Raw genomic sequence first — 72,089 nt, forward strand, 5'->3', positions numbered from 1 at the left:
CCAACAGTTTGACTTGACTCTACTTCGATCCACCCGGTAATTCTTCATTTTTTTAATTATTAATTTCGTAAGTTTACGAGATGGTTATTTACAATAATATGTTTTTATACATGTTTGCCAATTTCAACTTCTAATTTGTTGGGCTATTGTGATACCATGTTGTGTTTTTTTTTTAAAAAATTTTTAGATTTTTTAAATTAATAGTTAACTAAAAAATATTCAAGATATTATTCTAATATTAAACTAATATTAATAGTTTGTTAAATTTATTTATAATTCTCTTTCCAACTAAATCATACTTTAATCATTCCCTTAATCCAAATATAAGATCTTAAATCACTAATATTTTAAATGGGTATTTTTAAATTTTTTATTCTTGATCACTTTTTCAAAAATATTTATATGTATAAAACATAAATATAATTAGTTAAAATTTAATAATTCCTATCGGATTTCAGTCAAGCATAGGCCGGCAGTGTGACAGCTGAAAGGACTGCTGGACCCCAAAGTCGGGGCTCCGTTTCATTCCAAATTCCCGCGAAACGATTTTTTTCCATATAAGATCAGCGAGAAAATCGGGAAAGATGGCTCTCGTTGATAATCAAAGGTCATCACCTTCCGTAGAAAAGACCGCACAATGACTCAATGTCTTCGGGTTTCGGAGTCAAGTTCTCAAGAGGCTTGGAAATTGAAGGTGAGACTGAGAGAGACGAGAGACATCTGAAAATTCTTACTTCGCTGTCGTTCTTGCTGCAACTGTTTACTGTATCATGATTCCTTTGTGTTTCTTCCAGCAGCTTGTTTTGTTCATCGTTGGTTGAATCTATTTCTCTTTGAAGGGCAAAGGAAGAAGATAGAAGTGTTACTGGGAACTACGATTGTACGTTTGGATTTGTGTTCTTGATCAACCGAGAGTATTTCATGCAAGCTGATTTAATATTTGGAGTGGTCGGAGGAGGGATAATTTAGCTTGATAGGGCTTTTGACGTCTCAGGAAGTAATCCTAATGTAAAGAAGGAATGAAAGTGAGATTAGAATCGTTGAACTAGCTAGCTTGTATAATTACAGCCAGGGGCCAAACTTTGTTCATCTTTTTTTAATTAATGTGGAGATCTCGAATAATCATGCAAAGTTAAGGTCTGGTGGCTTGAAAATGAGACCTATTCTGAAGACGGGGAGATGTTTTCTGCAACAGTTGATAGGATATTGAATTTTTTAGAAATTTGTAGACATTAGACGCTTTTATTACTTCTGAAACTCCTTTGTAGTTATGGTGTTGCCCCCTGCTTAATGGTTTTGGGGATGCTTATGGATTTCTTTTGGTAGATGGGGACCGTGGAATTTTCTCTGCGGGCTTTAGCATTAGATGATAATCCTTATGGAGAAGACCTGCTCCCCCTTTTATTGGGTTTTTAGAACAGCAATTTGGAGAGCAGCATTCTGGTTTACACTGGATTGGGATTCAGGGGATTAAAAGTTTCTCACGGTTCTTTGTCATCTCAGTTGTGATGAGAATGGGGGAAAGTGCGGCATTCCACTCTGTTTCTAATGCAGTTCAAGCTCTAGGGCGGGGTTTCGATGTGAATTTCGACACGAGGTTACTCTATTGTAAAGGGATAACTGGTTCGAGACTTGTTGAGATAGATGACGGACATACAAGGGATTTGTTTGTTAGTGAAGGTCTAGTTGTACCGCATGTTTCAAGAGAAGTTAAGTGTAACATTGAGAATACTCGGAGGGAGAGCACTGGAGTTTGCAGTTTCTATGAGGTATTTTGAGTTTCATTTTTATTTAACTTATTGCTGTGTGAAACATAATGAAATTTATCCATCTTCCTATTTATTATTATGTTTTCTTTTGTATTTCCTTTTTATTAGTTTCTTATTTTGTTTGCATGTTTCCTATGTATCTCTAGATTGTCATATCATTTCACTATGATTTAATCATGTAAATGTTTTGACCTTAAACAATTCATCAAATAAATGAAAATGAAAATGAAAATTTGTTTTTGACAATATAAGAAGTTAAAAGGACTAGGGCCAGAATGTTAAAAAACATAAATTATCTGTTCACAGATGAATCAAACATAGTGCTTTTGGAGTATTGTTGAACTTTAACTTTGATCTAAATTCGATGTTTACCAGTTTTAATCAACAGCTTTTAGTCATCGCCATAGGTGGAAGATCTGGGAACCCTGTAGGTCTGAGCAAATTTTGGTTTGGTGTTAATTCGTTTGTTTCAAATCGTATCTACCGTTGGTATCTTAAGATGATGTATATGGGATTGTTCCTTCTAATATAAGAAGACATATTTGCTCAGAATTCAGCTAAACTATTTTTAACATAAACCCTGAGGCTCCATCTTTTGCAAGGAATCAGCTAAAATATTTACTGATTTGAAAACAAGATGCCAAAAAACAGAAATACAATGAATGATATCAATAATTCGATTAAGAATGCAAAAATCAAGGTGATGTTTTTTTATGTAGTTAAAACTTCTCACCAAGAATCAAATGAGTGAAAAAAGGGAGATAAAACTAGAAGAACTTCATAACAATTAACATGTTGGTTGCTTCTTGGTTTTTTAGATTTAACTTTTTCATAAAATATGAGTGTTTAAAAACTAATCCTCTTTTTGAACGGCCAAAACTTATGTTCTTCTCGTTTGTCAAAAAAATAAATAAAAAAAAAGAACTTATGTTCTTCTTGCTTGTCAAAAAAAATAAATGAAAAAAAAAAACTTTTGTTCTTTTTTGGGGTCCTTTGAAACTTGAAGCTCTTTTGATAAATGTGAAATGATATGTAAAAGGGTATTTTGGTCTTTTACATCGATCAACCTCTAAAGAAGGAAAATGTTCTCCTTCATTTAGTAGTTATTTGGTTCAATTTTCAGTATTTATGCATTAAATTTGAAAGTTGTAGAGAGTTTAGTGTAGGAAGGGTATATTTGTTATTATACTTTCGTATTTCACTTAAGTGCTATTTAGGAGAGTTGGAGGTCGATTTCGGACCTCCAACTAGTACTGCTGCTCTGCTGCACTTTTCCTCTCTCTTGTGACTTTTTCTCTCTTCATTATCTCTCTATCTCCTCTTATCTCTCTTCTACGTGGTATCAGAGTAATTAGGTCTTGCTGCTGAGAAATTTTCACCATTCCCCTTCTTCTACCTCGAGATTTCTAAAGTAAGGAACTTTTTCAATTTTCTCTGTTGATTGGAGCTAAAGGTTAGATTTTTATTGTACCTACTATTCTATAACCTTAGGGTTGTACTGATAGTATTGTTGATGATATTGTGCTGTCTGAGAGTGATGTAAAAGAGGATTTAAGAAGTAAAAGAATATCACACTTTCTAACAAAGGACTTGGGAGCAACTTGTTGATTTCTAGGGCCTTCTCAGATAGTTAAAAATGGTCTAAAGAGAAAGAGAAAGGAGAGGAAAGAGAAGAGAAGAGAAGAGAAGAGGGGAGAACTCTAACTCGTGGGATAGAGAAGAAAGGAACTCGTGAGAGAGTAAGAGAGAGAGAAAGGAGAGGGCTTGATCTTGATGTTCTAACCCATGCCCATGAGCCTCTATTTATAGTTTTGGGAATGAGTTTACAATGTCTATAATGCCCTTAGGGCTATATCATCCACTAAACAAGATTCTTTTATGCTGGCCGAAATGTGTTTCTTAATCAGGAAGGAGATAAAAAATCAAATCAAATCATCCACTAAATCAAATCAAGGAAGATATTTCATTAAATCAGCCACTTTCCAAAAATTAATTAAGGAAACTTTTCCTTTATGATATGGTGCCACTTCATCAAAAAATATTTCAATCTTTTCTTGCCTTAATTTTTTAGGCAAGGATACCAAATCAAATTCTTTGTAATCTTTTAAGATACCAACAAAATCTCACAAAATTCGTGGCTGGAAAAAAAAAAGGTTCATAATTCAGAATAGGAACACTTTTTCTCTTTGACAAATAAATCAAGGAAATTTTCTGAAAACAAATGATCTTCTAAAGATTCTTTCCAGATATTGTTAGTTAACAACAAAAACTTTCCAAGGGTAGATCATGAGATGCTTTCTTGATATTGTTGATCAATAACAACAACTAAAAAAGTGAAGAAAAAAATTCGACTTAAATTCGGATGCAATAGGATACCAGCATGACCTTTGATTCTTGCAATGCAAAATATCCTTAAATATGGATTAGATTGACATGAATTTTTTTTCTTTATGAAACTACACTTAAATACCTTTCATACAAGTGCAACTTCTCTTTATAAAATATACTTCTTTTGAGATAAATAATCTGATAGATTTTGAACTCCATAATCTATGAGAACTGAGTACTCTTTCTTCTTTGGCTAGCATGACTCTTCTGAGATCGATATCTCCATATAAAAAACTCGGATTGAGAATTGGTTGAATTGGTAAGAAAATAGACTTACAAATCTTTCTTTTGATATATAATTCTCCATATAAAGTCTCGTTCTTGATGGCATAAAATGACTCGAAAGTTGAAGTTTTTTGGTGCTGCACGAAACTTTTCTGTTGCTTGATCTTTGCTGCTTCAAATGTCGATTTCTCTTTCGAGAAAAATCTGATTTGAACGATTCTTTTTGAGTTTGAAACTAGACTCAAATATATTTCCAACGGTATATAATTTTCTATATGATACGTACGGTAGAAGAGTTAAAAATCCAATGAGAAACATGAATTGGGAAAGAAGACTAAAGGAAAAATGAGACACTTGTTTTTTTTTTTTTCTTCTTCTTCTTCTTCTTCCTCCTCTTCTTCTCCATCCTCTTCTCCTTTTCCATCTTAGATCTTTCCCCATTCTAATACCATGTTGAAAGTTAGGATTCCATGATGTATAATCACAGTAGAAGAAGATTAAGGGGTGAGAAGAAGAAGAAGAGTTGTGTAGAGAAGGTTTTAGGAGGAGAAGAGGAAGAGTGACGAATTTGGAAAAAAAAGGAGGAAGTACCAATATTACAATTATACCATTTACCCTAGTAAGAGTGAAGAAGAGACGAAAAACATAAACTAATTACATCAATGACAATCTAATTACATCATATCTTCTAACACTAACATTATCTTTTTGTGCTAGCAAATGTCTTTTCTTAGGGTATTCTTGAACACAGAAAGGTTACAAATGATTTTGTCCCTCTACTAGGAAAACATTTGTGTCTGCTAATATTACATTTTCTGAGGATACTCCCTTCTTTGTGTCAACTCCTTCATATGTTACACTGTCTCCCTCTCCAGCTATTGGATCAGTTATTCCTCTCCCAATTGATGATTGCTTTGGACTTTCACCGAGTTCCACTGTTGAGAAGCCATTGCAGGTGTATCAGTGTCGACATGCGCCCTCTTCTTAGCTTACAACCTTCTCTCTTATGCCGGGCTATGACCCTACTTGTTTAAGGATCTTGAGGTAAGTGGCTTAAATCTTCCTATTGCACTTCGGAAGGGTGTAAATAAAAAAAGGTTCTCATTATCTATTGTCTCATTTTGTTTACATTAGTTCCTTGTTCGAAAAATACAAAAAGTCTGCATTGTCTCTCTTTGCTTGCATTGTTCCTTCTTCCATACAGGATGGTCTCTCTTCTCCCCAGTGGAAGCAAGCCATGAATGTTGAAATGGAAGATCTGTTAAATAGAGGAAAGTGACAATTATATTATTTACCTTTGGGCTGCAGTTGTAGGTCGGTGTATATAGTGAAGTATAAGACAAATGGATCCATTGAAATATTTAAAGCTCGATTGTTAGCTAAATGGTACACACAAACCTAAGGAGTTGATGTCTTTGAGACTTTCCCTAGTTGCCCGATTACCATCTGTCTGTATTTTGGTGTCCATTTTAGTGAATCAAGGATGGTCGTTATGTCAATTGGATATAAAGAATGTTTTCTTATATGGCAATCTAGAAGAAGAAGTTTATATGGAGCAACCTTCGGGTTATGTTGCTTAGGGAGAGATGCATAAAGTATGTAGACTCAAGAAAGCTATTTATAGCTTAAAACAGGGTCCAATGGCTTGGTTTGACAAATTCAGCCAAGCGATGATGTCTATGGGATTCTCTAGAAGCCATTGTGACCACTTGTTGTTTGTATTGATGTGGTCATCTAGGGGTTGTAGTTTTGCTGGTGTATGTAGATGACATTATATTGTTTGGTAGTGATATTGCTGGCATTAAAGAAGTTGAGTCCTATTTAGCAATACATTTCCAGACTAAAGATTTGGGGTTATTGAAATAATTTCTGGGGCAAGAAGGAAAGACTTGTGTTGACATAGTAGAAATATGTAGTAGATATGTTACAAGAATATGGACTTTGAAGGGCTAGACCCTTTAATACCCTAATGGAAGTTGGTTATAATCTCCATTGTGATCAATGTATAATTGCATGATAAGACAATGTATCAGAGATTAGTTGGTAAACTCATATATGCAATAATTATTGGACCAAATATCTCATTTGCAAAGTGTAGTTAGCCAATTTATGGAGCATCCACGCAAAGTCTCTTAGAAGTAGCATAGAGAATCTTAAAGTACTTGAAAGGATCAACAAGAAAAATGGTCTTTTTTTTTAAAACCTAGTGGTCATTTGAAAATTGAAGTTTTTTCTTATGCTAATTATGTTGGTTCCAAACCTGGATAGGAAGTTCACTACTGGCTATTGTGTATTTTTGTGTGGCAACTTGATCGGTTGGAAGAGTAAGAAGCAAAATGTGGTGGCTAAGTTTAGCGCTGAAGTAGAATATAAAGTAATGGCTCACATTGTTAATGAGTTGATGTGGGTAAGATCTGTCTCACCGGAGTTAAGTTATACCAGGATGACCCTATAACTCTATTTTGTCAGTAATCTAGTTTTTCATTAGAGGACAAAACACATAGAAGTGGATTGTCATTTTATTCAGGATGCTGTAATGAAAAAGGAGGTAGTCACCCCATATGTTTAGTCTAGGATCAACTTGGAGATGTATTCAAAGCCTTGGGAAAGCGTGAATTTGTGAGCTTCTGTGGCAAACTTCTTTTTATGGATGTATATGCTCCAGCTTAAGGAGTGTTAGAAAATCTGGTCAGTGGTATTTTGGTTATTTTACCTCGTCATCTCATTTATATTTCTATGTTATCTTGTTTTGTATGTTTAATTATGTCTATGGTTCAAGTTTCATGTACATAGGATATGTAGAATGGGAGATATAAGAAGTCAAGTCATTAATGTAAGTGAGGGCACTTTTGTAATTGCTCTAATCAAGTTATTAAATGGAGATGGGGTTTGTGCATGACCCCAAATGTAGCTCTTTCCAAAGCTCTCTCTCTCATTCCCTGTTCTCCTTTCTCATTCTCTCTCTATTCCTTCCTCAGTTTTTCACTATTTTCAAGAGGGAAACACTTATTTTTGAGATGAAGATACCGGCCATACATAGTTTTCCATGATCACCCATGGATTTTATTTTTTTACTGACCTTCTTTCCTTCGGCCACAAAATTTGAGCAGCCTTCAAGCAAGGCCCTTGATCATCTGCGTTGATACCATGTTGATTTCTAGAGCCTTTTGCATATAGTTACAAAGTGTCTAAAGAGAAAGGGAGAGGAAAGAGAAGAGAAGAGGGGGGAAATTGTGTGAGAAGCTGCCAAGGTGAAATTGTGTTGTCTAATAGTATGGCCTTTAATATTTGAAGTACTGAAGTATGTTTGTTTTTGTGGCTAGTTCTTCCTTGTTTGTTTTACCTGCAATATCTCGATGATCAAGGACCCTGTCCAGGTCAACTTGCACCTCAGGCAAATCGTCCTGGATTTTAGAAAGACTTGTTGGGTTTTTTTTTTTTTTCGGGGGGGGGGGGGGGGGGGGCTCCTTATACCCGAGAGTCACGAGTTGCTGACCTGGTCCAACAATCTGACTTGCAACTCCCGCTGGAAAACACCCAAAATCAGTGTTTTCACCCTTTCCCCTTACCCATTGCGTTCCCTCCCGACTCGGTGTTTCATCACTCTCATTGATGTCACTTGGTCACTGGCTTGTAGATCTAGCATATAATCTCCAGATCTCTCCTTTTCTCCCTCTTTGTGCACGTAATTTTTTATTCCTAACTTAGGAAAGTTTTAATTATTAATCTTAAGAATAATTATTAATGGTTATTATTAATTATTAATGATATTATGTAATTTCATTTATCAATATATTATTAGTAAAAGTTATTTAAAAATAATAATAATATTGGTAATCTGATATAAATGGAGGGACATGTAGTTCAGGTTTTGATAATTTTTAATATTTTTTAAATATTTTTTGGTCTAATTTCAATTACTATTTTATAATAGTAACAACAACAAAGTTTTAAAAAAATTAATGATATTAATAACAATAATATTGAGTTAATAATTAATAGAAATTATAATTAATAAGTAAACTAAAAATAATTTTAATTATACTAATTTTATTATAATGCATTATTAGCAAATAAGTTTTATTTATGAATAGTCCCTGGCCAAACAGGTACTTAGTCCCCAAAACACAGTAAGTTTATGCCCCTAAAATAATTAGTATATTTAGCTAATTATGTATATATATTATATATCGAATTTTAAATATTATAATATATTTTTTATTTCTTTGAATTTTTTTTTACCCGAACTAATGAATAATGAAGAACAAATTATGCCTATGTTTGTTTTATTCATCAATTATAAACATATAATTACTGTATTTACTAAATAATTGACAAAATAATATCAATTTAATTAATTCATATATTAGTATGTTTTAATTACACATTTATGATGAATAAGGCTCTTAAATTTCTACATAATATAAAATAATAATAACAACAATAGGAAACTATAATCAATAAACTTTAGAAATAATAATTTATACTGTAAAGTAATAAGTATTATCACATTAATTCTGTAATAGTAATGCTAATATAAGCATTAATCTGTAGTTATTAACAATAAACTATTAATGCTACTATTAATAATAGCATGTTCTTTTGACTCATCCCGTTGTATCGGATTTTGTGTTGGGCGAGCTTTGTAGGGAGCTGCTTGACCCTTTTGTTTTGGTTGAGTCCCTTCCAACTCAAAAGGAAGATATTTTATTAATCTGCTTTTTGTAAAAAAATTTATATTTATTTGAATGTTATTTCTAGCCGAGTCTCTTTGTACTTTAGAAGGTTATACGATCAATTTTGGTATTAGAATCATTGGAGGACACAATTGAGTTGGATTGACCGAGTTGGGAGTCAGAAGGTTATATCTATGGTTTTCCAACTCTTCGTGTCAAATCACGGCTTGTGCGAGTCATAACAAATTTTGGACTGAATGACTCGTGTCGTAAGGAGGGATTTGGCTCTTCTGTTCTGGTCAAACAAATACTTAGTCATAATGATGGACCTGCAATACACTAAATACGCATTAGAAATCATTGCAATATTTTAATTATATATAACATAATATATACCATTATGAAGAATTTCCCCCTATATTTAGTTATTTTTTAAAATTCTTTTGATTTTTTTTTTCTGGCCAACTCGCCTTGTAGAAAGATATGGGTGAATCTGCCAGCCTACTTGCCTGAGCTGACTGGGGATCGGCAATGCCTAGTCCTGTCCTGACCCCAAGTCGCAAAACCCTGGTTGAGATGATGAATGCTAATACATTGTTTTTTTTTTTTTAAAAGATAATGCTAGTACATTGTCGTGAGTTAAAAAGTAAAAAAAAAAAAAAATGAAATTGCATCTAAGAGAATCAAGGTGGCCATTTTATTTACTAAATGATAAGTATGCCATGTGAGAGGCACATGTGAAATGAAGATCATCTGGTATGTTTGGAAAAATACATGAATGGAAATAATACTTATTTTGCCTGTTGAAGGGGTATTTAAGCAGTATCCATCGTGAAAATGGGACTCCCTAAGAATGAGAGAAAGCCTCAGCTCAGGTTAATGAAGACAAGGCTATGTCTGAAAAAGAAACTTTTTTTCTTTTTTTTGTCTTCGTTTCTATTGCCTGGTCCAAAATATTTGATGGAAAAAAGAATTTCAAATTTATCATTTATGCCTGTAACTTTTATTCAATTGGTTTTGCTTTTTGGCTTGGTCTCAAGGCTGATTATGAATCATGAATCTGGAAATAGTATCTCAACTTCTGCTTGTTTTTCTCAAAAGTGGTTAATATTATTTAAATTTATGTTTTACATAGATTGAGAAAGTTAATATGTGCTTATGATGAGATATGGTGATTTTGCTCTTTTATCCATAAGTCAAGGTGAGAATGGGCTTCTAACCCTTGGAATGGAAGCCTGATGTGTTTCATTGTATTGCATGCTCTCTAAATCAGTATCATGGTTTTGCAAACTTTGACCTATTCTTTCTACCAATGCTCCAGCGAAGAATCTTCATAAATGAAACAATTAAGTTCCTAAAGTTGGTGTACTTATATTGAGTGGAAAAAAGACCCACATTGAGAAGCCTTAAGAAAAGTGATAAGGTTTTTCAATGTGGGCTCCATTTTGCAAACTTTGACACATTCTGCCATGATACTATAATTGTTTGTTTCTTTTAAATTGGTGCAGATGGTGGAGTTTTTCAATAAAAGAGCTCGTTTATCTGGAAACATACCTCTTGGAAGCTTTAATTCAGTGTTCAGCTTTACAGGCTCCAAGCAAATAGATTCTGCTGTGACAAAAAATGTAGCAGTTGAAGGAGTTTATATTCCCCTTTGCAAAGTTCAGCTAATGCAAACTCCTTCAATTCTGACAGAAGCTGTTCAATGTTCTATACCATCTTCATGGGATCCAGCATCCTTATCAAGGTGAGATTGTGCAACCTAACTCTGTAACAACTCTGTGACAGGGATTCTTAACTTAGCAATGCTTGTGCTATATAAGACATCTGTATGGGTAATAGGACACATTTTGGATGTTGACTCCTGATAAAACTGTAAAAACTTTACTAGATCCTTGGTGTTGAGGAAATGTTTTTTGTTAGAAAATCTATTGAAGGGTAGTCTCGTCTTTTCACATCAGTTGTTGTTTCTCAAGTCTATATTATCTTTTTCTACATGTTTAATTATGTCATTAGACTTAGTTTCATGTGATTTGATTATGTATATTGGGAGATATAAGGGTTTAAGTGATTTTAAGTGTATGTGGACAATTATGTAAAATTTTATTTTTACTTAATAAAAGTGATGAGAGGGGCAAGCACAACCCCCAACAAGGGTCTTATCAAAAGCTCTCTCTTCTCAAACTCTTTTTCTCTCCTCTCTTTCAATCCCTTTCTCTCTACTCTCTTATTTCCCTTTTGACATTTTTCTTAGTTAATCATGAACATTCGTTTGCTCCAATGTAGTAATTGCTTGTGATATGACTATCTAAAAGTTTCAACTAGACATTCTTGCTATTAAATCACAATCTCTCCTCTCTTTCAATCCCTTTCTCTCTACTCTCTTATTTCCCTTTTGACATTTTTCTTAGTTAATCATGAACATTCGTTTGCTCCAATGTAGTAATTGCTTGTGATATGACTATCTAAAAGTTTCAACTAGACATTCTTGCTATTAAATCACAAAGATTTCTAGTTCAATGTGAATATTGATTTGTTCCATTTCTATCATGGCCCACCAACTGATGCCTTTGTGTTAAAGGGAATACGCTTTATATAAATAAGTGTTGTGAAAAGTTATTGGTTTAGAAGGTTGAGCATTAGGCCTCCTAAGTGGCTAGCTTGTTGGGATGGAATTGGCATAATTTTAATATGGTATCAGAGCAAGACATACCTATTGGGCCCAGTTTAGTTCTTGTTGAGTTTGTACATCATCTGTGTTGTCTACTTCTTTGGCTCATTATTCGTACGTCTAAGTCTGGATGTGAGGAAGTGTTGGTGGGAATTGTCTCACATAGATAGCTATTATGAAAAGTCATTGGTTTATAAAGTTGAGAGATAGCCCCCTAAGTGACTAGTCATTTTGAGATGGAACCAAACTCAATCTTAGTAGTTTGTTTAGATTGATGGACTGCTTGGTTTGTCTGGGCTATCATCATACTACACCCTAATGATGTTTTTTTGGCTGACTTATTGTTATATTGTTGAGAGATTTAAGTTATGAGAGCACTGTTCTTCAATTCCATCAACAAATCAACTTCCAGATACATATTTGGGTTCGTATGAACAGCATAAAAACTGGTCAAGTACCTGTCAGGGGTATCAGGAAGGGCCTCAAAACCAAACTCATGCAGCATGGGGCAAATATTCGTGAGATGTGGTCTGAAAACCTCATCTAGACCACCAACCAACTGGTTGTGGCACAAGAAAGAAAAAAAAAGACCGACCTTCAGAAAAAAGCTTTCTCCTTTGATGTTGACTCGACAGCAGAAGAGAAGAAGAGAGAAAGGACAAAAGAGAAGAATAGGGAAATATATTCCAGAAATAGAGAGTTCTCGTACCAGGTTCATGTTGACCCCTAACTTCTTATTAGATGAATTGAGGTAAAGTACATAAATACCCATCTGCCTTAGCTAATATAAGGAGAGAGGTAACAAAGAACATAAAAGACCTAACTACCCTTGATGATGTAAAAGAACAAAAGTGCCCTTATAACTTTTATCTCTCAGCATGTATAACAGAAGATAGTATTCTGGCCATGATGTGATACAGAGGGTAGATGCCCTTATGGTTCTGAAGTTTTTCGGTTCAATGGTGTTTCCGTAATTTCTGTAACGCCTATTAATGCTTTTATTAGTACGAAGCTGAGTTAGGATCTTGAGGATGTAATTTTTGTTATTTTTCTGAGTGCTTATTAGCTGTATTAGATGTGTGGATAGAGAGGGGAATTCTTGTCCACTGTAATTATTCCTTATGTGTTTAATAAAAGCGTTGAGAGATCTTGGGGGGGCAGATTAACGAGACTGTTCTCTTCACGCAGCTCTCTCCCTCTTCCTCTTCTTTCCCGGGATCTTTCTTCTCTTTTTATCGCTTCCTTATGATTTTACTCTAATTGTCATCTCCCATAATTGTTTTAAATATTTGATATTTGAAAATTTTATCTGTTTTCCAGCTTCATCGAAATATTTGGGACACACATTATTACTTCTGTAACAATTGGTGGCAAGGATGCAATTTATGTCAAGCAGCACCAGTCATCACCTTTATCAGTGATGGAACTTAAAAAGTATGTCAAAGACATTGGAGATCAAAGGTTCTCAAATACAGAAAGCCAAACAAGTTTAGGTCCAATGAAAATCATGGATAAGGCTAGTGCCTCATAATTAATTTTCTGATATTGGTTCTTCATCTGCACTATTAATCCTTCAAAGTTTTCAACCATTGTGCCTTCTGTTTGCATTTGCAGGGGGTGGACCCATACTTGTTTAGCAGTCAAGGAGTGTTCCCTCACCCACCTGGTGCTCCTTGTCCTACTGGGAAAGAAGTATGTTGCACTATTCTTCTTTACTTATTTGTTGTCTAATATGTACATATATATTGCTTTTTTTATGTAGATTACTATTTGAAAATTCTAAATCATTCCTTACAAGTACTTGGATTATTGCTCTGTAGTAAGGGTGTTTCATGGGTCGAAACAATTAAAATGCAGGACGTTACAGTCATTTTCAGGCGAAGGGGAGGGGATGATCTGGTCCAAAATCACAACCAATGGACAAGAACTGTGTTTTCTGCACCCGATGTCATTGATATGACCTTCTGCCCTATTGTTTCTCTCCTTGATGGGATCCCTGGGAAGAACCATCTTACTCGTGCCATTGATCTTTATCTTGAATGTAAGAATGTCTACCGTATTTCTAATGTGCATTGGTATAGAAGGATGCATATGGCAATGTTTCTTAGTGCGGGATGACATTCATAGTGTCATACCAGGGTTGGTCTCCAAGCCATGGATATGAACATGTTTATGGGACTGATGGTCATTCAGTTATTTCTTAGGCATTCTCTTCCTCTACGGGTTCATGGCGCAAATGCCAAAAAAAACAGAATCCTTTGTTAAGGATTAAGAGACAATGCAACAGCATTTATTTTCTCTTGGCTTGTAACTGAAAAAAAATCGTTAGGTTATTAGGGTCAATGAACTACATCCAAAGAAAAATTAAAATAAGCTTTTTGTGTATGAGCTGATATAGGAAGGTCTGTACGAGCTGATTCACACTATACTGGTCTTTCAAAATAAGGTATGTATTTATTGGTGCATAGTGTGTGTTGGCAATATAGCAGACCAGACTAATTAGGGAACTAAACATTTTTGTAGGAGTTAAAAATTAAAAAAAAAAGGCAAGAAAAAGCAAAACAAGATATTGGTTTCACTTGATATGGTCAAACCACAAATCATAATGTCATCATTTTTTAACACGAACTTCAAGCTCTCTATTTTTGTTTCTTAGTCATTGCTCATGTAAGAAAATGCATTCTTTTCATTGCATGATTGTGCAGACAAGCCACCAATTGAGGAGCTCAGATACTTCCTGGAATTCCAAATGCCACGCGTATGGGCACCTGTTCTGGATAGTCTCCCTGGACATCAAAGGAAAGAACCAGTTTGCCCTTCACTGCAGTTCAGCATTATGGGACAAAAGCTTTATGTCAGTCAGGAACAAGTAAGTTCTCAGATTGACTCTTAGCATGACTAATGGATCCAAAAAATTAGAGCTCTTTATTTTACAACCAAAAATATGTATTTCTATGAAGCAAGGCATGTCTTTGCTGAGGCAGGAAGTCTACTATCAACGTTGAATGTAAACAACAGAGTTGCTAGTTGCTAGTATGTCCATGAAACCATCTATGTTTCTTCTGATTCTCAAGTCTTATTGCAGGTATCTGTCAGGCGAAAACCAGTTACTGGCCTAAGGCTTTGCCTAGAGGGAGTCAAGCAGAACAGGCTTTGTGTCCATCTTCAACACTTAGTATCTCTCCCTCAGGTACTCCGACCATACTGGGATACCCATATGGCAATTGGTGCACCTAAGTGGCAGGGCCCTGAGGAACAAGATAGTCGATGGTTTGAACCTGTGAAGTGGAAGAACTTCTCTCACGTAAGCACAGCACCAATTGAGAACAATGAAACCTTCATCGAAGACCTCTCTGGTGTTTTTGTTGTCACTGGAGCCCAGCTTGGTGTTTGGGATTTTGGGACAAGAAATGTTTTACACATGAAACTCTTGTATTCTAAATTACCTGGCTGTACCATTCGCAGATCTTTGTGGGACCACAGTCCAGACAGATGTAATGACAAGTCAAAGAAAGCAGTTGGAAGCTCAACAAATACTGATGCCATGAGTTCAGGTTCAAAAGATGCAGTTGGTAAGTTGGCAAAGTTTGTTGACATGACAGAGATGACTAAGGGCCCACAGGATTCACCAGGACACTGGTTGGTCACAGGTGGAAAGCTTGGGGTGGAGAAGGGAAAGATTGTTTTGATGGTCAAGTACTCATTACTTAATTATTGAGTGAGGTGGCTTTTGTTTGAGAGGAACTATAATCTTCAACACTACTGAATGGCTTTTTTCCTCGTGTCGTCCACTGCAGCTTAATACCTCATGTTGAATGTACATGCTCAACAGTGGCGTAAAGATCTAATCTTTGTTTTGAAAAGATTGTCATACTGGGATTTTTGGATATGTAATTTAGTGTATGGCCATGGAGGAGATGCAAAGGACGATACGAACAGGAAGTGTAGGACTGGCTTCTCAGATGGAAACTGGTTGACGTAAGCCGGGTATAGGCGTTAGATCAGGAGTAAGTGGAAGAGGAAAAAGAGGAAGACATTTCAGAGCCTATGGGGCCTTTCTTTTGTATTCTACAATATCAGATACCAGGACTAGTTCCATATGTGGAAGGAGCAAGCTTTGCATTTTGGTGTATGTAATTTTAATAAATCTCAACATCCTTGTTCAGTTGATTAGGTGATTTCCAAGTTCTGTTAGTGGCTCAAGTTGCCCCTGTGCTTAATTTTTTCTACTTGTTCTTGCATTCTGTGAGAAGGAAACGAGTAAACTATTCATCCAGGTTGACAAGTGTATGTTAGGCTTTGGGCATCATAGGTACAAGGAGAAATAAGCCAACCAGATGGTAAGTAGCTGCCGAAGGATGCCTGCTTATGAAAATCGAAACTAGTGAAACAGGCAGGTGTTGGGCATCTAGTCACTCTTGCTGTTTGGGGCCAGTTGTTACCATGGTTGCATTATTTGCCTAGTTGATTCAGTTTCAGCCGGATAACCTTATATTTTCAGTTCAGGTTCCTGAGATGAGATGAGGAGCCTGACTTGCACAAACACCTTATGCTGCCTCGGTTATTTTCCTCAATTTTATTGTTTTAAACAACTGTTCTTTCTTTCTGCTCTGAATGTTTTCTATTATTATGATTATTTTTTGTTAACTAGCAACTACTACAACAATCAAACATGTTTAGGCTTGGAAAACAGTACTCGTTTTTTCCTCCAATGTCAGCTTAGTTTTGCTTCCCTCAAGTGGAGCCTCTTTCCATCAAAACAAGGCAAAAATGACCTAAAAATTGTGTACCCAAAGAAGGTAATCTGTTGAAGAAATAAATATATATGACTCTCATGGTAAAGGTCTATTAGTTTTTTTTTTTCTCAAAATTTTTATTATTTTGGTCTAGGCCAAAACAATAGATGAATGTAGGTTGGCAGTGGTACAGAGTACTAATGACTGTCATGACAGAAACAAACAAATAAATATAGGCAAGTGGCGATTCAATAGAAAGTGTAAGAGCAAAGAAGAAGACTTGAAAGCCATCCCAAACCCCGCATTACTCATCGAACTACTCTCCAGCTAGAAAGCTGTGGGAACTAGTAAAAGCCAACCTGATTGATGCTCATTAACGTTTCTTTATTATAGTAGCAGTTACCACTCGATCAGAGATGTATTTCATTATCATTTACCCTTGAACTACTCTCCCAGGGCATATTAATTCCTTTGGAACCAACCTTTTATTGCTTTACAACAAGCCCAATACTAGCCACATCTTAGTTATGTGACTGAGAGATTATTAAAAAGGAAATGGCTTAGTATTTGTACAAGCCAGGGGTATATGTAACATATTGGACATATATATGGGACATTTAGAAAAATATCAAAATAAATTAAAAAAATTATTTAAAAAACACAGAGAGTTTAAACTTATTTGCAAGAATATCGGATTTCAACCTTTGAAATACGTGGCATTAGTCAACGGGCACGTCAGATAAACCTATCCGTGTGGCACCACGTCAACTTGAAATTTAAATTTCAAAAAAAAAAAAAAATTCTTTCCTTTTTCATCTTCCAGTGTTATAGTTGAGTAGAAGAGAAAATGTGTGAGGAAAGAAGAAAGAAATAAATTTTTGGATTTTAGGGTTTGTTTGGAAAGAAAATTTTGACCATTATTATTCAAAAAATAGTTAGTGAAAAGGAGAATTTGATTATTTTCTCATTTTTATTAACTATTTTAGGAAATAATAATTGTTAAATTCTTATTTTCTTTTCTTTTCTTTTCTAGGGTTTTCAAACAAACCCTTAAAAATTGAGATGATGTGGTGCCACATCAATAGGCCTCGCTGACTTAGCTACATGGATTTCGAATCGGTATTCTTGTAAATAAGTTTGTTTCTTTTTTTTTTTCCTCATAAACTAATCAAGGGATTTGTTACAATATTGACCTTATTACTGATAATGATATTGTTATATATCAATTGTGTATGAAACATATCTAATAGTACTAATATGCTACATGTCGAATTGGATTTTAGAGGTCATTTTTATGGTCACTATCACCAAGTGCAAAGATGAAGGTCATGTAAATGAATAAAATAAATTTGAATCAGGAGATGAAGATGAACTTCAAATTTCCGTTTTGTTTTTCCCTATAGGAAAACAAAAACGACTCCTTTAAACAGTTTTTTTTACTTGTGTTTTCTCAATTATTTCTCTCATTGTTTCCCATCGGAGCAATATGAAATTGATTTTCTTATCAAGAATTTTGGTAAAACTTTGCAAATATGAAAACTATTTGGCCAAACCAAAAAATTTCTTACAATTCTTTTCGATCATTTCAATTTAGCATGTTGATCTTAATGTGTGTTTAGAACATACGGAAAAGAAAATAAGAATTTGACCATTATTATTCGACATCAATCTTTAAGGTCTCTTTGGAACCTATAGAAAAAAGAAAAAAAAATGATAATTTAACCATTATTATTCAACCCGGACCCGGTTTTAAAATGGCTTAACTCTTCCTGGTACAAAAACAGAAATCTGGTTAAGTCTTAACCTTCTCAATCTCATTATTTACTGATGATAATCATTTTTTTTCTTTTTTTCCTATACACTCAAGAAGCCCTTTTCTGCGGGTGTAGTTAAATCCCATCCACCTCTGCATCTTAAATGGCCGGAAGCTCTCCTCTGTAACCTCCCGTGTCTGCTCCTGCTTTTCACGCGAATACCTACGCTATAGCGCGTTAATTAACTTCCGGAATTAAAGCTGGCTGCCTTCGTAAGTCTGGCCGAAGCTCCAGCCGGCCGGCGCGACGTTGTAGCTGGTGACGGTCCGGCCGTCGCTCGTGGTGACTTGGAAGGAGAGGCTCTGTCCGTTTAGATAAGAGTTGCTCTGCCAGTTCTGGCCCCAGTTCCTGGACATGGTTTGCCACCCGGTGCGGGAGCCCTTGATGGACACCGCATGCACGTCACCGGCCCCAGCCACGTTCGTGATCAGAACCAAATTGAAGTAGGAGTGGCCATTGATCGTGAACCTGATGCCTCCCTTCTTCACGCAGGGCACCCTGCTCAGACAAGAGACCGTTAGTAATAAAGCTAGCTAATTTAACCATGTAATCTGAGATTAGAAACGAAGCAAGTGAGCGCTACCTTCTGAAGGAAACTGGGACAATCCCGGCGCGGTACTGCGCAATTTGGAGGAAGGCCGGCTCGGCCAAGTCGAAGTGCTGCAGGGGAGGGTTACACCACCCGCCATTGTCGTTAGAGAGGCCGAAATTGGGAGGACAGAAGTTGGTAGCGGTGACGGTGATGGTCCCCGGAAGGCACCACCTGGGGTCATCGTTGCAGCGCATCTCGTAGCACGACCCACAGCTGCCGCCATTGTTGAAGAGAGCAGTGCTGAGGGCGGCCGTGTTGGTTCCATACCCTTGGCTGTACAGGTTGCCGTACCCGCAAGCTCCTCCTGCAATATCACCCTCACCACTTTAGATATAATCTACACTGCAGAAGATCACGCAACGACAAAGCTTAGATAAATATACATACCCATGGTACCGGAGGCATCGCCTCCACCGTAGAATGTGGCGTGGCCGCCCTGCCAACCGCCGTAATCAGCGACGGCACCGTGGGAGTAGAAGGCGAGGAGGAAGAGAGCGACGAAAGCGGCCATTGTAATTAGTGGGATAAGAAAGGGAACCCAACCAGAGGAATCTGACGGTGATATGAAGTGGTAGGGAGGAGAGGTATATTTATACAGGGAGGGTGACCCCAAACTAAGGAGGGGACAGCATTGACATTTTGGTAAATGTAAGGGATAGAAAGGGACAAGTTGGTTGTTTCTCACGTGTGAACATCTGAAACCGGTTTGCACTTTGTAGTTAATTTGCAAACCAAGTGCACATGCGATTGTTCCAGTTAGACTACCAACCGCTGCGTCGCTGGGTCCTACCAGCACATGTTTCTGGTTTTCTTATTGACCCAAAAATTCCACCGTTCAAATTCCACCTAGTGGGCCCGCCGGAACTTGAAAATGATCCCAGAACCGACGTTACCGCCTTAATCCCCCGATGATTACGCTTTTTTTTCGTAGTAATTCAATAATAAATAATAAATAATAAATATTTGAATAAATTCAAATATTTTTTATTTCTAAATCCTCCAATTTAATTAATTTTTAATCCTAAACTTTTAACTTGGTTAATATTAAAGTCATTGGGGTCTTATTAAATTTATTTAAATATTTATTATTTATTATTGAATCCCAGCGAAAAATGCGTAATCATCGGGGGATTAAGACCGTAACGTCGGTTCTTGGACCATTTTTGACGTTCCGTCGGATCGGATGGCTGAGATTGCCATTTGGCACGTAACTATTTTGGTATGAGCCCCCGATAATTACGCACTGTTACCAGGATTGTTAATAGTAACAAGAAAGGGTGATTGGACCTGCTGCTGCGGGTAAAGAAACGGTTGTGGGCCGGAGCGAGGACGAGATGCCTCCAAGCCCAAACAAAGAACTCACGTGCATATTTACGAACTCGTGTGAGCGAATGAAAGTAACACGTGTCCTGTTCATAAAATAAGATATCAACATTTAATTAGGGTAAAATGTAAAATATTTTATTAAAAAAATACATGTAGTAGTGGACAAGGGTAAGTGACCATGTCGGTTGTCGGTGCTCAAGTATTGGAATATTGTTACTTGTGGCACGAGGCCGAGCCAAGTTTGAGTTTAGTCTCGAACCTAATAAGCCGAACTCAAATAAAAAACTGAACTGATCTGAGATTTGTTCAAACCGAGCTCAAACGGTTTTCGAACCGATTTGGTTAGGTGCGACCCCTAGATCTAGGTGATCTCCAACCATTGGAGGCGTACGTTGTTGGAGCAGGGAAGCCCAAACGGAGGTGCGGGTCCCTACCACGTTCGCGGCACATGCAATTTCCGTCCGGTCCGGTCCCCCTTTCAGGCCTTTTGGAAGCATGCATTCTGACTTGCCTACACCAAATCTTGGGGCTTTGGATAAAATATGAGATGTGGAAATTGGACAATAACGCGACGGTGGACTAGGACCAAATTAATCAGAAATAAAATAATGAAAAATCATCGTCTTCGTAACTCGTTTTTCTCGGGTTGGTAGCAGAGACGAAAAATGTGCAAAATCTGACTTGCAGACCGGAAAAGTTTCTTTTTAGTCTAAACAACTCCCTAATTGTGATATGAACATGTCCTGGAAATGGTTCTTTTATTCAAGGTGGAAAATGCCTTTGGGTCACCGGCTAATTAAATGGTTCATTTAAAGCGAATCAAATCTAGAAAATTGGTATTTATCCTATGATGTAATTATTTTTTTATTCTAAATTATATAAATATCACCGTTAATCATATGTAACAAATTCAAAGGTATGGAATCAAATCTAGATCAAATCTAGGAAACGAGTGGGAGATGGGATTGTACCGATGAAAGTGGCGTTAACAAGGGGTGTGACAGCATGAGATGGATATGTCCTTAGGAATCAAGTTTTGATGGGTTAACTGCCAAAGTGTTGAAAGAGACAGAGCAGGAAGATAGGTACAGGTTTCTTCTCTTGTGGCCTGTGAAAGAGGGCTTAAAAGCTTCCCAAGTAGGGGGGGATATAATGAAAGGAATATTCTTTTTTTTTTTTACCATAAATCATGATATTCAGTTGGATTTTAATAATAAAATATTATTTTTATTTATTTATTATATTTATAAATTTTAATATTTTAAAGTAATGATTTAGATACAAGTATTTAGAATAAACATTTTTGTTTAAGTATTTTATTTTTATAATTAATTAAATTAATACTTTTATTTTACTTTATAATTATTGTATTAATTTAGACTCAACAAAAATCTTTCTTATTTTATTAATAAAATACCTTATTTATTTATTTGTTATATTCACAAATTTTAATATATTAAATTATTAATTTAAGAATGATAATTTAAATATTATAAAACTAAGAATTTGATTAAGTGTCTTGACATTATAAAAGTAACCATATTTGTTTAGGTATATTATTTTTATATTTAATTAATTTAATATTTTTATATTTAAAAATATTTAAAATATTTATCTTATTTTGTTAATTAAAATTTTAAATAAAACTATCTTAATAAAATTAAATCTATCATACTATTTCATTAATAAATTTATTCTCCACTTTCTACTAAAATTTTAATTATACACACTAACACAAAAAAACAACGTACACTGCATTGAATGCACTTTCTGTTGCGGTTAAACCGGCTAAACCAATTAGTTAAACAGCTGACCCGGTTGACTCATCCGGGTCATTCTGAACCGGGATTAAGGGGGCGAAGAAAACGAGGATCGGGACCTTAATTTTTCCTCCTTCCCTCGTACTCTCTTTTGCTCTGCTGGATCAGAACCCTAACCGCTTACGAGGAAAGCTTGGGGATTTCTGGCGACGGCTGCTCGGCCATGGCTCGAACGGCGACGTGCGGCTGCTGACGGTCAACGCATGTGATTTTCCTCTATTTTTTAATAAAAATGACACATTCATAGTTTTTCATGAGTTCTTCGTTGAACTCACGTTTTCTTGTATTGGGCTGTTAATTGAAGGATTTCGATGTTGATATTGAGGGCAAAGGGAAGTTCGGGAGGGTTAAGAGGAGACTGAGAGCATTCGCCGGCGTGGTGAAAATCCTCTTCTGTTCTTCTACTAATTACTCTTAAGAGATTTTGTGGCAAAAAAAAAGTGTCTTTGTGTGTTCTTCCCTTACATTATCCAATATTTTTCTTGTTTTGCAATCAAAACACCTGGATTTCCTAACAACTGCTACCACTCCTTTCTCTTGGTAATTCCGTTTTGAGTTTTTCATTGATGCATAGCGAGTATTACTCCAATATTCTTTCCCATTTTTTGTATTTCATGTTAGTTCCGTTCCAAAAATGCAGTTTCTGCAATCTCCATTTCCGTTTTTGCATTTTTTTTGTAATTTTCAAATTGCTTTTGTTTCAATTCAGTTCTTGCATAACTATTTAACTAGTTTATAATTATTATTTTCCCCCTCAAGTTTGCCCAATTTGCCAAGTGAGTTGTAGAAATTCTTATTGCATACGGCTTTTGTAAGTATGTCTGCCAATTGGTCTTCAAATTTAACAAATGGAAATCGAATTATCTTTGCATCAAGGTTTTGCTTGATGAAGTGTCGATCTACTTTCACAAGTTTAGTCTGATCATGCTGAATTGGGTTATGTGAAATATCAATAGCTGCCTTATTATCGCAGAATAAGTTCATCTCACAATTTGGGCCAAATCCAATTTCGGTTAATAATCTTTGAAGCCAGAAAAGCTCACAAAGACCCTTAGCCATCCCACGAAACTTAGCTTCAGCACTTGATAACGTTACTACTTTCTGTTTTTTTACTTATGTAGGTAACTAGGTTTCCCCCAACAAACGTAAAATAACTTGAGGTGGATCTTTTATCTGAAATATTTCCTGCCCAACATCTGTATAACCTTCAATCCTTAGGTGATTTTTTTTTTATAACATTAGTCCTTTCCCAAGGGAAGACTTTAGGTATCTAACAATTTGATTCACTACATTCATATGATCTTCACTAGGATAATGCATGAATTGGCTTACTATACTTACTGCATAGGCGATATCAGGTCGTGTATGAGAGAGATAAATAAGTTTTCCAACCAACCTTTGGTATCTTCCTTTGTCTGTTGGCACTTGGTCTGGGTATTCTCCAAGCTTATGATTTGGAATTATTGGGATATCTGCAAGTTTACACTCCGGTAGTCAACTTCTAATAATAGATCTAGGATATATTTTCGTTGGGAAAGGAATATGCATTGCTTAAACCTAACAACTTCGATTCCCAAAAAATATTTGAGTCCTCCCAAATTTTTCATCTCAAATTTTATTGCCAATTACTCTTGAAATCTTGCTATTTCTTTTAGATCTTCTCCTGCAATGATCATATCGTCTACATACACTATCAAAACAATTACTTTACCTTGTCGATGCTTTAAGAGTAGTGTATGATTTGAGTTACTTTGTTTAAAACCATATTTCTACATTGCCAAACTCAATCTCCCAAACCACGCTCTAGGAGATTGCTTCAAGCCATATAGAGTTTTTTGGAGTTTGCACACCGTCTTTGCTTCAGAATTTGTTATATATCCTGGAGGAACATCCATATAGATTTCTTCTTCAAGATCTCCATGGAGAAAAATATTTTTAACGTCAAATTGATGCAGTGGCCAATCAAGATTAGCTGCAAGAGATAACAAAACTCTAACAGTATTCAATTTGGCCGCCGGTGAGAATGTCTCTTGATAATCCATGCCATATGTTTGTGTATATCCTTTTGCTACTAGCTTTGCCTTGTACCGTTCAACTGCTCCATCAGATTTGTATTTGATGGAGAATATCCATTTACACCCCACTGTTCTTTTACCTTCAGGTAAAGGAACAAGACTCCAGGTCTTATTTTTTACTAATGCATTCATTTATTCCTTCATGGCTTGAACCCACCAATGGTCTTTTAGAGCTTCATCAACACTTGTGGGGACATGCTGTGAGGAGAGTTCATTTACTAACTTCTTGAGAGGTTCAGACAGTTCTTTTGTAGACACATAATTGACAATAGGGTATTTTGATTTGTTTTCCTTCACTTCGGGGAAATATCTGTTTGGTGGTTTGCCCCGATTGTGCTTCACAGGTAAATTCATAACCAATAGGAATAACCATGTTGCTAGAATTTTGAGGTGTGACAAGATTACTTACATCAATGATATTCTCAGGAAATGGGTCGTTGGATACTGAGGAGAAGGGTACTGCTTCATCATCAATTTCTGAGGATATCTTCTCTGGATCTGGTTCCATAGTGGTCGCTATATCAGTGTCCTTGAACCAGTCAAATGTCATCAAATTTAGCTCTTCCTTCTCGTGTCTCCTCCTAAAGAGAGGAATTGGGTATAACGGACGAGTAGAAAGATTTGGATTCAAGAAACGTGACATCCATAGTTACATATGTGCGCTGAGTAGTTGAATTGTAGCAACAATACCCTTTTTGATGGACCGCATATTCCAAAAACAACACTAAATGACACATGGGTCAAGCTTCGAGCGCTGGTTTTTGTGGAGATTAACAAACATAACACAACCAAAAATTCAAGAGGGGAGCATGAGCACCGAGGGTAATGAAACATAGTTTGATAGGACTCGTAGGGAAGTCTTAAGCTCAAGAATTTTAGAAAGCATACGGTTAATGAGGTAGACAACCGTAGTAACAGCATCAGGCCAATGATGGCTAGGCACTTGAGTCCCATGTAAAAGAGCTCGAACTGTTTAAAGAAGGTGGCGATTTTCTCTCTCTGTAATACCATTTTGCTGAGGAGTTTGGGGACACGAGGTTTCATGAATCAGTCCATGGTGTTGGAAATAATCATGGAACTGATGATTCACATATTCTTCACCATTATCAGATTGAAGAATTCGAATGTTGGTAGAAAACTGTTTTTGGATCATCTTATGAAAGGATTTAAAGGTATGAAAGACCCCATCCTTGTGTTTCAACAAGTAAAGCCAAGTCATTCGTGTGCAGTCATAAAAAAATATGACAAAATGTAGGGTAAATAAGAACCACACATTTCAACTCATCGGTAACTTTACTCACTGATAGTAATTTATGAGAAAGAGAGGGCATGAGTAGTGTATTAGATAATGGTAGAATTGGTGATCACATCACGGGTTCCAGCCTCTGTTACTGGAGAGATAATTCCATTAGCGTTGGCAATGCTATTTCGCCGAGGAGCAGTGTGTTGAGAAAAATCATTTGCATCAAATGTCATAAGGTCCGTTGCTCCAAACTCAAGTATCCACGCTTTGCAATCATCCTCTCTAGTGGATTCAAGGAGAGCATTACCTGGGTTCGCATCTGTCTGAGGAGGTTGAGGAAGATTACCATTCAAATAACTGAGACTAAACGAATTCAGTTGGATTTTAATAATAAAATATTATTTTATTTATTTATTATATTTATAAAATTTAATATTTAAGAGTAATGATTAAGATATCGTAAAAATATGAATTTGATCTAAGTATCTAGAATAAATATTTTTTTAAGTATTCTATTTTTTTAATTAATTAAATTAATATTTTTATTTTACTTTATAATTATTGTATTAATTTAGACTCAACAAAAATCTTTCTTATTTTATTAATAAAATACCTTAATTATTTATTTGTTATATTCACGATTTTTAATATATTAAATTATTAATTTAAGAATGATAATTAGATATTATAAAAGTAAGAATTTGATTAAGTGTATTGACATTATAAAAGTAACCATATTTGTTTAGGTATATTATTTTTATATTTAATTAATTTAATATTTGTATTTAAAAATATTTAAAATATTTATCTTATTTTTTAATTAAAATTTTAAATAAAACTATCTTAATAAAATTAAATCTATCATACTATTTTATTAATAAATTTATTCTCTACTTTCCACTAAAATTTTAATTATGCACACTAACACAAAAAAAAGGTACACTGCATTGAATATACTTTCGGTTGCAGTTAAACCGGCTAACCCAATTGGTTAAACTGCTGACGCAATTGACTCATCCGGGTCATTCTGAATTGGGATTAAGGGGGCGAAGAAAACGAGGATCGGGACCTTAATTTTTCCTCCTTTCCTCGTACTCTCTTTTGCTCTGCTGGATCAGAACCCTAACCGCTTACTAGGAAAGCTTGGGGATTTCTGGCGACGGCTGCTCGGCCATGGCTCGCACGGCGACGTGCGGCTGCTGACGATCAACGCATGTGATTTTCCTCTATTTTTTAATAAAAATGACACATTCATAGTTTTTTATGAGTTCTTCGTTGAACTCACGTTTTCTTGTATTGGGCTGTTAATTGAAGGATTTCGATGTTGATATTGACGGCAAAGGGAAGTTCGAGAGGGTTAATGGGAGACTGAGAGCCTTCGCGACGTGGTGAAAATCCTCTTCTATTTTTCTACTAACTTCTCTTTAAGAGATTTTTGTTGGAATTATGGTTTTAAATATATTATTTATAAAATAAAATTATCATGATATTAGAGGTGTGGGGTCCACATCTAGATATTTTGTCATTGAATGTTCAGTACAGGGAATAATGACCAGCACATCCATGTAGAAGTAGATTCATTGAGTGCATTGACTAGACACATCCCTTGGGCATAAGGACATGTATTTCTCTTGAGGGGATGTATCTCTCCTTAGGGGATGTATATCTCCTTAGAGGATGTATCTTTCCTAAGGGGATGTATCCTTATGAATAGTCATTAGTGCCACACTCTTTGGAAATCTTGTGAGGCTAAGACTATTTGCACACCCAGTATGGCTGAAAGGGAGCAAGCTTATCACTTGTAAATGAATTATCAAAGGTTATCTTGTGCACTTTAAATTTCATTTATATTCTTCAAGATGAAAGATATACTCTCTTTATTCTTATTATTTCAATTCTATAATATATGTATGGCTCTCATGATAAGGAGAATTATGGAAGAATTTAATATCTATTTCTATGATGTTTTATTTTATTATTATTAGACATCAAGTCTAACAAATACAAGTGAATAATGCATCTGCTGGTATCATAGAGATAGATTCTAATTTTCTATATTTTTTCTATTTTTTTGGGATTTTTGGCTATTTATTTGTGAATGAAAATAAGCCTAGTTTAGGCTTATTGAGTTCTGGCGCCGCATGCGGGCCTGCTGGTGCGGGTGGTGTGAGCTGCTGTGCGCGGGCCTGCTGGTGCAGGCTTGTGCGGTCTGGGTCGGTAATGACCCAGAACCATGAACCAAATTGGGTTTTGCTAATATAATGAGCCAGAATGTGTTTTAAGAGTAGTTTTGACCCAGAATTTTTTTTTAATGGAATTTCCATGTTATTTGGAATTTATTTGGCTATTTGAGATCCAAGACTATAGGTATGAAGATTTATATGGTGATATTTTATAAATAGTTCATATCTAATTGGTTTAGTTTGTTGTTTGTTATTAATTATTTCTTTGCTATAATTTCTTGAAGTAATTATAATTTGTGTTATTGCATGCCTTGTTATATATTTATGTATTTGTATGTGAAAATTAATTTAATTATATAATTTTCAAAATCCCCAAAGGGTAATGCATTTTGTATAGATTAAATTAATTTTATGTGTGTTTATTTTGAGTATAATTTGTTTTATGAGTTATACTAATTTTATTATACGATTAGCAAAATCCCCAAAGGGTAATGCGAATTGTATAATTAGATTAGTATATTGTAAATTAATTCATATAATCCCCAAAGGGTAAGTATGGATTAATTTATTTGTTTGTTTGTTTGTTTGTGATATTTTTGGTTGTTTATCATGTGTGAAATGATTTGCCTAGTAACTCATGAATCCCCAAAGGGTAAGTGGGAGTACTAGATGGCTGAAATGATTGTATAATTATGTATGTTCTCCCAAATATTGAAATATTTTCTGGATGACAAGAAAATCCAGTAGTGGACATAATTTTGCTGAGTCCCTAAAGAAAAATGTACTTGATGGGACTAATTATGTGAACTGCTCACAACGGGTTGACTTAATGCTACGAGGTTATAGGTTTGATAAAATTATCAAAGTGGATACTCCTCCTCAAAGACCTTCCCGAATAAACTACCTCAATAATCTGAAACAGTATAAGAAGGACCTTAGAAAATTCGAGTGGGATGATGCTAATGAAATTTCTAGGTCACATATTCTTGGGGTTCTAAGTGAGACTCTCTTGATGACTTATTTTCATGTCCCCACTACAAAAGAGATTTTCGACCAGATTGAGGCTAAATATGGTAAAAAGTCGTCTACTTACATCAATAACTTATGGCAAAAGTTCACTCGTGCCGAAAGCGCAGAAAATGTTGATGTGAGAAAACATGTAAATGACATGCTTGCCATGGTAGATGAGTTACAATATCATGGTAGACCGATGAATGAAGAAACTAAAGTGGTCACCATTATCAACTCTTTACCCAAATCTCTCAAATATATTCAAGATTTTTATTATTTGTCCAAGACAAAGTGGACTATATTTGATTTGGTTAATATGATCGACCACCAGTCCGAAAGACTCAATCCAAGTATTGAGTTAGATAAACCTTCACCTAGCGCTAATGTAGTTTTGAACCCGAAGAAAAAGAATTTTAAGAAGAAGGGAAAAAACTTTCAATTTCAAAACTTCAAGGACAAAAAGGTCAATCAACAAAGGGTTGGAGTACGTGCAAATCAACGTGTTTGCTTCTTCTGTAATAAGCCAGGACATATAAAGAAGTATTGTAAGGTTTTGAAAACCATGCAAGAAGGGTAACAGGAAAACACTAGTGAGTCCTTATCTCTTGAAACTTGTACTATTTATATCAAGCCGTTTAGTTGGTGGGCTGATTCTGGTGCAACTGTTCATGTATTGAATGAGTTGCAGGGCTTCTAGGAGCTAAGAAAGATTGAGGACAAAACAAGCTTTATTTACATGGGAAATGATGAAAAGGCCATTGTGGAAGGCGTGGGAACTTACTGGCTAAAGCTTGTTGATAACAAGTTTTTTTATTTAGAAGATTATCTTTATGCTCCTTCTATGAAAAGAAGTCTATTATCTGTATCTTGTCTTGAGAAACTTGGATTTACATTTTACTTTGGAATTGGAAAGTTTCTTATGTTACAAGATGATAAAGTAATTTTGAGAGGTTTTTGAAATTCTGGTCTATATCAATTGCAACTTAGTGGAAATATGGTGTTCAATGTTTCTACTTCTTCTCATATTAAAGAAAATGAATTGTATTTGTGGCATTTACAACTAGGGCATATAAACAAGGAAAGAATTACAAGACTTGTGACACAAGGATTATTGAAAAAACTTTCACATAATGATTTTCCTATTTGAAAGTGTTGTATATATGAGAAAATGACAAAGATACCCTTTCCATCCAAAGGCTCAATAAGTTCTCATGTTTTAGATATTATTCATTCTGATATGTGTGAACCTATGAATGTGAATATTCATAATGATCATTCGTATTTTATCACATTTATAGATGATTGCTCAAGATATGGAAGAGTATATTTACTGCATAGAAAAAATGAGGCCTTAGATTATTTCAAAACCTTCAAATTGGAGGTAGAAAATACCACAGGAAGGAAGATCAAAACATTACACACCGACAGAGGTGGAGAGTATTGTTCGGAGTTATTCTCTGAATTTTGCAAGTCAAACGGGATTATCCATATATTTAGCATGCTTTGTACACCTGGACAGATCGATATTACTGAAAGGAGAAATCGAACCTTACTAGAGATGGTAAGATCTATGATGACACTTGCAAATTTGCCAATATCCTTTTGGGGCGAAACACTATTGACAACTACATATCTCAAATAGAATGACTTCAAAGTCAGTTGAGAAAACACCTTATGAGGTATGGTCAGGCAAAACTCCTAGTCTTAACCATTCTAAAGTATGGGGAAGTGTTGCTCATGTTTTAAAACTTGATCCTAAGGACAAATTGAAGGCTAAGACTCGAAGATGTTTATTCGTTGGGTTCTCTGAACATTCGAAAGGATATAGGTTATATGATCCCAAGGAGAAGGTGATTATTGAAGTAGACATGTAAAATTCATTGAGGATAGATTTGATTGTGATGAAGATTTAGGTACGAAGTCTCACTTGGAAGAATATGTTGAAATATCTTCTTCAGAATCTCCTTCTAATATAGAGAATTCCACCCAAATGGATATTCAAAGAGGGACTAGAGAAAAAAAACCTAGTCAACTCCTATCATCTTCAGATTTTTATACCTATGCTGGAGAAACTTATGAAAGAACAAGGTTGAATGAAGATGTTATTGATTCTGACACTTATGAGGAAGCACTCCTTGATGTGGATTCCGACAAGTGGAAGTGGGCAATGGAAGAAGAGATGGACTCTATGTATAAAAATGAAGTTTGGAAACTTGTTGATCCCCTACATGAGTTAAGCCCATTAAGTGCAAGTGAAACATTCTCTCATGTTGCAAGAATACAGTCTATTCGAGCTCTCCTGGCATTGGTTGCATATTATGACTATGAGTTGTTCCAAATGGATGTTAAAACCGCTTTTCTAAATGGAAATTTGGATGAAAAGATTTATATGGAACAACCACGTGGTTTTGTTAGACCTGGAACTAAAGCAAAGGTGTGTAAGTTGGACAAGTCTATTTACGGTTTGAAACAAGCCTCAAGATTATGGAATATCAAGTTCAGTGAAGCAATTATAGCTTATGGTTTTATTCAGAATCCAGAAGATCACTGTGTATATATAAAAACAGTGGGAGATCACATTGTTTTTCTTACATTATACGTAGATGATATTTTATTAGCCGGGAATGATATTTAGTTACTCCAAGGTATAAAGACATAGTTGTTTCAGACATTTGATATGAAAAACCTTGGGGAAACTTCTTATATTCTTGGTATTAAAATTCTACGGGATAGATCTTTGCGAAAATTGAGTTTGTCTCATGAGAAGTATATCGACACTCTTCTGGATCGGTTTCACATGTCTAACTGTATACAAGGTAAAGTACCTTATGATAACACTAAAAAGATGAGCCAGGTGGATTGTCCTTCTCGCCTCAAAGATAAGTTGGACGAATCTAAGTATCCATACGCTTCTACTGTGGGGAGTTTTATGTATGCTCTTATATGTACAAAACCTGATCTTGCTTATGCTATTGGGATTCTTTGCCGGTTTTAGGCTAATCCAGGTTTCACTCACTAGGAAGGGGTAAAATGGGTAATGCGCCATCTAAAATGAACAAAGTCATATGCTTTGACTTATTAAGCGGACAAGTTGGAATTAGTTAATTATTCCAACTCAGATTATCAAGGATGTATTGATACCCGAAAGTCTACTTCTGGTTTTATCTTTATGTTTGGCGGATGTGCCATTTCTTGGAAAAGCAAGAAGCAAGACTGTGTCGCGCAATCAACCATGGAGGCAGAATATGTGGCTATGAACTTAGCTACAAGGGAGGTTGTCTATCTTCGCAAATTCTTGCGAAGTCTTCTAGTGGTAGACTGTGTGGAGCGACTTATTCCTCTCTTTTGTGATAATGCATCTGATATTGCTATCATGAAAGATCCGAAGTGTCATTCCAAGGCTAAGCATATTGAAGGGAAATACCACTACATAAGAGACATGCTGAGGAAGGAGGAAATTGTTATTATAAGATATCTTCTCCAGATAACTTAGCTGATCCACTAACCAAGTGTCTTCTCGTGACCAGTTTCACTTTCCATGTGGGGAACATGAGTTTGATTTGTTTATAATTGAAGAGACCAAGTGGGAGAACATTGTTTTGTATGCATTGTGGTCTCAATGGTTTGTAATACTATGTATGTCATGACATTGTAATTTATATTCCATGGAATGGTTTTGAAAGAATGCGTATGCTTTTGTGTGATAATATGAGTACTCAGTGTATGCCTTGAGATTCAGCTTCCCTATTAGGTATGCACTTGTACGTGTATATGTAAGGGTCTCAATAGGGAATGATGGTTGAGTCTCTAAATTGTCCAGGACAATGGGACTACATAGGCACAGTTTCCTTTACAGCTAATACTCATGTTGGTATAGAGTTTTACCCTGAGCTCCTCAGGTACTGAGTATGCTATGGACGATGAGATGCCTTGATGTCTAGCTTTTCTATTAGGTATATAATTGTATGTATATACGGAAGGGTCTCAATAGGAAGGTAGGGTTGGATGTCTAAATTATTCAGGCCTATGGTATTGATTAGGCACAGTTACCTTAGTGGCTAATACTCGAATTGGTACAGAGCTTTACCCTGAGTTCAAGTCCGAGTATGCTATGAATGGAGATCGCTGAAGTGGCAAATTTGACAAGTATGGATTTGGTTTATTCCCCAGCCTTGGATATCTAAGATATATATAGTGTAGGCCCGGGTTAACTACACATGTATATTAAAGTGTTTAAGGTAATGCCTATGGTCATGGTATGGTTTTATGTGTCAAGATTGATTTTTCATGTTTTTTCAAAAATCGGAATTTGAAATGGATTTGAAACCAAGTGGGAGTTTGTTGGAATTATGGTTTCAAATATATTATTTATAAAATAAAATTACCATGACATTAGAAGCATGGGGCCCACTTCTAGATGTTTTGTCATTGAATGTTCAGTACAGGAAATAATGGCCAGCACATCCCCCTATAGAGGTAGATTCATTGGGTGCATTGACTGGACACATCCCTTGGGCATAAGGAGATGTATTTCTCTTGAGGGGATGTATCTCTCCTTAGGAGACGTAAGGAGATGTATTTCTCTTGAGGGGATGTATCTCTCCTTAGGGGACGTATCTCTCCTTAGAGGATGTATCTCTCCTAAGGGGATGTATCCTTATGAATAGTCATTAGTGCCACACCCTTTGGAAATCTATAAATTCCTCCATGGTCTTACAAGTGAGGCTAAGGCTATTTGCACACCCAGTTTGGCTGAATGGGAGCAAGCTTATCACTTATAAATGAATTATCAAATGTTTTCTGGTGCACTTCAAATTTCATTTATATTCTTCAAGATGAAAGGTATGCTCTCTTTATTCTTATTATTTCAATTCTATAATATATGTATGGCTCTCATGATGAGGAGAATTATGGAAGAATTTAATATATATTTCTATGATGTTTTATTTTATTATTATTAGACATCAAGTCTAACAATTTTGTGGCAAAAAAAGTGTTTTCTTTGTGTGTTCTTCCCTTACATCATCCATTATTTTTCTTGTTTTGCAATCATAACACCTGGATTTCCTAACAACTGCTACCACTCCTTTCTCTTGGTAATTCTGTTTTGAGTTTTTCATTGATGCATAGCGAGTATTACTCCAATATTCTTTCCCATTTTTTGTATTCCATGTTAGTTCCGTTCCAAAAATGCTGTTTCCGCAATCTCTATTTCTATTTTTGCATTTTTTTTGTAATTTTCAAATTGCTTTTGTTTCGATTCAGTTCTTGCATAACTATTTCCCCCTCAAGTTAGTGAGTATATATCTTTGATGCCCAACTTGCCAAGTGAGTTGTAGAAATTCTTACTGCATATGGCTTTTGTAAGTATGTCTGCCAACTGGTCTTCAAATTTAACAAATGGAAATTGAATTATCTTTGCATCAAGGTTTTGCTTGATGAAGTGTCGATCTACTTTCACATGTTTAGTCCGATCATGCTGAACTAGGTTATGTGAAATATCAATAGCCGCCTTATTATCGTAGAATAAGTTCAACTCACAGTTTGGGCCAAAGCCAATTTCGGTTAATAATCTTCGAAGCCAGAAAAGCTCGCAAGGACCCTTAGCCATCCCACGAAACTTAGCTTCAGCACTTGATAACGCTACTACCTTCTGTTTTTTTCTTATGCAGGTAACTAGGTTTCCCTCAACAAACGTAAAATAGCCCGAGGTGGATCTTCTATTTGAAATATTTCCTGCCCAACATCTGTATAACCTTCAATCCTTAGGTGATTTTTTCTTGAGAACATAAGTCCTTTCCCAAGGGAAGACTTTAGGTATTGAATAATTTGATTCACTATATTCATAAGATCTTCACTAGGCCACTGCATGAATTGACTTACTATACTTACTGCATATGCGATATCAGGTCGTGTATGAGAGAAATAAGTTTTCCAACCAACCTTTGGTATCTTCCTTTGTCTATTGGCACTTGGTTTGGGTATTCTCCAAGCTTATGATTTGGAATTATTGGGATATCTGCAGGTTTACACTCCAGTAGTCCAACTTCTGATAATAGATCTAGGATATATTTTCATTGGGAAAGGAATATGCCTTGCTTGGACCTAACAACTTCGATTCCCAAAAAATATTTGAGTCCTCCCAAATTTTTCATCTCAAATTCTGTTGATAATTACTCTTGAAGTCTTGCTATTTCTTCTAGATCTTCTCCTGTAATGATCATATTGTCTACATACACTATTAAAGCAATTACTTTACCTCGTCGATGCTTTAAGAATAGCGTATGATCTGAGTTACTTTGTTTAAAACCATATTTCTGCATTGCCAAACTCAATCTCCCAAACCACGCTCTAGGAGATTGCTTCAAGCCATATAGAGTTTGTTGGAGTTTGCACACCGTCTTTGCTTCAGAGTTTGCTATGTATCCTGGAGGAACATCCATTTAGATTTCTTCTTCAAGATATCCATGGAGAAAATCATTTTTAACGTCAAATTAATACAGTGGCCAATCAAGATTAGCTGCAAGAGATAACAAAACTCTAACAGTATTCAATTTGACCACCGGTGAGAATGTCTCTTGATAATCTACGCCATATGTTTGTGTATATCCTTTTGCCACTAGCCTTGCCTTATACCGTTCAACTGCTCCATGAGATTTGTATTTGATGGAGAATACCCATATACACCCCACTATTCTTTTACGTTCAGGTAAAGGAACAAGTCTCCAGGTCTTATTTTTTACTAATGCATTCATTTATTCCTTCATGGCTAGAACCCACCAAGGGTCTTTTAGAGTTTCATCAACACTTGTGGGGACATGCAGTGAGGAGAGTTCATTTACAAACTTCGTGAGAGGTTCAAACAGTTCTTTTGTAGACACATAATTGGCAATAGGGTATTTTGATTTGTTTCCCTTCACTTCGGGGGAATATCTGCTTGGTGGTTTGCCTCGATTGTGCTTGACAGGTAATTCATAACCAACAGGAATAACCATGTTGTTAGAATTTTGAGGTGTGACAGGATTACTTATCTCATTGATATTCTCAGGAGATGGGTCGTTGGATACTGAGGAGAAGGGTACTGCTTCATCATCAATTTCTGAGGATATCTTCTCTGGATCTGGTTCCATTGTGGTCGCTATATTAGTGTCTTTGAACGAGTCAAATGTCATCCAATTTAGCTCTTCCTTCTCGTGTCTCCTCCTGAAGAGAGGAATTGGATATAGCGGACGAGTAGAAAGATTCGGATTCAAGAAACGTGACATCCATAGTTACATATGTGCGTTGAGTAGTTGGATTGTAGCAACAATACCCTTTTTGATGGACCGCATATCCCAAAAACAAACATTGAATGACACACGGGTCAAGCTTTGGGCGCTGGTTTTTGTGGAGATTAACAAACACAACACAACCAAAAATTCAAGGGGGGGCATGAGCACCAAGGGTAATGAAACATAGTTTGATAGGACTCGTAGGGAAGTCTTAAACTCAAGAATTTTAGAAGGCATACGATTAATGAGGTTGACAACTGTTGTAACAGCATCAGGCCAATGATGGCTAGGCACTTGAGTCCCAAGTAAAAGAGCTCGAACTGTTTAAAGAATGTGGCGATTTTCTCTCTCTACAATACCATTTTGCTGAGTCTGGGGACACGAGGTTTCATGAATCAGTCCATGGTGTTGGAAATAATCACGGAACTGATGATTCACATATTCTGCACCATTATCAGATTGAAGAATTCGAATGTTGGTAGAAAACTGTGTTTGGATCATCTTATAAAAGGATTTAAAGGTATGAAAGACCTCATCCTTGTGTTTCAACAAGTAAAGCCAAGTCATTCGTGTGCAGTCATCAACTAATATGACAAAATGTAGGGTAAATAAGAACCACACAATTCAACTCATCGGTAACTTTACTCACTGATAGTAATTTTTGAGAAAGAGAGGGCACGAGTAGTGTATTAGATAATGGTAGAGCTGGTGATAACATCACTGTTCCAACCCCCGTTACTGGAGAGATAATTCCATTAGCGTTGGCAATGCTATTTCGACGAGGAGCAGTGTATTGAGAAAAATCATTTGCATCAAATGTCATATGGTTCGTTGCTCTAGACTCAAGTATCCACGCTTTGCAATCATCCTCTTTAGTAGATCCGAGGAGAGCATTACCTGGGTTCGCATCTCTCTGAGGAGTTTGATGTAGATCACCGTTCGAATACCTTAGTTTGTCTTTGTCTGAGATATATATCTTGACAACTTGGGATAGGATGAGTCCAGTCCAAGTCAAGTCTTGGTCTATCCGAGTCCGGTCCAGTCTGACTCAGGCCCGAAACCGGTCCGATGCATCCAGATCCTAATCTGGTCCGATCCGATCTCGGTTCGGTCTGAGTCGATGGGCTTCGAAAATAAATCTTGCGCCCTAATTTTGGGCGGGTTTAATTTCGAACGCTCATCGTCCCCGCAACGATACCTCTGAGCCGCGTGGGACGAGAGATTTCTCGTTGCGCAGGCCATCGTCCCCGCGAGCGCCGTCGACAGCGGGGAAGCGGGATTTGATTTCGAAAGTTCATCGTCCCCGAGACGCTGCCTCTGAACCGAACGGGACGAGAGATTTCTCGCTGCGCAGGCCATCGTACCTGCGAGCACCGTCGGCAGTGGGAGAGGTCTCCGACTGCGAGCTTAAGCCTCCATTCTCAACAATTCGTTCGCGCCGAAGAAGCAGCAAGCATAGGAATCTCCGTAGTCAGATTTTTCTCCCTGCGACGTCGCCGAAGCCGATCTCTGGTTCAGACCCACTCTGATACCATGTAAAATCGTAAAAACTTTTTTTTCTTTCTCATTTTGTTTTCATACACTTACATCTCTATTTATATACATAATATTACGGTTACTCCGTAACCCGTGAAGAAGTCCTTTGGAGGAACTCACGCCAACAATTATCATATTGCATGACTGTGTCTTTGGTGAGAATAAGACCATTTGAGGCTACTGATGTCATGTTTTAGGGTTTAGGGTTTTCAGGTTTTCTAGTATTATTTATAATCTATATTTACATTTTAGTATTCATGTCGTCGTCCCAATTTAACCAGCTGGGCAACCTGGTTGAACTGGCTTGACCCGATCCCGTCATATTTCTGGGCCGGTTACAGGGTCGGGTTTGATAACATCCACACTCAACAAGACCATCAACTGAAAATGACAAATTTAACCTTGAGAGCTTTCTTTTCGTCTTGCTCATTAACCTACTGGATTTCAGTGCGACAATAACGGTCAGTCGGAGGTCTCTCCCTGAGTTAGAATTCGTGAAACTTCTTTAGTTTCAGTCCAATGGCGGTTTTTGATTATGTCGGGAACATGTATGATATCAAGTTGAAGCCGAGATTGCTCAAGTCTCTGATAAAAGATTGTTTGCCGGATGAGAAACACCCGTTTCCGAGTCCCTCAGAGCTTTCTGCCGCCATTTCTTCTGTCAAAACGCATGGACTACTGTCCGAGGTTTACGGAGAACAAGTTGATCGGAAGTTGGTTGATAGCTGGAAAGCTTCTATAGATGCTTGGGTGGAACGATTGCTTTATCTTGCGTCCAGCAAAATGGTAATTTTCAACTACACTTGTTTCAAATGAAATCATTCGAATGTTGGGTTTGCGATGTTTTTTATTCAAGATGGAGCTAACGAACCACCCTTTTTAACCAAGTAAAATATGTTTTTTTTTTTTGGAATCACTTTTGGTCCTTTTTTTTCCAAATCACTTTTGGCAATTCTTTTGCTTTCTTTCGTTTTTTTTTTTTTTTTTACCTGATGACATGGTTGGATTATTATAGTTAAGTGAACTGGTTAGTCTCTCCACTTCAAGGCTTATTTGTATTATTTTTTATTTTATGAAGAGGCGGAATTTGGAAGAGGAAAACCTTTGTTGGGATCATTATTCAGCTGCAAGGTTGCATCTTAATCATTTCAATTTTCTTTGATGCAAATGATGGTTTATATTTTTACTTTCTGTTTTCTAGCCAGATAAATGTTGGGCTGGCATCTGTTTGCTGGGGGTCACTTCTCAAGGTTGCAGCTCTGATCGTTTTCTAGCATCATATTTTGTTTGGTTTCAAAAGCTCCTATCACACATTCAGGTCATATTTTCAGTATTTATCTTTTAATATTCCTGAGCAATTTCTGCTGAGTTTGCTCAATGCTGATCCTTTGTATTTTTTAATTTTTTGAAGCAGCCCCCTTCTGATTCACACTTTGTTAAGGTGGCCTGTTGTGCTTCCCTGTCGGACTTGTTCACAAGGTTTTATTTCTAATACCTGTTGGAAAAACATAATTTTACAGAGAAAAATTGTTTAAGCTTGCTCCTTGAAGTGTGTAGCTTATGAATATTTTGGGCTTCAATCATCTCAGTAGCATTTGTTAGAAAGATAAACATTTTTTGGGTAGTCTGAAAGATTTCACATGTAACTACTTTCTACTTGGTGATTACATAAATGCTGACTATATCCTTATTTGACTTTTCTTTGTCTCTAGGTTGGGTTGTTTCCCGAATGTGAAGAAAGATGGGACATCCCATGCTGGGAAAGTCATTCAACCAATTCTAAAGTTGTTGACTGAGGATGAATCAGAGGCTGTATGGGTCAGTAGCTCTTACCATACCATAAACTTTTATGCCCTTTGTTCTTTTCATATTATTTTTTGAGGGAAACAACATGTCTTCCATCTTTTTACTTGTTTTTTAATACCATCCTCCGAGACTTGATATGTTTTTCTGAAACTTTAGTTTATATATTTTTTTTATTGTACTTCAGAGAATGTTCTGTGCTCTTTTGCATCTCCATTTGGAAAAAAGAAAAAAGAGCATTCAACTTATTTTATTTTAGTAAAACACCATGTAAGGTTTATAGTGTTCTTCGTTTTGGTGGTTCTATGTGCAGGAAAGCGCAGTCGATCTGTTATGCACATTGTTAACATTTTTTCCAGCTTCAGTTCATCGCCATTATGACCGTGTGAGTTAGAGGTTTTTGTTTTTTTATTTGATAGAACTCTTGCTGCACTATATGTGACATGAATTGAGTCTCATCTAACTGACACTTAAATTATTTTTTGTACTTTGCATCTAAACCTCTTCTTGCCCTTTGCTCAAGAAATTCTTCTTTGAATTTAGGTCATTGTAACTTGTTTTTACATTGTCCATCTAATGATAGAATAGATGATTTCTTTTCACTGTATTTCAAGTTTACTTAGTTTCATTTCATGATCTCTTGTTAAAGCTTTCTTCATCTAAAAAGGGTCATGATGGATCTTTTTTTAGTCTTACACCTAATGCATTGGCATTTGGCTGTCCGTTGTATCAAATAGTACCATATGGAAAAGACGGAAAAATGGAAAAAGCATAAAAAATGTTTAACTTCCCATATGCTTTGGTTGTTGCCACAGAGGTATAAATCTGTTCCCAGATGGTGAACTTGGGAATAACCTTTTTTTTTTCTAAGCAAGATAATAAAAATTTGGTGAAGTTAATACCTGAAGTAGCTCTCTTTACGAAGGAGCATACCAATCATGGTGATTGTAACTCTGGATTTTAAAATGATAAAAATGACAGGGTAACACAGATATTATGGCCATCTGACTAATTTATTCCCCGTTAGAGCTGTTCATTCTTTTAACTTTGAAACTGAGTGCATACTTTTGAAATTAGATATTCTGCTCTGGTTAAAATGATTAACTTAGTTGATGACTAATGACAGGTTGAAGCTGTAATTGTTTCAAAAATATTGTTAGGAAAATGTAGTTCAAGTATCTCTAAGGTAATCATTATTTCTTTCTTGTTTTCTTTTTAAAAAAATTCTTTTATTTTTCTGGTCCAAGCAAGAAGGTGCCGACTTTTTCTTGTTTGAACTTTCTCCTGATTGGAACTTCCTTTTTTCTAGAAATTTTCACGCTGTTTATCACTACTTCCAACTGCAAAGGGTGATGAGGATAGTTGGTCCTTGTTGATGCAAAAGATTCTTATCTCTATCAATACCCATTTAACTGATGCATTTCAAGGCCTTGAAGAAGGTATGAGAGGCCATCTGAGTTAAATAAGTTTACTCTTCTTTTTCTGTTTTGGTGAGATCCAACATTTCTATTTGTGTATGCTTTGCAGAAACTAAGGGTACCGAGTTTCTTAGACTCTTGGTTCCACCTGGGAAAGATCCTCCTCCTCTAGGGGGTCATGCAATGACAGGTGACCATGGATCTGGTCAATCAACAAAAAAGTTTCAGAGCGTGTCTATTTCTAGCATGTCTTCATTGATAGAGTGCTGTTGCATGATGCTTACTAATACATATCCAGTTCAGGTAAAATGCTTTATTGACTTTAATGATTTTACATCCAATTGTTTAGGATTGTCTATCAAATGAAACTAAAGAAACAAAATTTAAAGAACCACGCAAAAAAAAGAAAGGGTAAAGAGGATTTTCTCTAAATCACTATTTCATCAAAGAAAAAAGAAAAAGAAAGGATAGATCAGAAAATTTATGATCTTTGGAAAAGGAAGCAGAGAGAGATGGAGAGAGAGTGGAGAAGAAAGAGCTCCAAAAGAGAGCTGCGTTTGGGGTGATACACGACCCCAACCTATTAATTTAAGAGATTTGATCAAAATTACAAATATGCCTCTCGCTTTAAGTGAGACCCTAATCTCCTTATATCTCCCATTCTACATGTCCTATATACATGAAAATTGGATTATAGACATAATTCAACATAAAGAACAAGATTACATCAAGATATATGAGTGAGGGTAAAGTGAAATGACTAAAATGCCCTGTACTTGTTTTTCAACAATCTCTATTTATAAGTAGCTGATCTTCTGCATACCTTTTGGAACAGGTTACAGTTCCTATCCGACCCCTGCTAACTCTTGTTGAACGAGTACTTGTGGCGGATGGCTCCCTCTTTCAATCACTAATGCCCTTTACGACTGTCAAGCAACAAGAGTACATTTGTTCACAGCTTCCTGTATTGCAGTCTTGTGGCTTGGAGCTCTTGAGTTCGGTCATTAAGAGTTTAAGGAGGTAGATATTGAATAAGTATCGATAATTCTATAACCTCCTGCATATAAAAAGCTTAATAGGAAGAATCTTTATCTAATTTTCACCTTTGGGAGATGTTGGGTTTTAGGACACTTTTCTGATGGTATTTATAATTTTACTATTTCCAGTCAACTACTGCCACATGCTGCGGGAATAGTACGCCTGCTTGGTAATTATTTCAGAAAATGTGTGTTGCCTTCATTGAGGATAAAGGTCTACTCAATTATCTGTACTCTGCTGATCTCTATGGGTGTTGGTAATAAATTATTTTATCCTTTATTCTGTTATTCCTTTTAGAATTATTTTTCTTTATTTTGCTCTTATATGACTGGTATTATGCAGGAATGGCGATGTATCTTGCTCAAGAAGTAATAATAAGTGCATTTGCTGATTTGCAATTTGTGAATCATGAAATTAGAATTGGTTCTTTTAACATGTACGCTTCAAAAGGTCCTGGTGAGGCATTACAGCCTCCCAGCTACAAGAAAAGAAAGCATGTTCCAGACCCTCTTGGAGAGGTGCAGAGTGGGGCTGGTTATGGAGTGGAGACACCTAAGCGCAAACAACCCATTTCTGTACAGATAGCTGCTCTCCAGGCACTAGAAGCTCTAGTAACTGTGGTAATGCATCAGTTGGGGTTTTTCCTCTTTTTTTTTTCATTTTATTTCCTATTCTTTTGGAAAAAGATGTTTCATGTGGTTTTCATGCTCAACGTTTTGAATTTTAGTATTCACACCTCAAAAGAAAAGGAGTTTCCAATCTTAGTTTTCCATGGGGCTATCATCTTTGATGTAAAAGTAAATTTTAGTCATTATCACATCTTTTCTTCTAAATGTTCGTCTCTAAGGGATATCTCGATATTTAAGTTTATAATTTCTCTCAGGAATTTTACAATAAATTTTACTTTATCTGCATCAAATGTGAAATTTTTTTACATCTTAAAGTTTTTGTGGTCTTGCTCTATATTTAGAAGTATTGATGGCTTTTTTCTGTGCCATTATGTACTAGCTGATATTTTGCTGGCTAAACTGGTGTTCCGTGACACATAAACACTTGCTTAGAGAGTTGATTTATCGGCTCTTGATTGTTTAAAGCTCTTTCATTCTGATAAAATGAAAAAAAAAAAAGTGTAAATTGTGTGGAGGAAAAGAAAGAAATTTTTCTTTTTATAATTTTTCTTGCTCTCTCTGCACTTAGCCAAAGAGTTCCTGTGTTTGATGAGTGTGTAAAATATTACTTTGGATTTGCCATGATGTTATCTCTAGGAATTATAATATGACCTTAGGATTTATGCAGGGTGGTGCTTTGAGATCGGAATGTTGGCGGTCAGATTTAGATAGGTTACTGATAAATGTGGCTACAAGTGCTTTTGTGGGGGGATCTACCTATGATGCTGATAAGGATTTTGTCCTTTCTGAGGAACAAACTTCTACACGAGAAGATTTCCTTCTGGCTGCATATCATGCTCTCTTGGCTTCTCTACTATCTCCAGCTCGTTTTCGCCCGCCCCATCTATCCCAAGGCCTTGAACTTTTCCGCAGAGGTAAAAATTCTTTTGCAATCGTTAGTTGAAGTTATCTTTTAGTAATAGGTCAGTTCTTTTATTGTGTAACACTATTATCTATGGAAATTTGTTTGCAGGGAAGCAAGAAGTAGGAACGAAGCTTGCTGAGTTCTGTTCTCATGCTTTGTTAGCATTAGAAGTGCTCATCCATCCAAGAGCACTTCCTTTATCTGATTTTTCGGTCTGCAACCAAAGCACTCTTGAGGAAGAATTTAATCATGGTTTTGCTGAAAACATATTTTCTGGAGGGCAAAAACCTAATACAACATTTTCTAGAGGAGTTTTCAGGGTAGATGAGTTTGAACCAGATACTGACTTGTGTGACAGCTGGCTGGGGAACGATGAACAGACTGAAGCTCAAACAAGCAACTCTCCATTGGATATACCAATGTCAAACATCAACAGCTCTTCAGTTAATTTGGTTGAGCCCGTAGCCCCAGCACCAAAACCCCAAGATGTTGTCTCTACAGCTCCAATCAGAGATGAGACAATGATCGACTTGGATCGGACAGAAGTTCCCAATTTAAGTACAGAGCTGCAGGTACTGTCCGGTGAAGAGGTGCCTCCAAGGAATGATGTTCCATCATCCACTACTGATGCTGATGCAACTCAGGGGAGTAGCAGAGTAGTGATTTCTGGTGGCGATGATGGATTTGCTACCACAAAAGATGTCTCTGTTTCTTCAACTCTGATTCCCTGCTCTGATCAGGGTAAGGGCTTTAAGTACTCTAATTCTGATACATCCTCTTTAGACTCTTTGCCTGACATAATAGATGCTGATCCAGACAGCTCTGATGCAGACTCCGGTTAGTTCAAATGTTTCCTAGCCAGTTTTGAAGAAAAATTGCTGCATGTAGTGATGTTTGTTTTATGAAAATGAGAGTTTTGAGCCAAATGCAATTTTCTGGCCTTTACTATCACTGCATATAGTGGCTGCTTATAAAAGACAGCAACATTTAGGGAGGTTTATTCATTCAAGCGAGGACAGATCTACATTCTGTGAACGCTGCATAATTCGAAACGATGGAATGACAATTTCTCCATTGCTATGAATTATGTTTCTGAGGAGAGTCACTTTCTAGTTTCTCTCTTCTTCTTTTCTCTTATTCTCTTCACCTTCTTCCCTCTCCTCTCCATTACCTTAAGTTGAAGATCTTAATATCATGGAATCCTGAAATCTACATGGTATCAGAGCAATGATTTTAAGATTCCAGTTTGTTTCTTTACTACTCAGATTATGAGATATTAAGGGGTTGTTCAGTGTTGTAGATTGCATGTGCCTGAAGTACTTGTTCAGCGTATCAATATGTTTGAAGTTCTGGTATGTATGATGTTCTTCTTTAATTCTTAGATTTTTGAGTGCTGTAATAGAAATGGCTATCGTGATAAGAAGATTTATTGCTGGGACAAAGCACCCTTGGGTTCCACTATTGGATTGCTGAGAGCACATACTATTCATTCTGGTTTGAATGAATCCAGTCCAGTGAGGCTTTATATTTTTGCTTCATATGTAACATCAGAAGCATTATCTTCATGGAAGAATATAGATTATTCTGCCTCCAGTTTTTTGCATCTACAAACATCAATTGTCATGGCATGAGATGGAGTCAAGGAGGACAAGCAGAAACCAGTAAACGATGTTAGTTTCTGGGTCTGTCTCATATGCTCTTCCAGATAATCCAGTGCTTCTGTTCTGTCGCCGGTGGTTTCATCTTCCAGACAGTTGTTGGTGCTTCATGCAGAGTCCTTGAACGGCAGAAGATAAGTCACAGTGATTTAAGGAAAGTTTTTTTCCGTTTTATGTTTCAGACACGTTGTTGATTCAGAAGAGTCCTTGCTGCACGTTGTTGTTGCTTGCTATTTCCATTTCTGCATGACCAAGCTGGTCACATTGCTGCTGTTGAGATTATTATTAAGACAGCTATTTCCGTTTCTGCTTGACCAAACTGGTCACGTAGCTGCTGTTGAGATTATTATTAATTCACCTTGTTGATTCAGAATCCTACTCAAGCTACTGTTTCCATTTCTGGCTGACCAAGCTGGTCACAATGTTGCCATTGTGATTATTGTTATTATTAGTAAAACAGTAACTTACTAATCCCCATATGTGTTCAGCTTGTGAGTCATCTCAACAGCAACAGCAGTCAGTCCCCATGAATGGTTTTGCGATGTGAATATATAAAGTCTTCAAGGTTTCTCCCTTGTCGGCTAGTACAAGTGACAGAGGCCACAAGGTAACGCGAGTTCACTTGTACCTGCTATCTGTGGGCCTAAAAAGTTAGAAGATTTATGTGAAGATACACGTTCTGCAGATCGTAGAAAGCAGCACTCAGTTTTGTTATTTTTTATGAAGATTAGCAGCATGTGGTTCAACTTAATACTGACATCTTATTACTTAGTTCAAGCTTCCTTACTCTCTTGGACGTGCTACCATGTTATCCGTTGTTATATAATAACATATATGCGATGTACTGTTTGGGCATTTGCTCATTATACAAGTTGTTATTGCGTCTATTTGATTGAGACATTATTCTTGCAGAAGAAATTTTCGGTTAATTACCTTAGGTTCATTATTTGTTGACTGGTATCGGTTTGATTTAAACAAAGGATTTGGTTGGTTCAGCCCTAGGATGGATCCTAAGAGCACCAAAGGCATGAAGACCGTCTATGCACAAGAATTTGAAATACTTCAAAAGATAAAAAAAAAAATGATCATGTTAGTTTGTAAGAAGATTGTTTCTAAATAGGAATTTGAAATACTTCAGAAAATATAGCATATGATGGCTCATACAACAGGTCAAGCCTCCCCAAACAAAGGTTCACCTATTGTTACTACTATAGCATGTATAGTTTTGGCTACTTTTCCATCTTGGATAATTGACTTTGGGGCCTTTGAGTATATCACAAGTAATGGTAACCTTTAAGTTCTATATCACCCTATTTGGTAGAAAAAATTTGTTTTTATAGTAGATGGATACCAAAACGAAGGTGAGTGGGGTGGGGCTCACATTTGCTACACCTACCCTTCATTTGAAAGATATCATTTTTGTTCCTGAATTTCCCTTCAATCTTTTATCTGGTTAACTCACAAAAAAATTTAATTGTTCCCTTCTCCCATAATTCTTGTGTTCTTCAAGATCTGAAGGTAAAACAAGTTATTGGTGGAGGCCGTGAATAAAGGGGCCTCTATTATCTTGATTTGCCAGCTCTCACAACAACATATGGGGATTAATAAGTTACAGTTTTACTAACAGTAGCAATAATCTCATAGCCACATCCAGTGCTCAGCATATGACCCTTCAATGGCACAATAGGTTAGATCATCCATCCCTGTTATCTCTCAAACAAATGATTCCTTCGTTGTATTCCACATTGTATCTGAACTGTGAAGGTTGTCAAGTAAGTAAACACCAACGAAATACATATTCTCCTCATAACTAAGCTAAAGGTGTTGCTCTGTTTTCTTTTGTTCATATTGATGTGTGGGGGCCCATATGAACATCTCTAAGGTTTCCCGTTCAAACACTTCATTACATTTGTTCTTATTGAAAGAAAGATTAGAGGTATTACCTCTTCTTAAGTGTTTTTGTATCATGTTTTCTACTTAGTTTAATACTACCTTGAAGATCATTTGCTCAGATAATGCCAAGGAATACTTGTTAGGAGACTTCCAATCCTTTTACAGAAATAATGCATCATTCAGCAAACTTCTTGTGTCTACATACCATAACAAAATGGTGTGGTTAATATAATGAATAGACACGTTCTTGAGGTTGCCAGTGCTCTGCTACACATATGCATATGCCTCATTTCTAAGGGCCACGTGCTATCCTTACGGCATGTTATCTTATTAACAAGTTACTTTCTTCGGTGCTTGGTAATAAGACACAATACTCTCATTTCTTTCTTGGTGATCCATTTTCTCTTCCTTTGCGAGTTTTTGGGTGTACCTATTTTGTTCATGTTACCCCTACCCATACTACTAAATTGGATCCCAAGGCGATTAAATGTATCTTTTTGGGTTTTCTTCGTACTAAAAAAGGATATGTGTGTTATAATCATTTTCTCAAGAATATACTTGTTTTTAGAGATGTAACATTCTTTGAAGACTAGCTCTTTTATTCATCCACTCGTTCATCCACTCGTGTTCCACCTGGTTTCTCTGCAACCAATGAGTTTCTCAAGTCTATCGTGCCCAGTAGTTCGTGATCGTGATGACGGACCTACTTTGCCCCCTGAAACATTGGCTGACACTACACATATGGAGACTTCAGACCCCTTTGAGCTATGTTCTCCTTCTCCACCTAGTTTTGGTCCTCCATTTGATACCAGATCGATTGCTCTTCGGAAAAAGTTTAGAGCATGCAAAAGATCCTCTACCTCTCACCCCCATTGGTTGCCCCCATCAAGCTGTTAGTTTCTTGCCTTTATTTCTTTTGTTTCCATTCCCGAGTCTTTATCAGGAAGCCCTTTAGTATCCAAGATGGAAAATAGCCATGGAAGAAGAGATGACATCCCTTTATGAGAATCAGACATGGCAATTTGTTCCCCTACCATCTAGCAAAAGGTCGGTGGATAGGAAATGGGTCTTCACTGTCAAACATAATTTGGACGGCTTCATGGCCCCTCTTAAAGCCCAACTAGTGGGTAAAGACTATGAGATTGATAATGAGGAAACTTTTTCACACATCACCAAGCTCAACTCAGTACGTCTTTTATTATATCTTGTTGCTAACTCTAACTGGCCTATTTTTTAGCTAGATGTGAAGAATGTCTTCCTTAATGATGATATTAAGAAAAACAATTATATAAAACAATCACCTAAATATGTGGTTAAAGGAGAGTTGGTTTGCCGCTTAAAAAAATCATTATATGGTCTGAAACAATATCTACGTGCCTAGTTTGACTAGTTTAGTCAAGTAATACTTCAATTCGGGTTCACAAGTGCTCTGTGGACCATTCCATATTTGTCAAGCATACTGAGAAAGGTGTATTGATGATATTATCTTGACATATAGTGATAACGATAGTATCCGACAAGTCAAACACAAGATATGTAGTAAATTTAACACAAAGGATTTGGGATTCCTTCAGTACTTCCTTGGTATGGAGGTTCTTCAGTCCAAGCATGAAATCATTTTATCACAGAGGGAATATGTGTTTCACTTGCTTAAAAAAACATGAACGATGGGATGTCATCCTGTTAACACCCCTATGGAGATAAATACACAATTATGTTATGGTTCTTCAAAGGAAATAGATGTGGGCCAGTACCAGAGGCTATTTGGGAAACTGATTTATCTCACTGTGACCAGACCGTATATCTCTTTTGCGGTTAGTGTGGTCAGTCATTATATGCATAAACCTCAAATCTCTCATTAGCGGGTATTGGAGTGGATTTTGAGGTACTCGAAAAGGACACTAGTACTTGTCATGGTCATTTCAATATTGAAAGCTTTGCTGATACAGATTGGGTTGGATCCCTAGATGATAGAAAATCTACTTCAGGATATTATACTCTAATTGGAGGCAATCTTGTTACATGGAGAAGTAAAAAACATAGAAAAGTTGCAAAATCCTCTGCAAAAGTAGAATACAGAGCCGTGACACATGTGGTAAGCGAGCTCCTAAGGATTAAATCCATTTTAGCATAGTTGAAATTCAACAAAAAAGGTCCAATGGACCTCAACCATGATAATCAAGTTGTAATCCACATTACCTCAAATCCATTTTTTCATGAGAAAACAAAGTATAGTGAGATAGAGTTTCAATTTGTTAGAGAAAAGCTACAAACATGTATTATAGGTCTTATACATATCTCAACTCACAGACAACTCACTGATATATTCACAAACTCTCCACTGCATACACCAAGTTAGAGATATAGACAAACTAGGGTATCATTGATGTAATTATCATATGATCTTTGTCCCTTATTCACCCTTTCTATGGTGAAGGGTATATTTGTAATATTTATTTTTTGACATCTATAAATAGAGTTTTAAAGGGAAGGGTTGGACTTAAAGTTCTACAACCCAAATTCCACCCTCACCGTAAATTCTCTTAGTCGTCCTTAACTTTTTTTTCTCCTTTTATTTTCACTTATTTTCTTCTCTTTCCTCCTCCTCCTCTCCGTTACCTTAAGTTGAAGATCTTAATATCATACAATCCTGAAATTAACACGTAATACTAGGTTTAACACATATTTATTTCTTTTTCTTCCATATTTTGATCAGGCCAAAATAATGAATTTAAAAAAAAAAAAAAAGGCATTGCCAATTTTTATAACTAATTGTAATTAAACCAGAGCACTGAATGTTCGTCTCTATCATTTTAAAATAGACTATTGACAATTTTCTAATCGTTGGTAGCTGTCCACAACCATTGCCAGTCCTCGAAGGAAAACCCTCTTTAAGGAGTACTTAATTAGTTACTTATTTAATTATTAGTTACCTAATTAATTACTTCATTAAAAGTTTAATTAGTAACTTAGATACTAATGTTTATGCCGACTATGATAGGTGGATTTGGTAATTGATCTATTTCGAACCACAATCAAATAATATTTCATTGTGGTTGTTCCCACTTACTCTATTACTCTTATTAAGTTAATTAATAGAATAAAGTAACTATTTAATTATATAATTAGAAATTATTCAATAAGTTCATTACAAAATTTTAATTAAATAATTAGTTATTATATTAAATAGATTAATTAGCACCGATTATTGGTTAATTATTTCTTTAATTATACAATAAGTCAAATGCTAAAAGATAAGTCCTATAAAACTATAACGACTAAATATAAATGAAAGACTAACATAACTAAAACACATTTAACTAAGGCTCTTCAATGAGACCTCCTTCCACGAGACACCTCTTAGAATCCACCTTATTAATTTTAACTCTGTGAGACTTGAGAGTCATATACGACTCTTCCATACCTATTCTTCAACAAATCAATTTGTTAATTGATTAGTTATTTATTAATTTAGTAATTATTTACTACATTAAATGGGTTATTTGATTGATTAATCTAAGAAATATTTAATTAATTAATTAATTAATAATTAGTATGTAATTATTCAATTAAAAAATTAGTAATTGCTTTAAATTGAAAAGTTAGTTAATTAATCCAAGAATTAATTAACCAATTACTTAATTATATTAGGGTTTATGCACATGAGATGTGAATAAATACGTAAATATCTATTTAATTTAACATGTAAATTTTTACAAAACTAATTTTTATTTAAATACATTAAAAATAAATGAAGTTCAAATTTTAACTAAATTTTGGAAAATGCATGGTATGAATTAATTTTTAATGTATACATTTTGTTCTTTTTTAAAAATTGTTATATGTAATATTATCTTTTTTGCACAAAGCAAAAAACATCAATATCTATGAGAAAATAACTCAAAAACCTTATAAAATACATTAAAGTTAAAGTTAAAAATATTATTTTTATTTGTGTATATTTATTTATAATATTTAACTTATAAAATGTTTATGACTTGTGAGATGTTTAATCATACTTTAATTTTAGTTCATATTTGTTTAGATTTAATATTATTAGATATTTCTATTTTCTATTTAACCAAATTCTTATTAACCTATTTTATCATATCTAATGGAAAAATCCTTAATCTTCTGCCTTCTAATTTGTCATTTATAACTTTTTGTTATTTTGCTAGTACTTTATATTATCATGTAATTTATGTGTAAATTAAATAAAACCTTTCATTGAAAATAGGTAAATTCAATCTTATATGTGAAAGCCACACATGCGAGATCATAAACAAGTAAAAAAAAACTTTTTGTCCTTTCCTCATGGCTCTTGAAAAGATAATTTTAGTAGAAATATAAGGACTATTAATACCTCATTTTTTTTGGAAATATTTTTTTAATTTGAATTTTTTATTAAAATATCATATAAATTTTTTAAGTAAGATTTTCCTGCCCAGATGGGCTAGAAAACCGTATATAAATTTTTGAATAAGTATTTGATAGTTGTTGCTATAATACTGTTAGTATGAGGCAATTTTCATAATAATTTTGTGTTTGACATTTTATTTTATTAAAAATTTATCGATAAGTATAGTAATATATTAGATTTATTATTAATTTTTATTTATTTCCCTAAAAGAGGCAATAAGAGGTCCATTTAAGTTTCCTAAGAAAATTTTAAAATATTTCTTGTAATTTTCTAGTAAGTCTCTAATAGTAATATGATTTTATTTAAAGGTTTTTTTGAAAATATGTATCCTAGGAAAAATATTTCTAGTTTTTCCTAGAAAATAAATTTTCAATCAGGGGCACTTAGGAGGCCATAGTAAATTTATGGCCAGATTCAAAAATTACAAAATAAGCTAGACAACATTTGGGGTAAAAAATATTAATATTGGTGGGTTCAAATCCATTATCGAGATTCAATCCCGAACCTACCCTATCATTTTTTTTAAAAAATGTAAGCATAATTTTATAGATAATGTATTTGACATATATTTTATGTATAATATTAAATGTAGGTTAACCTCGAACTCGGCTCGAACTTGGTTAAAATTATTAGGCTCAAGTTCGATTACAATCTTAGGCTCTAGGCTAGGTCGGCTAGAGCTCGAGTTCGAAATCTTTAAATCAAACTTAGCTCGAACATAGGAAGGTTCACACTCAGTTGGATTCGATGCCACCCTTATGCCCAAATTTATGTAAAATGTATGTATAATTTTATATATAATTTATTTGACATGTATTTTTTAAAAAGTTTTAATTGTATGTTGGAGCTCGAACTCGAGACATGTAATTTTTTAAAAGTTTTAAATGAATGTTAAAGCTCAAACTCGGCTTGAACTTGATTAAAATTATTGGGCTCGAGCTCAATAACAATTTTAGGCTCGAGGCTAGGCTCAGCTCGAGCTCAAGTTCGAAATATTTAAATTGGGCTTGGCTCGAACATAGACAAGTTTGGGCTCGACTCGACTCGATGCCACCCCTACTCATAGGCAACATGAAAAATTTGCTAACAAATTGTAAATTTGTTGAATTTTTTTTTTCTCCAAACAAATTGTCAAAAGACCTCTTAGGGAATATGTGAAATTCGTTGGGAGCAGCTTTCTCAGGAACACGAAAAATTCCAAAGAAACTCTCTACCGTAGAATTTTTTAGGTTCGATGCGAGAAGTTAGAGATTTTTTGGGAGAAGCTTTTCCTAGGAACATGAAAAATTCTCGAAAAATTCATTCCCAACGAATTTTATAGATTCATCGACAAAAGGTGATCTTTCTTAAATTTATATGGAGAAAGTTAACTTCTCCTAGCAAATTGTAGTGAACATCGACTATACTCTAACAACAGTTCTACAATAGAAAATTTTATTCTAATAAGATTCAAACATAAGTAAGATTTAAAAGAATAGTTTAACAATTTTAATTTACTTTTGTTAAGATCAAGTAAATGTGTTGCCTCAATTGTTTGTTTGTTTTGAATTATGAGACTGCAATTAGAACTATGAAATTTAATTGACTATACTTAGTAAATACAACATCAAATAATAGCATATTTGAAAATACCCCCAATGAAAGAGAGAGAAAATACACTTACATTAAGGGTCAGTTTTGAACGCCTAAAAAACAAAAAGAAAAGAAAATGAGAATTTGACTATTATTATTTCAAAAAATAATTAATAAAAATAAAATAATGATTAAATTCTTTTTTTCACTAACTATTTTTTGGAATAATAATGGTCAAATTCCCATTTTTTTCTTTTCCATTGGTTCCAAACATACCCTTTTAAGTAAATAAAAGCCATTTGGTTTCTTGGGGGCTGCCAAGTAGAAGATGAAGATAGAGCCATGGCGGACATTGCACAATCCAGATGGCCTAAGGTTGATGGAACCTTATTTATATATTCTAGCTTTCAGCAGTTCAAACCAATAACAAAGAAGCCAAAAACAAATATTTCAGAAGATTTGTAGTTGAGACCAGAAGTAGCAAGTTTGGATCATAGAGAGACTTTTTCAACTTCAAAACAAGCAAAGGCTGTTGCCGTTCAGATGCAGAAGCTTAGAGTTATGGCAATTTTTGCTAATTGAAGAAATCAAGATTGCAATCAACTGTATCACCGAAAATGCACGAAAGTTTTCGAATCTACCCAAGAAGTAGATACAGCCAACAACAAGATAGCCACTGTGTTCTAAACTCATTCAGAAGTAGCAAGTTTGGATCATAGAGAGACTTTTTCAACTTCAAAACAAGCAAAGGCTGTTGCCGTTCAAATGCAGAAGCTTAAAGTTATGGCAAATTTTGCTAATTGAAGAAATCAAGATTGCAATCAACTGTATCACCGAAAATGCACGAAAGTTTTCGAATCTACCCAAGAAGTAGATACAGCCACTGTGTTCTAAACTCATTCAGACATTTTGACAAACAGCTTTCGTGCTCACTGCTGTTGATACATACCAGTCGTCCAATGGATTCCGCAGTGGCATCCACTGTTTCTGACTGAATCTAACGGAAAAATGTTGATCACAGCTTAACTCTATTAGATCATGATCAACAATGAAAGAGCCAGATGCCAAGCAGAAGAGAGAGCTACAGTCGGCCGACACGGAATAAGGTAAGGTTTGTTTTTACTTACAGTAAATGCCGAGTGATCAAAGTCCATTCCCAAAAGGATTATTCATCCAGCTTGATCGCCGTTCTCCACTCATCAACGTGTAAGAGACGAACGCGACCAATACTCCACCAGCCAGTGTGAATGCGAGACATTAATTTTGAGAAAGGATTTGCCGCCAGTGTCATAAATAGAAGAAAAATTGAATAGAGCATGTTCAAAAGACAAGGTAAAGCGCACCTTTTTTTTATTAAATCTACTAAATTCCTCAAAAAGTATATGAGATATTCAAGAAAAAAAATCGCGCCGACAAGATCTAATCAATAATAACCAGACGTGATTGACACCAGCAAGTCTGGAAGAGTCTGGGAAGGGAGGACGAGATGTGCTTACTGGTACAGTAAAGAAGAGAATGGGATGCATTTAAAAGGGTTAGTTTGGAGCTAACCGTTGCCACAAGAAAATTTCTCTCTATTCAATCAAGTCCTCCCACATGGCCCTGCTTTCAACTACTCGATGACAGCGTTCTCCTCTTCCTCACTGATTGCATTAAAAACTGCAACTTCGGAATGGTCTCGCATTCATTGGCCAACTACTTCCATCCCTACCACGTACGACACCACCGACCTGTGTCTGTGCTTCGTTCTATATAAACCCAGGCATGACTCTACATTAGAAAGCAAGCACTAGAAACCTGCAGAGTGAAGAATACCCAGTGTAACCTAAGCAAGCATTCTTCTTCTTCCTCCTGCCATGGCTTTCCTCTCACTCCGCACTCTCGCCTGCTTCCTCCTCCTCTCCTCCTTGGCCGCTCCCTACACTGAAGCTATCACCTGCGGTCAGGTAGTGTCAAGCCTCAATGCTTGCATTCCCTACCTCCGCAACGCGGGTAAATTGACATCAACTTGCTGCGCCGGTGTGCGGAACCTCAACACCGCTGCCAAGTCCACCGCCGACCGACAAACCGCCTGTGGTTGCCTCAAGTCTGCTGCTGGCAGCATCCCCAGGCTCAACTACGGCCTTGCAGGTTCCCTCCCCGGTAACTGCGGGGTCAACATTCCCTACAAGATCAGCCCTTCCACTGACTGCTCTAAGTAACACTCTCCTTCGCTTTGAGTGTTTTTCCTTGTTCGTCCTCTACTTCTCTCTCATGTTCCAAAACTAACTTTGTTTTACCATTTTTGTTTTTGATTGTACTGTGCAGGGTGAAGTGAATGGATATTGCCCAGAAGATGAGTTTCTTCTAGTAGTCTGTGTGGAGTTTTTGAATAAAGAGAATAAGATGGTGGCACTGTATGAATCTCTAGCTTAGTTCAAGCAGTGTCACTGTGCTGTACTTCTTTGAAATCTCTGTCTGAGCTTTCATGTACTTATGAGCTATATAGCCTATAGAAACTTTTATCTTCTGTTCTCTCTTTAACTCTTTGCATCAGTAATATGGTTAAGGCTTATAAGCGAGGGAAATTTAAGAAAATAACGGGTTAAAAAGTTTTAATTGATGAAATAACTAATTTTCTTCCCTCGGCAGAATCTCTACACATTCCACGATTCTGCCTTCGTTCTTTAACTTCCAGCATTCTGCCATCGTTTTCGTCGGAGAGGAGAAAGAAAGACATGAAATTAATGGATTCGAAAGAAACCCTCATGCCATCAGTGACAAGACAATGCTTTTTTGTTTCCGTAGCCAATGGGGTTTGCGATGACTCCACTATCCACTCGTTTGATGCCTCAAAAGCTTGATTCTGTTTCTAATGATTGTTAAGGATGACAATTCCAACTACTATGTTCAAAGATTACCACAAAGCATCAAGCTTCTCTGCCGACTGATTTATCCTACGTAAATCAGTTTAAGAGACAGAAACTGAGCTTCATCAAAAGCGTCCCTGTCGGATAATGTATCGATACTCAGTTGGAACAGAGATACCTTGGTCGATATTTGATCGTCGACAAGAGTTCCAACTTGCGGTGTCTCGGATTTTTCTTCTGTTACGTAGTTATTCAGATCGAATTCGAAACTGGGAACTGATTCTTCTCAACGAACTTTCTCTACTGATAATTTTCAGCGGAAGATTCTCTTTATTTTCCTATACGAGTATTCCATTATTGGCCCCTTCAAGTGCAAGCAAGTGTTCTGTCTTCTTTGGATCATCTGCAGTTGCTAAGATGAACAGAGTTAAACACTAAACTCACAAAGTAAACAAGGAAAAAATATAAATAAATAATACGTAAATAATTAAACGAATAACCAGATAGTTAAAGAAACCATCAAGCTTGGTCTTGGTAGAAGTTCCACTGAAAGAACCTTTCCAGCAGGAAGTTAATTATTTGAAAGGGCAATATGAATTTTGTTAAAAATATTAACAAATAGAGTCAAGTAGCTCAAATGTGCCTGATAAGGCTTCCCTCATGGAAGGTAAGAAAGACACCTCGGGAAGGTGGCTTTCATTTACCAATACGATGCCACAGGGACCTCACTTCAGTCTTATAGCAAGTCAATATAGACTATCTTAAACAAATATCCTTTTCCTTCATAAGACTTATCAAATTCATTTAGAAAACATGCAAGTTTAAGAACAATATTTGCAACATCTAGAAGTACTAAAACATATCCAAAATTAGAGATCATCATTCAGAAACAGTAATAAGAGCAGTTCAGTTAACCTCCAAATGACCCACAAAGCAGCCTAGTAAGTTTGGAGTCTCTTGTAGGTATATGGGGACTATTCTCAGCTAATGCATTTATACCACCCTTATCAGCATCTTTGTATACTTTTTAGTATCTCAACTGAATCCAGAACATTTTACTTCTCACATTTTTCATCTCATGCAAACGAAAAATGTTTCTGAAATATAAAACAGAAGGGCTCACAGTTATCACTGTAAGGTGATTCTCCAAGAAAATTAGGTACCAAGGAAAAACATTGTGATGAAGAACATTGTTGAACCCTCCTCAATCACTTGGAATGAAGTCATTGCAAAGCAACTTAGAAGCCAATGGATTTGGTAATCAAGGGATTTTTGGCTTATCACTTTCCATTTTGTCTTGATAGCTCCTGTAGAATTTAGGATCTCATGAAAGGAACTTTAGTTCAACAAGAAAGAAGAAGAAGAAGAAGAGAGAAGGAGAAGAGAAGAAGAAGAACGTGGAAGAAGAGAGTTTGGATTAAGGGAGAAGAGGGTTGCGTCAAAAAGAAAAATGAGGGCTGGACGAATTTGTGGAAAGAGAGGAGAGTGCTTCAATGCCCTACCTCTTAGCCAATGCCTTTATTTATAGTTTTACAATACCCTTAGGGCTACAACTTGATAAAACAAAAGACATGAAAGGAGCACATATTTACACTTCTATGTCATCTTTATGGAAAGTACCATATTTTACACATATGCCACTCCTTTGACGTGTGGGCTTCTTGTCATTGAACCCATCTTCCAACACTCCCCCTCAAGCTGGAGGAGAAAAGACATCATAAATACCCAGCTTGCCACATATAAACGATAGGATTTTAGATGTAATGGGTTTAGTGAGAATATCAGCTACTTGCTCTTGAGATGACACATGTTTGAGAGAGATTATTCCTGCTTGAAACTTCTCCCGTATAAAATGACAATCCACCTCAATATGTTTAGTTCTTTCATGAAAAACTGGATTTGAAGTAATATGAATGGCTGCTTGATTATCACAATGCAGATTCATGGACCCCTTTTTATAAAAATCTAGTTCGGTAAGAAGGGTCCTAATCCATAAAAGTTCACTAACGGTATGGGCTATAGCTCTGTATTCTGCTTCGGCGCTAGATCTTGCAACCACATTTTGCTTCTTACTTTTCCATGTAACCAAGTTTCCCCCAACCAGAGTACAATATCCTGATGTAGATTTTCTATCATCAGGAGATCCAGCCCAATCTGCATCTGAGAAGCCTTCTATGTTGAAATGCCCATGTTTTTTATACATCAATCCTCTTCCCGGAGCTCCTTTTAGATAACGTAATATTCTCTCTAAAGCCTGCCAGTGGGTAATTTGTGGTTTGTGCATGAATTGACTCACCACACTTACAGCATATGATATGTCTGGCCTAGTTACTGTGAGATAAATCAGTTTTCCCACGAGTCTTTGATATTTTCCAATATCAATATCTTCTTCATTTGTGGCACATAATTTTACATTTGTATCCATAGGTGTGTCAACTGGTCTACAACCCTTCATTTCTGTTTCTTCAAGGAGATCCAAGACATATTTCCTTTGAGACAATATTATCCCATGTTTGGATTGAAGAACTTCTATACCCAAAAAATATTTAAGCATATCAAGGTCTTTAGTCTTGAATTCCTGACATATCATCTGTTTCACCTCTTGTATGCTCAAAGCATCATTACCGGTTAAGATAATATCATCCACGTATTCGACCAATAATATTTTTCCTTTGACCGTATCTTTATAATATACGGAATGATCAATTGAGCACCTATGAAAACCAAACCGTAGGAGTGTTTGACTAAATTTATCAAACCAAACCGTAGGAGTGTTTGACTAAATTTATCAAACCAAACCGTAGGAGTGTTTGACTAAATTTATCAAACCAAGCCCGAGGGGACTGCTTAAGCCCATATAAAGACTTTTTTAACCGACATACTGACTCCCTCTCAACCACATAACCAGGTGGTTGAACCATATAAATTTCCTCACTGATATCACCATTTAAAAAAATATTTTTAACATCCAACTGATAGACGAGCCATGAGGAGTTAGCAGCAATAGATAAGATCATGCGTACCGAATTCAATTTTGCAACAGGAGAGAAGGTCTCCTCATAATCTATCCCATAGCACTGCATATAGCCCTTAGCAACCAGTCAAGCTTTAAGACGAGTAACCGAACCATCCGGATTATGTTTCACCGAAAAAACTCATCGACAACCAACCGGTCTTTTACCTTTCGGGAGTGATGTTAAGTACCATGTTTGGTTTTCGAATAAGGCGTGCATTTCTTCATCCATAGCCGCCTTCCATCTTGGATGTCTCACGGCCTCCTAATACGACTGCGGAACGGAACTAGAAGAAAGGGATGCAAGAAACTAAAAACACTCGGAAGATAAGCGATGGTGAGACATAAAATTTGAGATAGGATGCGAAGAAGTACAGGAGCGACGTTCTTTTCTTAAAGCAATAGGCCGAGTATCAAATTCAGGCCCATACATAGGAGGAGAAGGACTTACTGCGGGTAGATCTGACAACTCCATCGGTGAAGGTACGACCGGTGCGTCAGGGGATGGATCCACTTCAAGATTGAACGGCACAAGCGGACAAGGAGTAGTAGAAGGACAAGTCCATCCTGGAGGAGCATCATGGGAGGAGTAGAAGGGAGTGTCCTCAAAGAAAGTCACATCCCTAGAGATAAACATCCTCCGAAGGGTAGGATTGTAACAGACATAACCTTTCTGGGTGCGAGAGTATCCCAAAAAAATGCACTTCATAGACCGAGGATCAAGTTTATTTTTATGTGGAGATGTAACATGAACAAAACACGTTCAAAGGAAGAGAAAAAGGATCTTCACCATTAAATAACGCAGAGTAAGGAGTTTTATGATGAAAGATTGATGAAGGTAACCTATTAATGAGAAAGCATGTTGTAAGTATAGCATGAAGCCAATAGAAATAGGGTACCTTCATGGAGTAGAGAAGGCCCCGAGCAACTTCAAGAAGATGACGATTCTTCCTTTTAGCAACACCATTTTGTTGAGGAGTATAGGCACATGATGTTTGATGAATAAGCCCATTACTCTCAGAAAATGATTTGAAGTCATGAGACATGTATTCCTTAGCATTATCAGATCTAAGGGTTTAAATTTTCTTCCCAAATTGTGTCAAGACTATAGCATAAAAATTTTTAAACAAAGGAAGAATTTCGGAATGCTCTTTAAATAGATATAACCAAGTTACTCGAGTAAAGTCATCAACAAATATGACAAAATATTTAACTTGGAAAATATTTGAGACACATAAAGGGCCCCATACATCAAAATGTATTAGCTCAAACAGAGCAGTACTTGTAGTTGTAAGACAAGGAGAATATGTACTCCTGACATGTTTACTTAATTGACAAACCTCACAACTGATATTAGAAAGTCCTTTTAAAGATGGAACCAAAGAACGACGTGAAGGGGTAGACGGATGACCAAGTCGGTTGTGCCAAAGTTGGGCCTCAGATATAGTGAACGATAATGCAGCTAATTGTGGAAGAGTGAAGTAGTACAAACCCCCATTTTCATGGCCACCACCAATCACTGGAAAAATACAGAAAAATAAAGGAAGAAGAAGGACGTGAGAGAGGAGAGTTTGGATTAAGGGAAGAAGAGAATGCGTCAAAGGAGAAGTGAGGGTAGCTGGAGGATTTCTAAAAGAGAGGAGAAGGTTTGAATGCCTTACCTCTTAGCCAAAACTCTTATTTATAGTGTTACAATGCCCTTAGGACTACAACTCAATAGATTAAAAGACATAATCAGATAATGTAGATAAATATTTACATCTCTGTGCTATTCTTATGGAACTTATCATAAATTACCACTTTGTCACTCCTTTGACGTGTGGGCTTCTAGCATTGAACTTGTGGGCTTGAGCCTATCTTCCAATACTCCCCCTCAAGCTGGAGGAGAAAATACATCATAAATACCCAATTTACCACATATATAATATAGAATTTTGGATGTAACCGGTTTAGTGAGAATATCAGTTACTTTCTCTTGAGATGAAACATATTTAAGAGAGATTATTCCTTCTTGAAACTTTTCCCGTATAAAATGACAATCTACCTCAATATGTTTAGTTCTTTAATGGAAAACTGGATTTGATTATCACCATGTAGGCCCAAGGAGCCTCCTTTATAAAATCTCAATTTGGTAAGAAGAGTCTTTATTCGTAAAAATTTTCTACAGTGTGGGTCATTGCTTGGTATTCTACTTCAATACTATATCTAGCAACCACGTTTTACTTTTTTCTTTTCCATGTGATGAAGTTCCCCCCAACAAGGGTAAAATACTCAGGTGTAGATTTTCTATGATCGGGTGATCCAACCCAATCTACATCTGAGAAGCCTTCTATATTGAAGTGCCCATGTTTTTTATATAGCAACCCTCTTCCTGGAGCACCTTTTAGGTATCGTAGTATTCTCTCCAAAGTTTGTCAGTGAGTAATTTATGGTTTGTACATGAATTGACTTACCACGCTCACAACATATGATATATCTGGCCTGGTTACCATGAGATAGATCAATTTTCCCACGAGTCTTTGATATTTACCAGTGTCAACATCTTCTCCAGTCGTAGCAAACAATTTTTTATTTGCATGCATACGTGTATCAACTGGTCTACAACCCTTTATTCATGTTTCTTTAAGAAGATCCAAGGTGTATTTTCTTTTAGACAATATTATCCCATGTTTTGACTGAAGGACTTCTATACCCAGAAAATATTTGAGCTTACCCAGATCTTTAGTCATGAACTCTTGACACATCATATTCTTCACTTTTTGTATACTATGAGCATCATTCTCGGTCAAGATAATATCATCAACATACACGATAAATAATATTTTCCCTTTGATAGTATCTTTAACATATACCGAGTGATCAATCGAGCACCGATGAAAGCCAAATCATAGAAGCATTTGACTGAATTTATCAAACAAGGCGTGAGGGGATTGTTTAAGCCCATATAAACATTTCTTTAATGGGCATACAGACTCCCCTTCAACCACATATCCTGGTGTTTGGACCATATAAATTTCTTCACTTATATCACTATATAAAAATGCATTTTTTACATCAAGTTGATATACGGGCCATGATGAGTTAGCAACAATAGATAGGATGATACGTACCGAGTTCAGTTTTGCAACTGGATAGAAAGTCTCTTCATAATCTATCTCATAGTATTGAGTGTAACATTTTGCAATGAGTCATGCTTTAAGACGAGCAACCGACCCATCTAGGTTATGTTTCACCGTAAATACCCATTTACAACCAACCGGTCTTTTCCCTTTTGGGAGTGATGCCAATGTTTAAGTTTGATTTTTATATAAGGCATACATTTCTTCATCCATAGTTGCCTTCCATCCTGGATGCTTCAGGGTGGAATGGAAACAAACGAAAGAGAAGCACAAAATTGAACACACTCACAAGATCAGCAATGAGACGACATAAAATTGGCAATTGGATGAGACATAGTACAAGAATAGCATTCCTTTCGTAATGCAATAGGTCGGGTATCAAATTCAGGCCCAAACATAGGAGGAGGAGAAAGACTTACCTCGAGTGGATCCGACAACTCCATATGTGAGGGGACGACCAGTGCTTCAGGGGGTTGAGTAATATCTCCAGTAAACGACACAAATGGGCATGGAGTGGTAGGAGGAAATATATATCCTGGAGGAGCCTCATGTGAATAGTAAAAGGAAGTGTCTTCAAAGAAAATCCCACCTCAATATACCATCAACCTCTGAAGGGTAGGATTATAACAAATATATCATTTTTGAGTTTGAGAATACCCCAAAAAAATACACCTCAGAGACTGAAGATCAAGTTTACTCTTTTGTGGTGAAGTATCATGAACAAAACATGTGCAACCAAACACTTTAAGAGGAAGAGAAAAAGGATCTTCACCATGAAACAAAATAGAATACGGAGTTTGATTGCTAAGCGCTGATGAAGGTAACCTATTGATGAGAAAGCATCCTGTTAGAATAACATTAGGCCAATAAAAGTAGGGTACCTTAATGGAGTAGAGGAGGCCCCAAACAACTTCAAGGAGGTGACGATTCTTTCTTTCAGCAATACCATTTTGTTGAGGGGTACAAGCACATGATATTTGATGAATAAGCCCATGACCCTCACAAAATGATTTAAACTCATTAGACAAATATTCCTTAGCATTATCGGATCTAAGGATTTGAAATTTCTTCCCAAATTGAGTCATGACCATTGCATGAAAGTTTTTAAAAATAGAAATATTTTTTTATCGTTCTTTAAATAAAAACAACCAAGTCACTCAGGTAAAATCGTCAACAAAAGTAACAAAATATTGAACTTGAAAAATGTTAGAGACCTTTAAAGGTCCCCATACATCGAAGTGTATTAATGCAAAGAAAGCAACACTACTAGTTGTAAGACAAGGAGAATATGTACTCCTAATATGTTTACTTAATTGACATGTCTCGCAATTGAAAGTAGACAAAGATTTAAAATATGGAACTAAAGAACAAACTGATGAGATAGATGAAAGACCAAGCCATTTGTGCCAAAGTTGAGCCTCAGATGTAGTGGATAAATAGCAGCTATTGGTGGAAGAGTAAAATAGTATAATCCCCTTTTTTCATGGCTACCACCAATCACCAATTTCGTAGTTAGATCCTGAAATGTACACAAAGATGGTGAGAAGGTGGCAGAGCAATTCAATTGTTTGGTTAATTGACTAACGGAGAGCAAATCTAACGAAAATTGAAGAACAAACAATACATCTTAAAGAGGAATAAACATTGTAAGAGAGGAGGAACCCTTGCCAAGCACCTTGGTTTGGGAACCATTAGCAATAGTAACAAATTTATGATGAAGCCAAGGAGACAATGAATGAAGCATGTGTTTGTTACCTGACAAGTGTTTGGAAGCCCCAGAGTCAATGATCTAAGAGGAAAGGGTTGAAGAGGAAGAAATCATACCACATTGTTAGCACCATGTTATCGTTTTTAACCCACTTGTGGTAGGTTTCATCTTCTTCATCAATCAGAGGAGGAATTTTGATAACATGATTGAGAGGTCATGAGTAATGAGAACCCTCTGTACCGATTGTGACCAACTGAGGTAATTGGAAAAACCTCTTAGTGGAATTGTAGTAATTTGGAGTATGTTACTCTTATTACTCATATGTCCACTCCCCATGTTGAGACAAATCAACTGTTGAGGTCAATTTTCAAAGGGCTTCTTCAAATAACAATTGCACAACGTAATTTTAACCACCCGTAGACCAAATTAGCCACTAAAAAAATAAGTAGAGAATATTTTCACAAGAATAAGCACCAAATCATGGAATTTTTTTTTGCTTTTGTCAAGTGAAAACAAGAACCAGCCACTACTCAACTTCTCTTATATTTATCTAACAAATAGAGAGAAGAGAATAGATGCAACTCTCATCCTTAATCCAAACACAACCACAAAACCGAGAGAAAATTTAGACAAGGCCTTTCTTGGAAAATCGAGAGCAATTTCTTGACAAAATAATTTCCAACTCATGGGAATACTTCAAAAAAATGCAATTGTTGAAGTTCAAAAGTAGAAAGAAACAATACAAATAAGTAAATACTAGAATTCTAACCAAATGAACGTCATCCAACAACATAACCCAATCCCATGAGTAACGTTAGATTACAGAACTGATAGCAACATATGCTGGAATCCTATATCAAAGATGTTTGATCCAAGTTACATAAAGGTAACTGAATCCAAATCATAAAAAACCGAAAAACAACTTTTGATCAATTATGTAATTTTGCTACAAGATGATCAAGACTATACATCCTTTTAGTCATAAAAGATAGATCTTCACAATGTTTATGAAGATTATCTTGACTTGATGTGACTCAAGAATTCAAGAATAGAAAAAAATAGAAATCGTAAAGAAGGAATATGAAAAAAATAAACTTTACCTATCTCTTCATGGCAAAACTCCTTCTATAAACAACTTCTTGAATGAATAACATAACTACTTGAATAAGGATCCTAAACTCCAAGCTTTGATACCATGTAGAAGTTCGGAATCCATGAGAAGGGCTCTAGGTTAATGTGGAAGAAGAAGGAGAGAAGAGAGAGAGGAAAGTTTGGAATAAGGGAAGGAGAGAATGCATCAAGGGAGAAGAGAGGGTGGTTGGACAATTTCTGAAAGAGAGGAGATGGCTTGAATGCCTTACCTCTTAGCCAAAACTCTTATTTATAATGTTACAATGTCGTTAGGGCTACAACTCAATAGATTAAAAGACATAATCAGACAACGTATTTAGATCTCTATGCCATCTTATGGAACTTATCATAAATTACAACTTTGCTACTCCTTTGACATGTGGGCTTCTAGCCTTGAGCTTGTGGACTTGAACCCATCTTCCAACAATACCCATCTACGACACTTTGCAAATTTACACTATAAGATATTAAAGATAAAAGAAATTGAAAAAAAAAAAGTCATTGTGCTATTGTATAATTTAAAACACAGAAAAATGAAAAGTTTTAATATCATCCAAACTTGCCACAGAAATAAACCACATGAGAAAACGCTCCCTCGATTTTTTTTTGTTGCCATATCAACTAAAGAGAAGAATGCTTCATTTGTTGCATGACATTCTCCAAAAAACCCCAAAAGTATCGATGAGAAAAACACTGTTACAAGTATTATCCTGTCTCTATGTTAGTGTGTACTTTAATTAGTTAGTTTCAAATAGCTGATTGAGCGAATTCTAGATAAAACATGGATCAGATCCACTAATTAGCTTACCAAAAGAAATTTTTTAAGGAAAATTAAGCTGTCAAATATGAAATTCACCATACTTTCAGCACATAATATTAAAATCACTATAATAAATCCATTCAATGAGAATTTTGCAGTGTCATTTCTGTCAGGTCAACATTCCTTTAAGAAGATGAAGAAGAAAAATAAATAAAAAGGATAGCAAAACAAAGCAAATCTTATATCTTAAGTAATTAAGACTCTAGGAAGCCTCACCTCCACCACTGGTTTTGCAGCTACCTCATAAACACGCCTCTGAGATGCACTTTCATTAAAGACTTCATCAAACTTAAAAGATTATGAACTCCAATTATTTTTCCGTAATTTTAGCCTCTTCAACTACAAAAAGAAGAATTAGAAATAGTTAATGCCAATACATTTCCTTGGCACTTTCCTTACACTTTCTCTTTCCTTGGTGATATATGTTTGCTCTTCATTTAACCTAACTAAATGAATCCAGCACATCATTTCTGTCTCCAAACTCAAATTTTCCAACACAGTTCTATGAATCTAGCGAACCGTTGGGACAAAATAAACCGAATTATCAATAACAAGGACCAAAAAAATAAGATAGAGTGAGAGATACGCATAAGATAAGTTAAAAGTTCTTACTGTGGTCCCGAACGGTGGCTATAACGGTGTATCCTTGTTGAAGAAGGAGTTTCACTAGCCAGGACTAGGAGGCGATGAATCCGGAAGCACTAGTGACGGAGACCACTTTTTTGAATTCGCCCATCTCTCTTTTTCATTGGTTTTTCTACACCACCTGTATTTCTTATGACTCTCCTATTTCCCAGCACATGAGCGATTGGATGCCAATGTCATTGCTACTTTCTGACTTAATAAGAGAGAAATGTAGAATATAAGAACACAGAATAATATTACCCTAATTATTATTGATCAGGTATATATTTTTTGTTAAATTACAACAGAAACAATAAGTGATTATAACTCTCCAATTTGAGTCTGTCTTTAATTCAATCTTTAGTATTTTTATCTTTATCATCCCCCTGCAAGATGGAGCTCCTAGAGGAGAGTCTAATTTTGATCTTCAAAAAGAGTAAGCGTATTCTCGGAAGTGGCTGGGAAGAGCAGCGGCTGAGAAGAGTAGCAACACTGGAGGCGGACGGAATCGCATCATCTAGGAGAAGAGCAGCAGCTTGGGGAGGACGGGATCGCATCGTCCGGTGGAAGGGCAGCGACATTGGTAGCGGCTGAAAAGGATAGAATTGCATTGTCTGAATGGGAAGATGTGGCTCTGCAGTGAGAGTTTTTTTTTAAATAAATAAAAAAATATTTGTCACTCGTGCGAGTTCTCACGTTGTGAGGGATGAGGGGTCGAGGGGGGATTCCCCCTCAACTTAGGTATACGAGGGGGAATCTATATTGCGTTGGCTAGGGTGCTTGCCAAGACGAGGTTGTGGGAGTCAACAAAAGGAGGTGGTAGCAAGGCAACAACAATGGGAGAGGCCTCAAAGCAGCTGCTCTGACGGGGGTACGATGAGGTGAGGGCAAGGTTGCGAGATGAGACTACGGGAGTCGTCAACAACGAGTGACAGAGAAGGTGATGCGTGGGGGGAGGGAGTAGGTGATACGGCGGTGATGGCGCGGCACATGTGTGCGGTGTCTGGCGATGAGAGCAGAGCGAAGGAATCGTCAGGGGTGTTTGGTGTAGCGTCTGGCGATAGGACTGGTTCGGTTGTGAGGGCTCAGGGATTTTTTATTTTTTTATTGACGCCTACAAGATAGAATAGTGGGGATGGCATTAGCGAGACGGAAGGACTAGTGAGAGATTGACAATGATGTCAGTGGGGTCAGGTGGTAGTGGCAGCGGCAACGACGAGGGTGGTCGTCAGTGACAGCTCGAGGAAGTTCGAAAACAAGGAGAGTGGTCACCGACAAGTTTTTTTTTCTAAATATCTCTGGCTAGATTGTATGGAGAAGGGAAGAGAAAAGTTCTAGGTACAGGTGGTGGCAGTGGGCTACAACGACGAAGTTGTTTCCGATAAGGATTTCTAGCAACGACAGACTAGTTTTGATTAATATATGAACTCTAATACCATGTAGAATATAGGAATACAAAATAATATTGTCGTAATTATTATTGATCAGGTGTACAATATATATTTATATATAAAATTACAACAGAGACAATAGGTGATTACAACTCTAAAATTTGAATCTATCTCTAATTCAATTACTAGGTATCTTTATCTCTATCATTATCTTTATCTCTATCACTATCTTTATCTTTATCTCTATCATGAAAAGATAAAATCCAGAGAAGCGTGCTTAGAATTGTACCACTAAGAATGACCAAATTGCCTGTCCAAGGGATGGATGACAATTTGGTCATTCCAGTGGGGTTAGATGGATGGCGAGCGAAATAGAGGAAGATGGTTGCAGAGAGGAAGAGCAAGCAAAACAGGTTGAAGAGAGAGAAGAATATGGAGGGAAAGACGGCAAGAGAAGAATAGCGTCGAGTGAAACAATGAGTAATTCACTTTAACTCCCCACTTATAGAGTGCACTAACAATTTTTTGGGCACTTTCCCTAGTGAAATTAAATTACATTTTACTTAAAGAGTGCACTAACAGGCCCCTAATAATCTATACAGTTGAACATTCTTCTCCGTTGAACAATTCCTCTCTCCTAGAGAACAGGCTCTTCAAACTATTAGATTTTTCTTATGATTTCTTCGGGATTCTCAAATTGGAACTTGAAACTGAGCTTCCTTTGAAAGCTAGAATTTTTTAAATACATTAAGAAATTCATAAAAAAAAGTGAAAATTTGAAGCCAATGAATACCTCATGTTAGACAAATATAGGAATTCCCAAAAAGATGTAGTCACAAATAGTTGGCTAGAACATATCCCTTTTTGTCTCTAAAAAATTTCACGTAAAACTCTCAAACTCTTTCCCATAAAAGAGAAAAAGTTGGAACTATAGTTACAACTATCATACTTTTCCTCCTTATATTCAACTAATATGTCATAATTTTAGATAAGCATAAAAAAATTAGATTTGAGTTCCACAAATAGCAGATGTAAGCACGGTTGTTCAATTCATCTTGTTAGAAGTCACATATTGGTAAATAAGAAGATTTCTCTAGAAGATGGCATGAATATATAATTACTTGTCTATTTATGTCTCTTCTCTTGTAATGTTGTAGCCCTAAGGTCATTATAAAAACTATAAATAGAGGCCCTTGGCTAAGAGGTAGAACATTAAGTTCTCTCCTCTCTTCTCAAATTCGTCCAAACTTTTCTTTCCCTTCTCTTGGAAGTCGATCTCTAAACTCTCTCTCCTTTCTCTCTTCTTCTCTTTTTCTTCTCCTTCTTATTCTTCTCTTCTCCCTCTTTGGCTGGAGATCATTATGAAGGAATCCTAAATTCTACATGGTATCATAGTTGAGGATTTAAGACTCCCACGTTGAAGTGGTGCGTAAGTACCTTCGAAGGTTTCATGCAAGGTGCTCTTGAAGGAAGAGATTCAACCATGGAAAGATAAGTGATTTTTGGTTATATTTTTCCTTATATTCATATTATGTACTGAGCCCTTATTCTCTATATTACATCAAGAAACAAAGGACTTTCATATAAGAAGTTTTGAAAACTAATACTTGGTGTTTAAAGGATATTATGACCTTGATCTTCTTGCACTCAAATATTTCAAGTTTGATAAAGATTGGTTGCCTACAAGGTTATGAAGACCTATTTATTATGAAGTTGATGGTTATATGATGGAAGAATGACATGAGACTTAGCTTGATCTCTCATTATTTAAGACTAGCAGTTTACTTGATTTTTTTTTGGATTAAATCAAGTTGGTTTATGATTTATGGTACTCGGATTCTCCAAACATATAGAAATTGTTTGAGGGACTTTGCCAAGCTCAAAGAGTAGTTATTTTTTGGTGATTTGTGATTTTTTGGAATTGTTAATTCCTTCTCCAACCCTTTAAGACTTATGACCAATTTCATAGCCTAAAGGATTTTTGGAAATGAGTAAGGGAGGAGGTGTCTTTTGAAGTGAGAAATATGACACCTATCATAAGGAAAAGTTAAGTCATGCTTGGGTTAAGAACCAGCCACGAGTTCTTGAGTTTTTTAAGACCAAAAGGAAGTTTTGAATTGGTATTGAGTGAGTAATTGATCTACTCCACTTAAGATATGATTTTTGGTTTATTTGGAGCCTGATTTATTGGCCAATGTAGTGGATAAGAACTTATCTTTATTTGAAAGTTATTGGTATTTGAAAGAAGGTTGTTGAAATTTGATTAAGTAGATTATTTTTTAAATTTGAGCAATGGATATTATTGGCAAACATGAGCCTCCCAAAATTGGGGTTTCAATTTGAATACAAGTTTGAATTTTTTGGACTCTTAAGGTCCTTGAGTTTAAAATTCGTATTGGGAGGTAGGTAGCCACCTCACTCAGGTTACCTCTTTTTTTGGACAACATATTATTTCTTTAATTGCTTCTCAAGCTTGATTATTGGATTATATCAGTTCTACTTTAGTCCATATCAGTTCTTCAATATTGGATTATAGCAATTGCGCCATCTTAATTGGAGTTTTAGTTTAATTGGATCTTCATCATATCCTCCTCTTGTTTGTGTTTTACTAAGCATTGGTTGACTTAAGATGGCTGAAGGAAATACAAGTAGTAAGAGCGACATACTCAAAATTACTATTATTCCCTTTAGGGGATTATCCTATCATCTTAGTTGGTCTCAATTGGTAAGAAGGTTTCTTATTACGCAAGACCTTCTCGGTCACTTAACCAAGCCTTCTCCGCTGATTGATGAAGAAAGTCAATCCTATCTAAAGTGAGTTAAGGATGACAATTTGGTAATTATTTGGCTTATTAATAGTATGGAAAAGCATATAGCCAACAAAGTTGTCCACTTAGAATTTGCCAAACAGATTTGGAACACTTGTACTAAATTATATTCTAGTACGACTTCTTTACAAAAGTTATTGATGTATTGCAAAACATTCTCAATACTAAGCAATGAAACAATATTCATGAATTTTTGGCTCAATTTTGGGGTCTCCTTCAAGAGTGGAAAATCACTCAACCATGCTCCACCGATATTTCGGTTCAAGAGAGGTGAAGAGAAGCTTTAGCTACAATAATTTGTTTGAAAAATATCAAGCCATACTTTAAAGTTGTTAAGATTCAACTTTTTAGCTCCTTCGCACTACCATCATTTGATGAAATAAGTGCCACATTGTTGAGAATCCCCGATCCATCTCTTAATTCAAATAATGATGCTTCATTATGCTATGTATTCAGGTAATAGGGGTACATTATCCTCCAACTGAGGCTGCAACAGAAATTCTAGAGGAAGCCGAACACGAAGTTGTAGAACCGGTCCTGGCTATTCTTGCATAGAGCCTCGAATATGCACTTATTGTGGTGGTCAAAACCACCTTGTTAAAAATTGTTGGAAGCTTCATGGAAAATCGGAATGGGCCATGGCTACTCCAACCTCTGTTGCCAATGATAAACGGGAAGACAAGGTTAAATCACAAACTAGGAAGATGACTCTCACTCATGAAGACTATGAAACATTTAAGAAAATGAAATCATTCATGGGGTCTTCCCTTACATCATTACCTACTACTGCTTACTCTATTACTTCAAGTATGATTTCTTCCACTTTCTCATCTTCATCTTGGATAATAGACTTTGGGGTCTCCAAACATCTCTCATGTAACAAACATATGCTAATTTTTTTATCTCCATGTATTCCGAATAAGTTTTTTAATATAGGTAATGGTACCCAAACCAAAGTACTTGGCAAGGGATCATCTTCTATTACACCCTCTATCCCACTTCGAGATGTCCTATTTGTTCCTTAATTCCCTTTAAACTTACTCTCGGTAAGTCAGCTCACAAAACATGTAAATTGCTCTGTCACCTTCTCACCAACTTCTCGTGTATTTCAGGTTCTAACAACGAAACAGGTGATTGGTGAAGACCGTGATAAGGGGGGTTTATATTACTTAGACCTTCCTCCGTTAGTTGCACTTTCATTCTCTCCATTCGAGGCACAACTTTGGCACAATCTACTTGGCCATCCTTCTACATCTTCTCTTCGACATTTATTTCCTTCTTAGTCTTTGTCTACTTTAAATTGTAAGGTTTGTCAATTAAGCAAACGCTAGAGGAGTACATATTCTCCTTGCCCTACCAATAAAAGTGTTACTTCTTTTTCTCTATTACATTCTGATGTATGGGGACCCTTGAGTCTCTAATATGTCTCAAGTTAAATATTTTGTTAATTTTTTTGTTGATTTTACCTGGGTTACTTGGTAATATCTATGTAAAGAAAGATTTGACATATTTACTATCTTTAAGGCCTTTCGTGCTATGGTATTCAGTTTAGCAAGAAAATTCAAGTACTTAGGCCTAATAATGCTAAAGAGTACTTGTCTAGTGAGTTTCAGTCCTTTTGTGAAGGTAGTGGCCTTATCCATCACACATATTGTGCCTCCATACCTCAACAGAATGGTGTTGCCGAAAGAAAGAATCGTCATCTCCTTGAGGTTGCTCGGGGTCTCCTCTACTCCATGAAGGTACCCTACTTTTATTGGGCTCATGCTATACTTACGGCTTGTTTCCTTATCAATACCTTCATCTGTACTTGGTCATAACACCCCCTATTCTGTATTACTTCCTAGTGAAGACCCATTTTCTCTTGTCATAAAGGTCTTTGGTTGTGTTTGTTTTGTCCATATCACATCTCCTAAGAAAAATAAACTTGTTCCT

At 36.1% G+C, this 72,089-nt stretch overlaps 4 protein-coding genes across 7 annotated transcripts; 3 read left to right on the forward strand and 1 right to left on the reverse strand.

Annotated features, from left to right (window-relative positions):
- Positions 1-608: 608 nt before the first annotated feature.
- LOC137966163 (MACPF domain-containing protein CAD1-like) lies at positions 609-15,928 on the forward strand. Of its 2 annotated transcripts, none has more exons than XM_068812704.1 (8): positions 609-1,769; positions 10,567-10,805; positions 13,050-13,245; positions 13,344-13,421; positions 13,587-13,770; positions 14,435-14,598; positions 14,815-15,420; positions 15,527-15,928. In XM_068812704.1, exons 1-8 carry the CDS (start codon positions 1,509-1,511, stop codon positions 15,542-15,544), a joined length of 1,746 nt encoding a protein of 581 aa, XP_068668805.1. In that variant the 5' UTR covers positions 609-1,508; the 3' UTR covers positions 15,545-15,928. The 2 variants fall into 2 exon arrangements, with proteins under 2 accessions (XP_068668805.1, XP_068668804.1); XM_068812703.1 differs by having other exon boundaries at positions 612-694; positions 798-1,769; positions 14,815-15,928.
- A 2,231-nt stretch (positions 15,929-18,159) lies between these two features.
- On the reverse strand, positions 18,160-19,418 carry LOC137966164 (expansin-A8-like). Its single transcript, XM_068812705.1, has 3 exons — positions 19,259-19,418; positions 18,863-19,175; positions 18,160-18,777 (listed from the first exon to the last, which is right to left on the reverse strand). Exons 1-3 carry the CDS (start codon positions 19,380-19,382, stop codon positions 18,474-18,476), a joined length of 741 nt encoding a protein of 246 aa, XP_068668806.1. The 5' UTR covers positions 19,383-19,418; the 3' UTR covers positions 18,160-18,473.
- A 17,583-nt stretch (positions 19,419-37,001) lies between these two features.
- LOC137966348 (uncharacterized) lies at positions 37,002-45,646 on the forward strand. Of its 3 annotated transcripts, none has more exons than XM_068812932.1 (15): positions 37,002-37,335; positions 37,785-38,122; positions 38,538-38,654; positions 38,751-38,815; positions 39,049-39,154; positions 39,453-39,524; positions 40,266-40,325; positions 40,449-40,578; positions 40,667-40,860; positions 41,393-41,577; positions 41,724-41,851; positions 41,938-42,215; positions 42,892-43,138; positions 43,237-43,965; positions 44,531-45,646. In XM_068812932.1, exons 2-15 carry the CDS (start codon positions 37,856-37,858, stop codon positions 44,599-44,601), a joined length of 2,649 nt encoding a protein of 882 aa, XP_068669033.1. In that variant the 5' UTR covers positions 37,002-37,335; positions 37,785-37,855; the 3' UTR covers positions 44,602-45,646. The 3 variants fall into 3 exon arrangements, with proteins under 3 accessions (XP_068669033.1, XP_068669034.1, XP_068669035.1); XM_068812933.1 differs by having other exon boundaries at positions 43,237-43,869; XM_068812934.1 differs by having other exon boundaries at positions 43,237-43,869; positions 45,275-45,646.
- An 8,795-nt stretch (positions 45,647-54,441) lies between these two features.
- On the forward strand, positions 54,442-55,194 carry LOC137966445 (non-specific lipid-transfer protein 1-like). The gene is made up of 2 exons (XM_068813056.1): positions 54,442-54,868; positions 54,979-55,194. Exons 1-2 carry the CDS (start codon positions 54,528-54,530, stop codon positions 54,986-54,988), a joined length of 351 nt encoding a protein of 116 aa, XP_068669157.1. The 5' UTR covers positions 54,442-54,527; the 3' UTR covers positions 54,989-55,194.
- The last annotated feature ends 16,895 nt before the right edge of the window (positions 55,195-72,089 follow it).

This window comes from Aristolochia californica, unplaced genomic scaffold, assembly GCF_029961685.1.
Source record: "Aristolochia californica isolate CCGP_79_NKW_82.1479 unplaced genomic scaffold, dmAriCali1.0.hap1 SCAF_5, whole genome shotgun sequence".
NCBI classification, from domain to species: Eukaryota; Viridiplantae; Streptophyta; class Magnoliopsida; order Piperales; family Aristolochiaceae; genus Aristolochia; species Aristolochia californica.

Excerpts from the sequence above, each read along its gene's own strand:
- LOC137966164 (XM_068812705.1), bottom strand. The coding sequence starts at position 19,382 with ATGGCCGCTTTCGTCGCTCTCTTCCTCCTCGCCTTCTACTCCCACGGT. Across the intron at positions 19,176-19,258 it reads CGATGCCTCCGGTACCATGG|GAGGAGCTTGCGGGTACGGC; the intron begins GTATGTATATTT and ends GTGATATTGCAG. Across the intron at positions 18,778-18,862 it reads GTCCCAGTTTCCTTCAGAAG|GGTGCCCTGCGTGAAGAAGG; the intron begins GTAGCGCTCACT and ends TTGTCTGAGCAG.
- LOC137966445 (XM_068813056.1), top strand. The coding sequence starts at position 54,528 with ATGGCTTTCCTCTCACTCCGCACTCTCGCCTGCTTCCTCCTCCTCTCC.
- LOC137966163 (XM_068812703.1), top strand. The coding sequence starts at position 1,509 with ATGAGAATGGGGGAAAGTGCGGCATTCCACTCTGTTTCTAATGCAGTT. Across the intron at positions 13,246-13,343 it reads CAATGAAAATCATGGATAAG|GGGGTGGACCCATACTTGTT; the intron begins GCTAGTGCCTCA and ends TTGCATTTGCAG. Across the intron at positions 14,599-14,814 it reads TTTATGTCAGTCAGGAACAA|GTATCTGTCAGGCGAAAACC; the intron begins GTAAGTTCTCAG and ends GTCTTATTGCAG.
- LOC137966348 (XM_068812932.1), top strand. The coding sequence starts at position 37,856 with ATGGCGGTTTTTGATTATGTCGGGAACATGTATGATATCAAGTTGAAG. Across the intron at positions 38,816-39,048 it reads CTGTCGGACTTGTTCACAAG|GTTGGGTTGTTTCCCGAATG; the intron begins GTTTTATTTCTA and ends CTTTGTCTCTAG. Across the intron at positions 41,852-41,937 it reads GCTGATCTCTATGGGTGTTG|GAATGGCGATGTATCTTGCT; the intron begins GTAATAAATTAT and ends GGTATTATGCAG.